Raw genomic sequence first — 72,089 nt, forward strand, 5'->3', positions numbered from 1 at the left:
GTCTTGGAGCTTAGGCACAAGCAGCCACTCCTAAGACACATGAATAAAGCTGGTACTCAGCTCCCCACAGTAACAGTACCTGACAGAGGCTTTACCTGACCCCGCTTTATCCTTCCAAGAGAGAGCCAGACCTGTTCTAAAAAACACTTTTTCTCCTGGAAGAGCCTTAGTGCCTTAGTTTCAGACCTTTGGTAGCTGACCTTTCTGTTAACTTTGCAGCAAACACATCAATTGCAAAGTTTAGGTCTTTACTCTATGCATTATTTATTTATGTTCCTTCCAGAGAACATTAAGTAATAGACAACAAGAAATTACATATTGTGGTGTATATTTAGTCCAAATGTGTCTTTGTCTAGAGTAATGTAGTCATTTTTTAATCTTTGAACTGATCTTAACACATAGCTCAGTTGTAAATCTGTCCAATAATTTTCCTTTAGAAATACTACTTTACGTTACAGAGAGAACTAATTGCTAAACAGCAAAAATCCCTTTTCATCTGAATTCTAGGTGCCAGATTTCCAACTATAATTCTTCTTCATTCTTATTAGAAGGAGTCTGAGTGTGTCAATGTTCTTATTGATGTTTTCTGCTGAATGCTTTGTTATAAACTGAACATAATTAAATGTAAGTAGACTGGTATTTCATCACAGCTCAAGGGTATAAGGCTAACACATTCTTTCTCCTGTTATCTCTCCAGTCCTCTTTCTTCTTACATGAAAAGAATGCAAAGTATCAGCATTCTTTAGGGTTGGGAAGTCTTATGACCTCTTAGGAAACTGCAGCGTTTGAACAGTGGTGGAAGGGTTGTTTTGCTTTTCAGTTGTGTTCCAAAATTATGTCAGTTTTAATGAGTATATTTTCAAAATACTTGCTGACTGAGAGCTAAAGGTTATAAGACGTTTTTAAAGTATGCATCTATATTTTATTTTTCTTTGCACAAAGATTCAGTTTGTTTACCAGTTTTCGATTTTTTCCGCTTGTCCAGACTGCATAATTTAAATTCATTTATTTTAGTTGCTAGTATTACAATTTTTATACTTTTTACAGAAGTCTAGTTTTATGTTCAACAATTATTCTGTGTTAAGTGTTTATCAAAATATCATTAGAAGGTTTTTCATGGTTCTGCTGGGTCTGGCTGGCATGGAGGTAGTTCTCATTATAGCAGCCCTTATGGTGCTGTGTTTTGGATTTGTGACCAGAACAGTGTTGATAACACAGCAGTGTTTTGGCTATTGCTGAGCAGTGCTTGCGCAGCATCAAGGCTTTCTCTTTTTCCCATTCTGTGTCCCCCCGTGAGTGGGAGAAAGGGAGGCAGTGAGCAGCTGCGTGGGGTGCTTGGCTGTTGGCCAGGTCCACCCACCACAGTGCTGTACTGTGGGAAGCTGAGTACCAACTTCACTTGTGTTTTAAGAGTGGCTGCTTGTGCCTAAGCTCTGAGACAGGTACCTGTCAGGTACTGAAAGGTGCTGACCTAGGAGGAGCCATGTGTGAAAGCAAAGGTCTGTCTAGCCTAATGAATGAAGCTCTGTAACTGCCCATAAGTATGAGGCTTGTATTCTCTCCTCTTGTTTCCAAGAAATACACGTCTGACCGTCTCTGCTGGGACTCCTACACCATTCCATAGAATCCATCAGCCCTGTGCTCAGAGCAATGGCTATGGACTGACCTTATCCAGTGGATGTTGCCAGGCCCTGCTCGATGAGGAAATCCATACTGTGCTACATATGCTTTGCAGAGGTCATTTTCCTCCAGATTTACATTCCATGAGAACCTCAAAAACTCCTCAGAATGTGCTTTTATCGGCCCTCTGTATCTGTGGTGCAAAATAGGCCTGCATCCCTTGACTTGACCCTTATTCAGGACCCACAGGCGCAAAGACATTGCCCTGAGCAATCCACTGGTTGAGGAGCTTGTTTCCCAAACAAATGTGTTGTCCTGAAATTGAAATGAATTGCCTCAGATACGTTTACTCAGGCCTGCTATGTCCTTATTAGGAACAAGGTGTAATACCATCAGCACTGCACCACAGACTCCTTACAAGTCTATGTTATGGTGAATCATGTTGCTCGTCACCAGATAAGCCTCTTTTATACATGACCATCAAATTGTGCAGTGGTTAGTGCACTGTGCCTTTGTGCAATCACTACCACTATGCATGCAAGATCCAAGTGTGCCCCAGCAACACCTGCAATTGTTTGAATGATCCTTCTTGGCCCCCTTGTCCTTCTGATTTCTCTCCGCTCCTCCTGTGGCAGCATGGGTTGGTCCTATACGGGTGCCTAGCTTGTTTACCTTCCCAAGGCAGCTTCTGCACAGAAACCCTCTGTCCTCTTATGTGGCCATAGGGACTTCTTACCTCCCTGCTACCACAGTCCTCTACCACATTGTTGTGTACTGCTCTCCTTTCTTTCCTCCCTTTCCAGCAAAGTCCTGAGGACAGTAAGCTGCCAGAGGCTCTCCGCTTCCCATTTCACTGCCTGTACTGCATTTTGATGAATTAGCAGAGGCTGTACCGGCCACCGAGCAACCTATTGACATTGCTTTCTTGAAGAAATACTATCCCTGGATCTTGAATCCCAGCAAATTGAAATCATGATGGTGAGCTGGTAACAGCTGAAATACCAGTTTGGTGTTACAATTTGCAAGCCACATTACAAGGCCATGGGGAAGAATGACTGATACTGCTAGGTCAAGGAAAATGTGTATCAAAGAACTAATCGAGGATCACCACCGTCATTTATGGACACTCTGTGAGGATAAGAGGGGGGCTGAATGGATCATTCTGAATTCATCACATCCTTTTGTCAATATCTGTCCTAGAGGAGTAAAGGGACCCATAATCCTCTTTGCAGCCACCTCATTTATTATTTTTTTATAGGCCATTTCTTTCCAACCCTTTACTGATTTTAAATTCTTGGCTGTTACTCCTGGTTCCCCCTCAAGGACAACTCTGCTAAAAATATTGTCTCTTATGGTCATCCTGAAACAGAGCCTCAAGATCATACAGATTAACTGGGAAAGTTCTGGCTCCCCAAACTGCCTCATCCTTCTGCCCAAGGATTAGTGCTCCTTCCTTGCCCTTTTCATCCACTCCTTATCATCCTACTTGCCCTTTTCCATGGCACAAACTTAATCTTAGTTTCCAAACCTGCGTCTGGCACAGCAGGGCGAAAGTTTATAAGCTGTCTAAAAGACAGTGCTCTACACTAAAGCTAAACTGAAGTGAAGCTAAACTGCACTTTTGCTGTCATTATCAACAGCCATAAGTCACACTTCACTCCACTGTCCCCTGTCCACCAGTTAATTCTTGTCTAAATTCAATCACAGCTTAAAAGCTCTTCCTTTGAAAGACTCTATGTGGCCTGCCTCTGCTGCTGTAATGTGTGTTGTTAGCTCTGGCTTCTCCTTTCTCTGCTCTATTGCTATCTTTTCCCAATGCGGCAATGAAAATAGCTCCATATGGTCCTGTTCCAAATGTCTTTCCAGAAGATTAGCCAGTCCTCCATATTGCAACCAACTCTGAGCACCTGATGGAAATCCCTCCACCAACGGATTATTCGGGAGGAAGGGGCCCGTTTCTTCGCTCTGCTCAGTCCCATACGTCAGTTAAATACCCGTTGTTTTGCCTGCCTTCTGTTCACATAATCTCGTTTGTCCTTTGGAGACAATCCTGGGATAAAGTTCTGCTGCATCAAACTCACCCTCAGCAAATTAAATATATATGAAAACCATCAAGCTGCTTTTTAGTCTCATGGGCACTTCTCATATCTCATGACTCCCAGGTCTGTAGGGAAAAAACAAAATGAAAAATCCGAAACAAAAAATGTCACACAATCCTCAAGTGCTTCCACTCCCTCTGTTGGAGTGGGGTTTGTGGCCTCTTGCCCACACTCCTTGTCCCACCTGGGCATCTCTGCTGTCCCCTCAGCTATGAGGGGCTTTACCCTGGATATCTGCTTGGCAAATGCTGGGACTCCAGCAAAGGCAGCCTGTGCCTGGAGGACTTGTCTGTTCCAGCAGTGGCCTTGGGGTGCTGCTGCGATGTCTGAGAAGTGCTGCATGAGAGCCTGCATGCTGCGCGGACCCCAGTTAGCTGCATCATGGACCAGAAGTGAATCAAACCCTGTGCTATAAATGTAGCTGTCAGCTGGGGGTACTCTTTAGCCATCGCATGCCTGACTTACTTACCCTATGGGGTAGAGCTCAGTTGCGTCTGGTCCAGTGATTATATCTGATAGACAGATGTAGCACAGTCCATTGTTATGTTTGTATAAAACATAGGCGAAACCTTACATGAAGTCAAACCGTCTGATTAAAGAGATAATACACACTGACTTTCAGAAGTATTTTCTGTTTTGATCAGGTAGGAAGAGAAGTGTATCAGTTGGTGATAAACTGATTAACAGTTTGCTAATATTCAAGCCAAAGAGATGACTATGTCTGGTTTGCCAAAAAGAAAGCAGCATTTCCAAAGGGGCAAGGGCAATTAATAGTCAAGAAAAAGATCCGAAGTGAAGGATCACCTTTCAGTTAAGAGGTGAAGGTTCAAAATTTTGTGGGAAGACAAATTTTATTTTGAACACATCCTTAAAATGTATTTAAAGGAACGTATTATGAAAGGTAACATTCTTCCCTGAGCCAAGATACCCTCCCGCGAACCCAACCTGAGAATGTGGTTATTTCAAGGCTGGATCCTCATTCAAGAGGATGTGAATTTCTAACAGTCTCTCAGCTGCCTCATAATGGGTGAGAAGAAACTTTAGAGCCAACATAAATAATGACCAAAGATCTGTATGTGTTTTCCATTTCCTTTTGGCACGTTGACTTTAAAAAATTTTGCAACCACCTATTTTAAATTCCGTAGGCAAACATTTTTATTCCCTTTTACTTTAGGCTGGCTTGAACTAAGGATGATTTCATGGTAAACAGCTAATGACTTAATCCCATAGGTTCAGCTAACCTTAGAACCAGTTTACTGGAATATTCTTGCAATGCCCAGCATCCCAATGCATTTTTTTTTTTCCTTTCTGGAGCTTGTCAGGTAGGGGTTTAAGTGGAAGAAGCATTTTCTGGTGACTGGTGCTAGTAAGGGAAGCAGAAGAATAGTAGAGAAGAATGCTTAACCCAAGAATTCTGCCAGTTTGGGGGTCAAAGCGTTTCCTAACACTGAATGAAAGGATTTTTTTTAAATGTTGACTTCCATAAAGTGAAAGGCGTGCAGCACTGTGAGAAGCAGTAGGAAAATGATCTGTTATAAATATTTGATCTCTTGCTGAGATATCTTTTCTCCTTTGTCCTCCCTGGAATAGCTAAAACTAACATCTCTATTTTAAAGAACCAGGCCAATCAACTATTGAACACAGAGCATTTGTGGCCTAGAGGAATGAATAATTAATGTAGCCTCACTAATTGATATCAAAGGGAAGGAAATGTAATAGCAAATATGCCTATGCATAAGGGGAAAAAAAGACAATAGCAATATCCTATCAGGCCTGCTTAAGTGGTTCACACACATGAACCTGAGCTGAGGGTGCCAGCTGAAATGCCTAGTGAAAGTAAGCTGACTGAGAAACCGGAATAATTTCTTTTGCTGGGAAGAGAAGTGAGAGGAAGGCAGAAAAGATTTCAGAGCCTGTTCAAAAGGAAGCAAGGAAAGTATTTCCAGCTGAAGATTTTGGACTTAGAGATGAAATCACTGCTGCTAAGCTTGGCTATTCTCTAAGGTAATGAAAGATTCAGGCTTCTTGTATTTCTGTAACTTCTTCAGTATATTCTGCCTCTGAATATAACTTGGGCAAATCTAGCAGTAGAAATCCATTTCCTTTTCTATTCACTGTCAGAATATTTCTTTTTAATGGTTCTTTCTCTATTAAAAGGCAGGAATGTGTTGGAGGAAAAAAATATATATTCTGAAGATATTCCTAGAAGCTTGGTTACATTTTTGAAGGGAGATGCTGTGGACTAAATGTTCAAAATTGCTCTAGAACCAGTGCAATCTGCAGAGATAGTGTGGAAAAAGCAGGATACAAAGGGAAACAGGAACTGGTGAATAGGAAGTGTAAGCACAAGAACGTTTTTGGAGACCGTTGAGGTCCCCAGAAGCTGCAATGAAATTTATACAAGTTTCTGTTTTGGGAAACAACTGAAAAACTGTGCTTGCAATCAGAGATAGAAGTGTGGAAAAGATGGGGAACTGACAGTATAGAGGAAAAAATACTCTAGGGGACTGTATATACTTTTTTCTTATCTTACTGTGTATAGTTTAAAGCCTTTTCTCCATGAGAAAGTTGCACCACTCTGTTTAGGTATGCAGTTTTAAATAAATAGCACAGACATTCCTATTTGAGCTTAAACCAATTTCTTTTAATTCAGGACAATGAAAAGTCCACACAAGGATTTACATTAGTTAAACTAGATTGGTTTAAAACCTGGTTTAAATTAAATCAGTGCATCTTTCTGTTGTAAAGAAGGCTTTCAGCATGTGCACTGTCCACATTAGAGACAAACCTGATAACAGCATTTCTCTGCTGAGGAGGTATAGCTAAGGATTCACCATTTTTCAGAGAAGTACTTTGGAAAAGAAGCTAGAATTAGGAAAAGTTGAGTTCCTCATAGAAAAAAAAACCACCACCACAAACAAAAAGGAAATTCCGCACAGAGATCATGCAATCGGACCACAAAATCAGGAATTAAAGACATTGAAAGACAGAAAGGCCTGTTGAACAAGCCGCATTAAGGAAAGCCAAGATCATTGATACAGACAGAGAAGCATCGCATTTAGCTTGGTGAAGAAACCAGTTGACAAATTCAGAGAATTTAAAGCATGTCATGTTTAACACTCCAAAAGACGAAGGAAGATTCAGCGACATGTCTTTGTTTTTAACGGATTGAAGCAAAAAGTCAGAAAGGCTGCTGGCTGTCCGTGTCACAGGCAAAGAAGAGCACGCACAAAGTCACGTTCATCCCTGCTCTGTTCAGCATGTAAGAGAACTGCAATCTGGACTTCAAAAAAATCAATGTCACATCCTGCTGCGAGGTGGGCGGATCATTGAAAATCTGTTGTGGGAGAAGGAAACAGAACTCCTTTCTCAATAGGTTGACATGGAGATTTTCTCCTCTCCAGCGGTTCATATATCTTTGTGAAAACATAGTAACCAGTAGAAGGGAGTCTGGGTAGAAGGCAGACTGTACAGATGTAGGAAATAATGCAAAGCACAGAATTTGAGAATAAATAAAGGGCAAATTCTGCAATAATTTTACTGAAAAATTTCCTCCTTTTTCCAACATCTGTATGTTGTAATGAGTTGACCGTGAGAGAAATTTGAAAAGGTAAAGCATATGGGATTGTTTCAGTAACACAGAGTGACAGTGAAAGGAAAAAAGCAAATCTGATAATAAATGTAAGCTAGGAAAAGGAAGAAGGCATAGCTGAGAAATAAGAGAATCCATGGATAAAAATACCTAGTGGTAGTAGTAGGAGACCATTACATGGCTGACTGCAGACTAATTGCATTTGTTCAGTCATTGTGAAAATGGATACAGATGGGATGCACAAGTTTGGAAATATCCTACTGTTAAAGAGAAAATAAAGCAAATGTTACGTGATAAGCCGTTACCTAAGATTATGTTGTTGGAGAGAACTCAGAAGATCATGTCTAAAATATTTTTTTCTGCTTTAGCAGCTCTTTTAATTAATTTCTACTAATTTTTTTTTCCGTCAAAAAGAAATGTAGCATGGTGATTGCGGGAAAAAGGAGGAGGCAGATCTTAGCCAGTGAGATAGGTTTTCTTAGTCTGCCACTGACTGAAGTAACATAACACTCTCTTGCTTGAAACAGAACTTAGTTTTGTGAAAATCTGTTAGAGTTGGTTGCAGAGCTTCAGTGGCTCAATGAGTATTTTGCATTTTCTTCACTGCTGTGGTATTGCAAGTTCTTACTGGGATGCCTTTGAAGGCACAGTCCAGATTTTACAAGCTTTTTCTGAGTAGAAACAGCTGGGGAAACAGCTGATATCAAAGTTAACAGTTCCTCAGAGGTATGCATACATTCCAGATTAAAAGGGAGAAAAAGAAAAGCCCAGATCAGTCTTTTGTATCTGGTTTTCATATACTGATAGTACACCTAGCGGCAACTGGGACTCACAGCTGTTATTCCCGACTGCTCTGATTTTATTACATGGTTCCTGGAAAGTTACATCAGGTCCCAGCAAATCTTGTATTGGTCGGAGGGAAAGCATAAAGCATAAAAACTCTATCTCCAGCTGCATAAACAACACAGCGGGAGTCCTACTTAGTTCTCAGAATAGTAGGAGATGGCTGATGTATGCCAGGGAGGAAATCTTCCGTGCCTGTTAGTGTCTGTCATTTCCCACAGTTTAGACAGATTTACCAGTCAGAGACACTGGGCAGCCTTTGGGCCAGATGGCTGGCACGTCATTCTCCGCGGCTGAAGAAGGACGTGTGTTACCCTTCATTAGAGAAATCATAAGATGCACTTGGCAGTGCATTCCTCTCAGTAGGATGCCTGTGACGTTTCGTGTGAGTCTATTAGAGAGCTACTTCACTTTCCATCTCTGCACCCCAGGTAAATCAGCTTTACTGCACGCACTTTTGTGTTTATTTGTCTCTTAGAAACACCCTGACATAAAACTAGTACTTTTTTTTTTTTTTTTTTTTTTTGCAAAGTGCTTTGAGGCTGCTGGATAAAAGCAGAAAGAAAATGCAAAAGACGTTGTGGATAGATTTAAGTCTGAAGATTAAAATACTACTGCATGGTGAGCAACGCTGAGCATTTATGGTACTTCTTTAGGCTCTGTCAGTTGTCCAAATAAAAAGTCAGAAGTGCAGGCCCCTGAGCTCTGGTAATTTAACACAAATTTTCATTCATTTCGGCTAAATGGCTACAAACTAATGCCAGCCACATTAATTAGATAAGCCTGGGGAACTCTCTGTATTGCAGCAGGAAGAACCTGTAAGAAAGGACCTTATGGCCTTTGAAGAAAATTCTAGAAAACCCCAGGAAAGATTAAAATTATACCGCAGAAACTCAGAAAATTGAATTGTCAGGGGAAAAAAGAGCTTGGGAAGAAAGGATCACTAGGGAGGGGGAGAGAGAGGCAGTGATAATAGTTTCAATATCATTTAGAAGAAAGAGGAGGTCAGGCAGAGCAGTATACACAAAAAAATTGCGTCTGAAGCTTCACAAGTCAGAAGGAAAAGCTCACACGCTTGCTACCAGTAATCCACGTTTCTCACGTTTAGCTGACAGCAACAGGGGAGACTGAAAAAGCATTCCTGTAGGTACGTAACTAAGAAAGTTTGGAGAGCATTACTATTCACTCTGTGAAAGACAGATATTAAATATTTAGATCAATTTAAATGCAACTGTTCTGTTCTAAGTCAGAGAAAATCCGCAAGCGCATCAAAGACGCGTGAGGATTTTGGTAGCAGGCTTTCCAAGGAAAGGACCCAAAAAGCAATTACCTGAGGTGTAATATCTAAGCATCTGTCAGCCATGTCTGAAAAGCAGGTGCTTAAGCTGGTATGACAAAGCCATTGCCCAAACGTGTGGGCTGTGGCTGCTAAGGAGAGGCTCTAATTAGTATTCGCTGACGTGTGTCCTATGGACTCCCAACCTCGGAGGCCTTTGTGTGTTCTCCCGTCTGAGCCTACAACAGACTAAGCAGAGATGCCTAAAACAGGCTACATTTCTCACAGTGCCACTAAAACCATGGCTCATCTGGCTGAGTGAGAGCCGAGCTTCCCAGCGGGCTGGCTGGAAGGTGGAGGTTGCTCGGCAGAGCAGTGTACAAGAAAAACATGTTACAGAAGTGTTGCGCAAGCAGTTACCGTTAATGCTATAATCTTACCTAGTGTTTTATCATTTATCTAAAGTCCTTGGTGTTAAGATTTGCACATTTACAGGAACCTCTTACTTGTTTCACTTTAGCGTATTTAGTTGACTATATATTTTATTGTGTCTTTTTTGCCCTGGAACAATGTGGTGGTGTGTTGGTCGGCCATGTCCAACTTAACAGCTGGCTATTCCCTTGTGTCTGGATTAATTATTGCCTTTTCTGTGCCCCATCAATGCACAGCCCAAAGTCACTAGCTGCTGGCGGGGCTGGAACCGCCGGTTTCCCTCAGGGGATGCTGAAGCTCCTCTGCTGGTGACCCAGCGTGTATGATGGCACCCATGGGTTCGTTATCTGGCTTAAAGCCCCTCTGCAAATGATTGGTAGCGACTGTCTGTCTGAGCTAGGAGGCCCAGCTCTGCTCTCCCGTTGTCTCCGCTAGCGCAGTTAGGTTGTCCTTGCTGCCTCACTGGCTGACCCGAGACGGCTGGAGCTGCGGCGAGCAGTTGGTCTTCTCCCTCACAGTATTTAACAGTTGATTCTGTGACATTTCTTTCACCACATGCTGTGTATATGTTCAGATCAAACCAAACTGCCGTTCAAGGCTCTGAATGTTTCAATGAGTGAACCATCCCCTTGGGAATCATGGAATCTTTTCATGAGTTAAGTTTATTGGTTGGGGGATGTTGTTGGGAAGAAGATCCAGAGCAGCAGGATTCACTGTGTGACTGAAATAATGTCCGGGCAGAAGCTGCCCAGAGGGTTGATGTGATAGCAGCTTTAACTTTCGTCCCGGGAGGTGAAGTACAAGCCTGATGATAGAGTATTCTAGCCTGAGTCCAAAAGTTTATTTGGACATGGAGCCATGTTGATGATGGCTTCTGGCAGTCATGATGAACGGTAGCTTGTGGTCAGGCCAAGACACCTCCCTGCTGCACATAGCTTCATCAGTTTGTGATATTTACTAAAAATTGACTCTTTGCAATAAAAATTAATTTGTATCTTTTCTCATTATGCCTTTGACATTTGATTTATTTAGAGTTTCTGTACTTGAATATTTCATTGTCATGATTAATCGCTCCTCAGTAACTAACATTTACAGATCTTCAGGGACTTCCCTATCTTCAGAAAAAGCATTGACCAGCTGCGTTTTTTAACATAATACCACAGTCTCACAGTATTTAATTAAATACCCAATTAATTTAAATTGTGAAAATATAAATGGGCCTTTTGCTCTCAAATTACTCTGCTGAGTAGTTATTATCTAGCAAAGTAGTTATTTAGTTAGTACATTTTACTTCAGAAAATTCTTTATAGTAATTGCCCTACCTGATTTCAAGATGTAGTAAATATTCCGTCTTAGTCTCCCCATCTTGCCACGCATTTTTCTTGCTTTCATGAGCTTTTGCTTTTCCTACTGTATATATTTGTTCTGATACTTGGGTCCTATGTCTGGTAAATTGAGCAGAAGCTCCAAGTGGCATGACTCAGTTTTTCATGGCACCAGTCCTTAGGTGATACAAATGATATGTCTTTCACTGGTTAAAAAAAGAATTTCAAGGGTGACGGGTTTTAGGCGGGGGTCCTGAAACCTTTATTCCCATTGTAAAGCACCAGCTTTTAGTAAGACAGGCTCTTCATACTTTATGGAAAACTAATGAATGAGAAATAGAACTGAATAGAAGTTGAGTATTGGTTTGATACACACTGCATGGCAAATTCCAGCAGGTTAGAAAGAAGAGCAGCTGGGTGAATGGCATATGCGCCTACAAGTCTGGTTTAGTTCTCTTCACCATGATATCTGAAGTGGCCTTAAGCAAGTCACTTAAGAATAATTCTCTGGAGAGCATCAGTTATGTGCCATATTACCTGATGTCATAGCTCTTAAGTTTGAGGTATGCAGCCACCTGAGTGAGAGCTCTTACTAGGAAACAGAAATCAAAGGTCCCACTTCCACATCAGTGGTTTTCTAGGACAGTATTCCCAACACTGAACAGTTCGTTATCCTAATGGAAGGGAGTAGGAGAGACTGTTCCTTCTGGGACATGCCTCTTGGCTGTACTTGCTGGAACACACTTAACCTAAGGATCCATATTATATTTAGAGACAATTGCTCAGCCACAATGACGTCTCTACCAATACACTAAACAGAGCTAAAGAGTATTCTGTGGCCCTGAACTTTGTGGACCTGGCCTGGCTCGGCCTGGCTTGGCCTGAGTGCATCCACGACATAGCAACTAGCCTTAAGTCTCCTCCTTGGGGTGCTTCTGTGGCTCCAGGATGTAAATATCATGTTTCTGCCTATCTTCTAGCTCATAGTGTCTGAAACAATGAGAGCGCTGTAACACAGCCTGTCATTGCTGAAATAGAAGGTAAGTGTTGCGTGCATTATGGTGTGACATGACAGCATATAAAAATGTTTGAGATCGTACAGTTGCCTGCAATTGCACTGAAGGACAGTGCAGGCCAGACAAATGTGGTACGATCTTGGCTGTGCTGCCTACTGTTCTTCATCTTTGGTTCAGCTGTCTCAGAGGCTGCAGGTAGGCATGGGCAAACCCGTGCTAGGGAGCGTGCTAGCATTGAGGCAGTAAGAACAGAATAAGGCAGCCACAGAGTCCTTGAACATGCCTCTAAATTCTGTTCCAGTAAGGTGCGTAAGCACAGCCAAAAAAGGATCAGTCCCTGCGCGAGAGCAAAACTTTAAGCACCTAAGTAGCTTGACTGCTGGAAACAAAAATGCTCGTTGGAGTAGAAAGGAGCTTTTAAGAATTAGGTGCTTAAATTGATTTCTGGCCTTCCTGTGCCTCAGCTTATCAGCACTGAGGGTAATCACATGCCCCTCTACTCAGTGTTGTGAGGATGAATAACATAACGATTTTACAGGATTCAAATAAAAGAATAATGAGGGCCAAACAAGGACTTTGAGTAGTTTGACCATGAGAACAGTAATGCAGCTTGACTGCAGTAATATCCTTCAATGTTGTAGGCTATCTCAGCTCTGTCAACTACAATTAACTGCAGTATTGTAAATTGACCGTAGTATTATGCTGAAATTTTCCAATTCCAGATACCTATGTAGCCATTTGGATAGTCGCTGAAGCAGTAGTACATGCCTAAACCTCATTCCTCTGATATGACTGTTGATGAGGATACAAAAAATTGGTATATGTAATTATCCTTGCCCTCCTTTCATCCAAATCTCCCACATTCCTCAACAAAGTCCTCAAAGTATCGCATGTTAGCCTCCGAGGGGCACTGAGGTCCCAGGTGGGCCAGGCGCTCTCTGCTTCACACTATAAGCTACATGACAACAAAGTGGAACCCCCTTCAGCCTCCTGAAATTGGAGGTTCATTGCAAAGTAATATGTTCACCCCTTCCCAGGCTAGGCTTAGTTCATCTTATTGTATGCTGGATAGCAATCTGTCTGATGCCAGCATTTCAGTGCTGTTAAGTGCTGGCAGAAATCCCAATCAGTTGTTTTTCCCTCTGTAGACCAGAGAAAATATTTTAGATGTCCTCTAATGTGTTGCTTTTGGAGTGCCTTTCAATCTTCTGAGCTTTATGGAGCTCCTCTCCTTCGGGCTTTGGTGCTGTTTGTGTAATATATTACTGCTTCCAACCACAATTCCCTTTGAAGGACACACCATAGAAGAACTTGGTCTTTTGCCCAAACACATAGCATGGCAACAGTTTAGTTTAGAAACATGAAGGCCTTTGCTTGGGGTCACTGACAACTTTGTGAAGTAGCAAAAGGGTTAATAATTTTAGCGTTTGAATTAGAGTGTGTGGACTGTGTTGCAGGAAAATGGGAGCTCTGGTTTTGGGAGCTACATGCTCATTTCCAAGGTGATGTGCAGTTTACTTCATTTGTAAAAGTACTGTGTAGTGTTCCTCACAGGAGCAAAAGCTACTAATGCTGGACCAACAGACTTGGAGTAAGGCCCTGGGCATGGTGGTTACAGACTGACTTGCCTTCTTGGAAACTTGTCCCTGCAAACTGAGCTTCCACAGCCATCATTTCTGAGGTTAACTTTTTAATGCTCTGATTTCTTGCCTCTCCTGAAGTCTCTGGACTGAATTTCTGCAAATGGGAGTTGTTTGGCGGCGTGACTGTCTTTGTGAAGAGAATTTTTGAAACTGTTATTGCTCCAGTAGAGAGATCTGGACTGTAAATTGTTTAGCCATTGGCTGGTTGATCATCAGCTGATATGCTTTTCATTCTGCTCCCATTGTAAGACTTGGCAGCTTTGCAGTTTAAATGCCCTCTGTTAATTTTCTATACTATGCTTTAATAGAGCACGAAGTCTAGTCGTAGCCTCAGCAGTGCGGATTAGGCAACTGTGGTTAGATAACTGATGGTTAGTTCTCAGTGGACTAAGTCTATCTGAAATCAAAGCTATCCAACACCGAGTTAATTTTTATTGCTTTTTTCCAAATGTGAGCAAACTTCTTTGTACTCAGGGGCAATTTTACCAAATTTTCAGTCCCTCACTGCACAAAAAAAAATCCCTCTGGCTGAAAAAAAAAAGAAGAAAAGATTCCATAGTAGTTTTTTCTCTGATATTTAAGATTAACAGTTCTACTACAGGAACCATACCAGTTGCTACTTTTCTACCATTAAACTGGGTGACATGGCTTTTACAGTTCAAAGGCAATTTTGGTACAATGGAGATAATTCCCCATCAATTTAATGCAAATTTAAATTTTTAATTAGCAGTATTTTATGTTTTATACATCATTATTCTAGACAACTTCAGGAAATCCAAGTAAAATACAAGCATATAAGTATCTTTATTTTTGCAGATAATATTATTGGAATGATAATAGGGGATGTGGATCACAATAATGTATTGATGTTATAATGTCTGTGCCCATTTCAGATGTAGAGTTTCAAGTTTTTAGTAAGTTGACCTGAAGACCTTTTTAAGCCAGAGAAAGCTGCGTATTAAACATACAGTGCTAACTTAAGGATATTAAATGGAGTTACAGTCTTGCCAGAAGCAAAATTCTACTAAAATGACAAGAGTTTTTTACTACTGTATGTGACCTACATTTTGTAAACAGTGAGAAAAATTACTATAATGATGCTGGGTAAACTTAGCATCAGTATACAAATGAAAATATAAAATATAATGTATTGTTCTCTACAATTCTATGCAGTCTAATATATACACTTTAGCTTTCCCTTTTGAATCTGTCTGGTAATTAACTCATCAATCCTCTGATAATTATTGCAAGAATTGTCCCTCAAGTGGTGGTAAATCTGATGCCTGTTATGTGTGAATGTTATTTTCAGTGTTTTCGATGAAAATGCAAGATGTTCTCCTAAGGATTTTGCAAGCACTAATTCAGATAAAAATATTTAAATAATCACTGTGGATTGTTTAAATTTTAAGATTATTATAGGTCTACGTGTTATAAAATGACAAATATTAGATCCTACGGAATCTTTTTGTAACTAAAGGCTCAGTCTTTATGGAATAGTTAGCAACGTTTGATAGTTGACAAAACTCCCAGACTCTTGATTTTGTTTTCATCAGGTACTACTGAGTCATGTTTCTGCTTTTAGAAGTCTTTTGAAATAAGCTTAGCTTTACATTTTGGCTTATTTTTTTTGCTAGATAGGGAGGAGCAGAGCTTCAGCTTGTTAAAATTGTTGAAGAGCTTCAAAAGTCAGTAAAGAACTGATGTTTTATCCCAATTGAACATGTCCAAGATTTGTATCAGAAATTTTCAAAGTACTGGCTCCGTACTACTTCTGTTTTTCAGGTATGTCCCTTCCATGTAAGGTCACCCTTATATATACACAGTGTAGACTACTTTTACATCTAATTTTTACTGTTTTGGAGAGCACACTGGAACTACGAGTTGTCTTTCCTCCAGTATTTCCTTGTAGTATAACAGGAATTCTTGCCCTCTGCTATAGCACAGCTTCAGGTGACGAGCAAGTCCCAGCAGCCTGGGCAGAGCACCATGCTAGCGTAGGCTTTGTTGTACCTGGCACGGCAGTGGGCAGTAAGGTGCCAAGTCAAGCACCAACATTCTCAAAACCCTGCTAATCTGTTTCCTGGTCAGGGAACTATCTCAGTTCTGCAGACCTGGAAGTTTCTTAGACTGAAGTTCTCATGGTGCCTAAGTTTCTGTGGATGAGAACTAACACAGCTGCTCAGATACAGCTTATTAGTCTTGTGTTGTGATGGACCAATAAAGGCTTTTCAGGAAGGACAGGCTGAGAAGGCAAGAAGGAGGAGTTGTCCTTTATGTGAAAGAGCAGCTGGAATGCATGGAGCTATGCCTATGGCTGGGTGATGAGCCAGTGACAGCTTATGGGTAAGGATTAGTGGGCAGATCAACATGAGTGATGTTGTTGTGGGTGTCTGCTGTGGCCTGCCTGATCAGGAAGAATAAGGTGATGAGTCTTTCTTCAGACAACTGGAAGAAGCCTTACATTCACAGGTCTTGGTCCTCTTGGGCTCTTTAAACACCCTCATATCTGCTGGAGGGACAACCCAGCAGGCCACAACCATTTCAGCAGGTTTCTGGAGTGCATTGGTGACAACTTCCTGGCACAGAAGATTGAGGAGCCAACAAGGAGAAATACTCTGCTGGTCCTGATACTTATAAACAAGGAAGGATTTGTAGAGGATATGAAGGTAAGGTGCAGCCTTGGTTGCAGTGACAAGAGATGGAGGAGTTCAGGATCTTGTGAAGAGGGAGCAGGGCTAAAAGCAGGATCACAGCCCTGGGCTTCATGAGAGCAGACTTTGGAAGAATCTCATAATTACAGCCCTGGAGAGAAGAGGAGTCCAAGACTGTTGGTCAGTATTCAAGTATCACCTCCTCCAAGCCCAAGAATGATCCATCTTAATGAGTAGGAAATCAAGCAAAGGTAACAGGAGGCATGCATGGATGTATGAGGAGCTCCTGACTAAACAGGTGACACAGGTGGACACTGAGCATGCAGGGGTTGATTTAGTAAAGCCAAAGCCCACGTGGAGTTGAATCTCATAAGGAACACGAAGGGCAACAAGAAGGGCTTCTACAAGTCCATAGGCAGCAAAAGAAAGACTAAGGAAAATGTGAGTCTGCTGCTGAATGGGGCGGGTGATCTAGTGACAGAACGCACATAAGAGTCCAAGGTACTCAGTGCCATCTTTGCTTCAGTCTTTACTCGTAAGATTTCCCTTCAGGAATCCCAGGCCCCTGAGACCTGTGGGAAAGTCTGGAGCAAGAAAGACTTATCTTCAGTGGAGGAGGACCAGATTAGGGAACATTTAAACAAACTGGACATACATAATTCCATTGGACCTGATGGAATGCAACTGTGAAGGCTGAGGGAGCTGGACAATGTCATTGGGACACCACTCTTGATTATCTTTGAAAGGTCATGGTGATAAGAAGAGGTTCCTAAGGACTGGAAGAAAGCAAATGTCTCTCCTGTCTTCAAGAAGGGTAAGACTGATGACTCAGGGAACTACAGAACACTCAGCCTCACCTCAGTTCCTAGGAAGGTGATAGAACAACTAATTCCCAAAAGCATTTCTGGATGAATGAAGGACAAGGAGCTTAAACAACCTGACAGCCTTCTGCAATGAGATGACCAGCTTGGTTTACCTCAGCTTTAGTAAGGCTTTTGGCAATTTGTCCCATAACATCCTTGTAGACAAGCTGATGAAGTACAAGTCAGATGAGTAGACAGTGAGGTGGATTGAAAACTGGCTGAAACTGCTGAGCTGAATGGGTTGTGATCAGTGGCACAAAGACCAGCAGGAGGCCAGTCACTAGTGGTGTGTCCCAGGGGTCAATACTGGGTCCAACACTGTTTAAACTTTTCATTATTGACCTGGATGATGGGACTGAGTGCACACTTGACAAGTTTGCAGATAACATAAAATTGGGAGGAGTACTTAATATTACAGATGCTTGCACTGTCATTTAGAAGCACCTTGTCAGGCTGCAGAAATAGGAAGAGAGGAGCCTCATGGAGTCCAACAAAGGAAAATGCCATGTCCTACACCTGGGGAAGAATAACCCCATGCACTAGTACGGGTTAGGGGCCAACCATCTGGAAAGCAGCTTGGCAGAGAAGGCCCTGGGGGTCCTAATGGGCAAGAAGTTGAGCACAAACCAGCAGTGTGCCTTTGAAGCGAAAAAAAGCCAACAGCACCCTGGGCTGCATTAGGAAGAACATTGCCATCAGGTTGATGAAGATGATCCTTTCCCTCTGCTCAGCACTGGTGAGTACACATCTGGAGTGCTGGGTCCACTTCTGGGCTCCGCAGTACAAGAAAGCCGTGGACTTACTGGAGGAAGAGTGAAGAGCCACAAAGATGATTAAGGGACTGGAGCATCTCTCATATGAGGAAAGGGTGAGAGAACTGGTACTGTTCAGTCTGAAGAAGAGAAGGCTCAGGGGAGATCTCATCAATGCATATAAATACCTGAAAGGAGGATGTAGATGAGATGGAGCCAGACTTTTCTCAGTAGTGCCCAGTGACAGGACAGGAGGCAGTGGGCACAGACGGACACCCACAAAACCGAAGAAAAACACTTTTTTACTGTGAGCTGAGTGAGCACTGGAACAGGTAGTCCAGAGACATTGTGGAGTCTCCATCTGTGGAGATATCAAAAGCTGACTGGACATGACCCTGAGCAACCTGCTCTAGGTGGCTCTGTTTTGAACAGCGGGTTGGACTAGACAATCTTCAGAGGTCCTTCCAGACTCAGTGATTTTCTGATTCTATGATTCTATTTTATCTCAGTTTCCAAGGTGTGTTTTTTTATCTCACAGGGACACTACAAGAGATGATGAAGGCTGTGAGGTACTTAAACACTGCAGTAATAGTATGAGAAATTCCCTATAAAGCCTAGTTTTGAAAATATAGTTTTCCCTGTAGTATATTGAAGAAAGAAGAGGCTTGTGATGTCCTCCTTCATGCCTAAATACGTTGCTGACTGAACCCTGTGCAGTTTCAGGTGTTTTAAGTACAGTCATTTGCTATTTGCTCAGTAACAGAGATACAGTTCAGGCTGTCCAGGCACATTTAAGAACTGTACCAGGAATTAAAAAGACATGGAGTCGGTGCAGTGAGTGCTATACTAAGAGTTTCCCATCTTTGTTTTCTGTCATGTTTTAGCAATCATTTCATAGACCGCACTGCCAAGATTCAATTCTGGTACAAATGGAATTCATTTATTTATTTATTTATTGTAAGAGGAAATTGACTTTGGTATGTATTCTAAGTAACACAATAGAAATATTCCACAATTTGAAAAGCCTGATGTTAAGTTCCATTGTGTTATTGTTTTCCTGTCATGGCATATTTCATCATTGCCAAGCAGGGCACATTTCTGTAATGCCGTGGCAGATTCTCAGTGGAATGGAGTTTTTATCTATCATGTTAATGAATGGTTTAATAATACAGTAAGAAAGACTGCTCACATAAAATGCTTTAATGATGGATGTCAGAATAGTTTCTAGAATGGATTTGTTTTAACAAAGGCAAATGTGCTTCCTCAGGCATCTGTGGGATTGCTACTAATAAAAGGAATGAACGTCATTAAATTGGTAACATCATGTGCCTACGCTTTTATTATCCTTACTTTTTCTTTTATTACGTTTTACTAGATGTTTTTGAAACATGAATTGTAAAATACTCTTTGTCACATTTATCAGTAGAGTTGAAGAACCTGTCTTCATTGCAGTGTTCCCCACAGTGGTTTCCCTTGTAGCATGTATTTAAATATATCTAAGCCACACACACACAGAGGTTAGAAGACTGCCACTCTGCCTATTAGACTGATATTCCCTGGGAATAATCAATAGCAAATGATGATGCTATAAAAAAATGCAATCACTGCTCTGTATTTCAGAGAGAGTGTTATAAGCTTTTTTTTTTCTTTGTTTGACTGGCAAGTCATGGCTGCATTTTGAACCCAAGCTGGAATACTCTACCAGGCAATTTAAATTATTGTCCTAAAGTACTAAGCACCAAACCTTTCTTCTTAGTGTTTCTGTAAGATATAATTAGAAAAGTTATGTGTATTTTTTTCTGATACCATGTACAGAAACAAGACAGGTGTGGAAAGGAGAAGTCCTGAATAAAAGTAGAAAAAGAAGAACAGAATTAAGGACAGTACATATTTCTTTACACTGAAACTCCTTAGGATTACAAAATAGTGACTCTTGTTGAATGTTTCCCTCTGTGATGTTATACTAGTCTCTAAAATCATATACAAAACAATTTTAATTAGCAGTCAACACCTGCGAAATATCTAGCCTCTCATTTGCTTGCTGAAGTAGAAAAAAAGTTGTGAATTACATTTATCTTGTATAAAAACATATTTATGTTATGTATGACCTGTGTACATCCTAGGTAATGCACTTGGGAGCCAATCTTTCCTCCATGCATGAAACTCTCATTTACTTGAGCATAGTAAACCTCAGATTAAATTATTTATTCAGTCTCCCATTATTGTGTTTTTGCTGCATAGGAACAAAGCACTTGCAAGATTATATGAAGTATATTTCAATTCAAGTCTGAAATCTTGCCTCTGGCAGTGGCCAGCACTTGGTGCATCAAAGGAGGGCAGCAAACAAACAAAACAAAATCTGTAGTTCAGCTATCTGATTACATACTACTAAATATCTAGGGGAGAAATTTCATCTTCACTCTTGCTAAGATCACTATTAGACCTGGAGCAAGAGACATGAATGCCTCTCTTTCTAACATTTATGTCCTAATTTTGTCCAAAATGAATTTTTGGAAACCTGCTGCTGGTAAAAGAAATATCTAATGTAATGTATACATATATGTACATATGTATGCATATCAATCTACTGCTGTTAAAAGAAATACCTAAGGTAATATATACATATAATATATGTATGTATGTATGCATATCAAGTAAATATATATATATATATAAATATGTAGGTGTATCAAGTAAAACACAAGCAGAACACTATATGATTTTAGTCAGGCATAAGATATTTATTCTGAGAAATCTTCCACATTTTTAGTTTCATTGATGAAAACAACATTTAAAGGTCAATTGCAAATTGTTTTTCAAGTATTCCTTTTCTGCAGTTTTTGCTTTGACAGCTGAACTCTAAAGCTTTGACAAGTTTCCAGGGGAACTAATAGCTACAAATGTGACTGATAATTGAAGAATAAAATTTTATTTCCTAATGGTACTACTAAATCTAATTGGCACAATGCACTTCCTGAAACCTTTGTGTCTTTAAAAAGTGACTCTTCTTTCTTCACTTCTATAAGAACTACATAATTAGTGCTCATTGTTACACAGAAGTATGATTTATCCTTTCTCCTACCACTTTAGAAAGCTGGTAAAAGATGTTTACAAGCAGACCCACGTAACTACTTGGACAGGATTTAGATATCTAAGAAAGACCAACATTGCAGTCCTCAAAAACCTGTGCTCTGCTCATGCCTAACTCACTCTAAGTTATCTTTTTTTTTTTTTTTTAATATTCATATTAAGCATGCGCTTCTGCTTGTGAGCACACTTAGAAGTGTCTCAGTCTTGACAGGGCAGAGCCTCTCGAAACCTATTCATGCATAAGCCCCATTAGCCACCATTAAACAGGTACTTGGCCACCTATTTTGCCAGAGGGAGCCTGTCAACAGGCACTGCCTAAGTGCATTTAATGGCAGGTTATCTGCTCCGAGGGCAGCAGCGGCTGCCATTTTCCTCCATTTCCACTCGCTTCTCCTCAGCAGCTCTATGGTCAGTGGACTGGCTCAGGCAATCTGAATTTAAGTCCCTGCTTTTGCTTTGCAGAAGCTGGTTTTTAGAATCCAGCAGTGGCAACACACACTTTATACAATTTGCGCCTTGTCTGTATTTAAAGTTTCTCAAAAATGTCCTGTAATTGATTGAATAAATTGTTGTTACCCTGGAGGGCCTGTTTTTTTTTCTGGCAGTGACAACGTAGGGGTGCCAGCCCCCTGTCCTGGGTGCTCCCAGAGGGAAGCCAGTGCAGGGGAGGCCACAGGCACGTGGCCACCAGGCAATTGCTGCCATGGCTAAAACTAGCTCCTGCCAAGGCAGGGCCAGACACATCCTGAGACCCTGCGTTTCCAGCTGCCCACCAAGCCTCTGGCCTTCTGCTAGCCATGGCAAAACCAATATTTACTGCTTGCCCTGTTTTCTCTTCTACCCTAAGTTTTGGTCAGTTTTTCCTAGTTTTGGTCATTATCACAAATAAGATACAGATTGTTGGACTTTTGGATCAATCTAGTACAGCTGCTCTTATTTGCCAATGCAAGGCTCCTTCTCCTACTTAGAGCTGATTAGCTGAGGGAAGGGGTCATGAAGGGGGAATCAGATCTCCAAAATTCACACTGGATCTTTATGTTCTTCCATCCCTAGTCAACATATTCTACAGATCACCTCCCATCAAGCTTGAGTCTCTTCCAATCTTCCCCCAAAAGGTAATTTTTCTGTGGAAAAATGATTTTGTTGCCTCAGAATGACAACAAAATAAGTTTTCACCTCCTCTTTGGACAGAGTAGTTCAAGCATGCCTGTACTACTAGGTTTAAGCCCCCATAATCCAAGCGGAAATGGTTAGCAACCTGCTACACCACTTAGACACACACGTCTATGGGGCCAGATGGGATCCACCCAAGGGTACTGAGGGAGCTGGTGGAGGTGCTCACCAAGCCACTTTTCATCATCTATCAGCAGTCCTGGCTAACCAGGGAGGTCCCAGATGACTGGAGGTCAGCAAATGTGATGCCTATCTACAAGAATGGCTGGAAGGAGGATCCAAGGAACTACAGGCCTGTCAGCCCGACCTCAGTGCCAGGGAAGGTCATGGAGCAGATCATCTTGAGTGCCATCACGCAGCATGTACAGGACAACGAGGTGATCAGGCCCAGTCAGCGTGGGTTTATGAAAGGCAGGTCCTGCTTGACCAACCTGATCCCCTTCTATGACAAGGTGACCCGCTTAGTGGATGAGGGAAAGGCTGTGGGTGTCATCTACCTAGCCTTTGACACCGTTTCCCACAGCATTCTCCTGGAGAAACTGGCTGCTCATGGCTTGGACGAGTGCACTCTTCGCTGGGTAAAAAACTGGCTGGATGGCAGGACCCAAAGAGTGGTGGTGCATGGAGTAAAATCCAGTTGGCAGCTGGTCACAAGTGGTGTTCCCCGGGGCTCAGTACTGGGGCCAGTCCTGTTTAATATCTTTATCAACGATCTGGATGAGGGAATCGAGTGCACCCTCAGTAAGTTTGCAGATGATACCATGTTGGTTGGGAGTGTTGATCTGCTGGAGGGTAGGAAGGCTCTACAGAGGAATCTGGATAGGCTGGATCGATGGGCCGAGGCCAACTGTATGAGGTTCAACAAGACTAAGTGCCGGGTCCTGCACCTGGGTCACAAAAACCTCCTGGATGCCAATGGCATCCTGGCTTCTATCAGGAATAGTGTGGCCAGCAGGACCAGGGAGGTGATAGTGCCCCTGTACTCAGCACTGGTGAGGCCACACCTCGAATACTGTGTTCGGTTTTGGGCCCCTCAATACAAGAAGGACATCGAGGTGCTGGAGCGTGTCCAAAGAAGGGCAATGAAGCTGGTGAAGGGTCTAGAGCACAAGTCTTACGAGGAGCAACTGAGGGAGCTGAGGTTGTTTAGCCTGGAGAAGAGGAGGCTGAAGGGAGACCTTATTGCTCTCTACAACTACCTGAGAGGAGGTTGTAGCAAGGTGGGGGTCGATCTCTTCTCCCAAGTAACAAGCGATAGGACGAGAGGAAATGGCCTCAAGTTGCGCCAGGGGAGTTTTAGATTGGCTGTTAGGAAAAACTTCTTCACCGAGAGGGTGGTCAAGCATTGGAACAGGCTGCCCAGGGAAGTGGTTGAGTCCCCATCCTTGGAGATATTTAAGACGCACAGATGCGGTGCTTAGGGACATGGTTTAGTGGTGGACTTGGCAGCGCTAGGTTAACAGTTGCACTCAATGATCTTAAAGGTCTTTTCCAACCTAAACGGCTTTATGATTCTATGATTCTGCTTCTGCAAACCTTGAGCCACCTCTGCCTCAGATTAGAAATGTGGGATTCATATCATACCTTTACCCAAGCTTCATCATATGTTTTACTCAAGCAAACTCCCTCAGAAATCAATGGAGTAAAATCTTTGGAGTTGCAATAAAAATATTGGTTAATAAATAAGCCTCCAGCACATCCACAGTGCTTTTGAAAAAGATAAGTCTTTCCTCATTATACTAAACTTGCAGAAATATTTTTCTCTACTACGGAGGGCCATATGTCAAAACAGGACTACAGCCTGCCACTAAACCAAGGTATACAACTTCATGAATAAAACTTTCAGAACACACAATATTGATTGTGCAAGAATTGACAAAAGTAAGAGAAGACAGGGAAGAGATGTCGGCCTCCTCCAGTGTGCAGGTCAAGTCACCAGATCACGGTGAAAGATGCTCCTGCCAGACTTCGTTCACCATTAGCAGTGCTCCAATTTCGCTCATTTTAGTGTCTTTTATGTTTTTGTCTTTACTTTATCAGCACAGTATGTCAAACCCTCCAGGTGCAGAGAAGTCTATGGCCACATGTACATTGCTCTTCTAGGAGGGGCCGCAGGCTTCTGAGCCATAAAAAACATGATTCTGCTTTGATAATATGCTTTAACCTCAATAGTTTGCTACATTTTTCTCCATTCTTCTACTTTTCTTTAAAATCAAATTTAAATTAAAAGCACAAAAAAGGAAACACTCAACGTTTTAGTTATTCCTGGACTGTTTGGCTAGAGTTATGCTGTCAGATCCAGATCAATAATCACATCTGACAACTTCAAGTGAAGGTTTATGCTTGACTAAGGGGAAATAAAATAGAAGTTAGCATAGAAGGAATTTATTTGCAGAATGATCATTTTTCTCCATTACCTTACATAGAGGTGTCACAAAGACATACTGCATACAAAACACTGAAGAGTACTAAAAAGGCCACAAAGTGTTTGTTTATAGACTGTTGAAATATTTCCCAGCGGCCTAACTTAACTGCAGCACCCTTTTTATCTCAGTATAAATGGAGTCTGATTTTAAAGGCAGAAGCTAGTCCCTAATATATACATTTAAGTGATCTTCATCACTTCTCACAGCAGAAAATTCCTCTTCTGTTGTTTTTTGGCTTTTGTTTGGTTTTGTTTTTTTTTTTTTTTTAACAGCATGCAAATATCTTTCCATTTCAGCACACAGCATGGGCAGAAAAAAGGCTCAGGGGCAGGTGTGTGCCTGGCAGAAAGGACAGAGAATTGCTTTAGTGATTGAAATTGTGCCCTATACTTAACAGTGCTCAGAGAAGCTCAGCAGTGAATTTCCTTAAGCGTGAAACTCCTTACTCTATCTAGACAATTTCCCAGCCTGTAAAGGATGTAGAGAAATTAAAGTACAATTCCAAGTGGTCTTTAGATTTTTTTTTTTTTCTTACAGTTAATATTCAAACTTTGCACAATCGCACTCCAAGTCCTGCATTTCACTAACTACAAGACACGGGAATACTACTGTTACTATTGCTACTACTATTCCAAGTGCTTTAACTGTTGACAAATGAAAATAGTAATCTATGCCTCCCATTGGGTTAGTTTTGCATGGAAGTGTAGTGTTCAGGTGAAGGAGATGTTTGATACATCTCTCTGGAATCAACGTCTTCCTTAATGTTTTGAAATGACACACAGAGATGCATTTCTTTTAACAGATCTTTATGTTGCTGAAGGCTGTATATCTTTTAATTTTTGTTAAAAGCCATTTTAAGCTTTTCCGGTATTTTTGTTTATATAAACATTAATGTTCAAAATCCATTCCTCATTTCCAGTGCATCTGCATACAACTTTGTTAGAGCAAGTCCGTAAATTTGTGAAATTTCTTGCTCTGTCCATTCAATATGGCAAGAACCAGATACTTTTACCAGGCATTCTGCTTGGTAACTGAGAAAAGCAGTTCCTACATGGAGAAGCAGGCAGAATTCTTTCTTCTTTTGAGGTTATTTAGAAAATAATTTATTTTTCAATCACATGCAGCCACTCAGGTTAGAGCAAGGCTCTACTTTGTGGGCAGGCTTATGAAGCAGAGTTACATCCTATAGGCTAAAAATACTTCTAGTGCCATGCTCCAGCCATGTTGGGATTTATGTTTCTACTTTTGCAGGGCCCTAATGTCAAGCACATGGAGGAGTGCTTGAAGGACTGGACCAAGCTAAGGTAAGAGCCAAGAATAAGCATAAAGATCAACAGAGAGGTGGGGAAGACAGGCAGAACAAAAATATAAGCATGTGGTAAGAGAAAACATCTGTGAGAAGTAAGATGGTTGGTTTTTATTTTCAATTTAATTGAAAAATACCAGACATAACCTGTGGAAAATGTTACAACTAGCAGAAATAAAAAGTTATTAATGAAAGACATATTTCTGCTATGAGTTTCATGAAAAGTTGCTACAAATACTTGGCCTTCCTCTAACATAATTCATATTTTTATTTTCTAGGGCCTTGGCAGGTACATGAAGCAAATCACAACAACACTGAAGCTTTACTCATTCAGGATACCTTTTGCAAAACAGACGACATTGGAGATGCCCCAGCTAAAAGACATCCAATTCAATAAAGGCAGCATGCTCCATTATTTGATGGAGTCCAACCTGAAATAAACAAGGTCCTGATTCTCTATGATTAAAAAAAAAAAAATAATCCCAGAACGCTTCCATCAGGAGATGAAGCTTGTGTTGATAATGTCTCACTTCTGCTTACCTATGTTAGAGAAAAATGAATTCAAGCTGGAACTAATGCTGGAAAGAAGGTCTATTAGAATTATGATAAAAAGAGAGGTTTTCATACAGAAGATTATTCAAAGAGCCTTGTTAGGGAAAGGAGCATGAATGCTGTCTAAAAAACCATCAGGGTGCAAGGTATGATATCAGGAGGGAAGAACAACTACTTAAAATATTGGACAAGTAGGAGAGGTATTCACTGGAGCACTTGACCAGGATTCAAAAGAATCCATTCAAAAGAACTGAAAAGAATTCAACTGCATCCCCATTGAAATGTGGCTAGTGACCAGCAGTTTCTTTCTGCCCAAGTAGGTAGCCAAATCATTAGGTTAGAGGCATGTTTATTCTCTCTCTAGTAGTTTCACATGAAGTGGAACTAGTGTAAGAGAAGAAACAGAGTGTGTCCCACAGTCTTTTACACCAAAATGCTGCAGCTTCATGGCTTCCAAATTATTGCACCCCAAAAAAATATGAATGCTCCAGCTCCTTCCCAAGAAGAAGGTGGGAAAGGTTGCTATAGCAAAAGATATCCTTTTACACAGCCTTCATCTCCAATGCAATACAACACACTTCGCTTTAGTAAGGCTTGCACTTCTTTGGGGATTTCTGGAGCCAGATAGTCAAAACAGTTTCTTTCATAAGGGCTATATCAAGAGAGAGCTGAACCAGAAGCTCCCACTTCAGTAACTGAGCTGTCACATACAAGCTATTTCTGTCCTCTTTTTTTCTATGAGATACTGCCTTTGGCACCTGACCCTGGGAAAGGATGCAGGAGCCTGAAGGGAGCCAGGCACCTTCCTTTTCATTAGGGTAAGGCATCCAGGCTCTAAAGAGGGCAAAATGTAAGACAGACATCTCAGCTTTTTTTTTTTTTTTTTTTCCTTTTTGGTTAGGTAAGCTAGCTGCCTGGCAGAGCCAGCCAGCTGGCTTGCGTGGATCCCTTAGGCATGTGTCCCTCTGTCTCCATGGATTATACAGAGAAACTAAGCCTGAAAAAACTTCTGTATTCTACCTCGTTGATGGCTTCATGACACCAGTGCGCAAGATTTAAGAGTACGAGAAGAAAAAGTTGTGACAGATGTTAGTCAAATTGCTTCACGCTCTACTGGAAGGTCCTCAGATGACAAAGAGTGTATCCTATTTTAAAAATTTCTGGATGCTGATGGTAGAGATCATATAAGGCTTTGGTTTAATGGAGGTTCTTGCTTACGTAAATCTAGCTGGAAAACTTGCAGTCCAGTTGAGGTTATTGTACAGAACACATCTTTATTCTATTTTACAATCTATCTTATACTTTCAGTACATATATACCTAGCCTGTAAATTCAATACACGATTTTTAGGCAGCAGTGTTCGGATGACTAGAGGCCAAGATGTTCTGAGCTCAGTATAAACTTTTCATTGTTTTGTCACAACAAACTTGTTAGTCTAAAAAGCAGACACCGAACACAGTGCCACTAGCTTTGCCTTGATGCTTTTTTTCCTCATGTCCCATTTTCCCAAAACACACAGCAAAGTTATAAAAAATTGAAAAGCAGAACTATTAATGAATCTCAGCCAACATGACAGTTGGTTTTTTTTTTCCTGTGCATCAAAGAACCAGGCATTTTTTTTTTCTGTGTAGCACAGTTCCTTAAGGCATCTAATCATAAAAATGTTGGCTCCAGTCAAGGAAAGAGAGTGAAATGTCTAGCCCAACCTAAGTCAAAAACTATTGAAAAATCCCTGTCAAGAACATAGTCTAATGCTGCATTCCTTGACCACGCTTTCTTTCTGAGCAGTCTGCCTGTAGCGTTGTAATTTGCAGCCAGATCTCAGAATTCCCAGAAGATAGCTGCTGGAACTGGTGAGCAGCTAAAAAGAGCATCAAAGGTAAAATTACTAACACTATAGTTGAAATGATGTGTGAAAAACTGGAATAAAAAAAGGTAATTATCTTTGAGACTGTTGCCAGAGCAAAGGCAGCATAACGAGCACTACAGATTATTCAAAATTGGGGGATTTAGTTTTGTTCCTAAAATAGTACACAGATTACCTTTTGAATGTCTTCTTTTTACAGTCCTGTTTGTGAGTAATCCCATGAACAGCTGTTTAGCCCAACATTTTGAGCAAAGAGCCCAAATGACTGACCTGATGTAACCTCTTTCCAGCTACTACCCTTCATCTAGACTGCAGTCAGAGATTGACACTACTCTACAATGGCTGGAGTTAATGGATAGATTATTTTCTCTCCCTGTTTTTAGGACTTCACTGAAAAAATACCGGTGAATAGCCAAGCTGCAGGCAAAAGTAATAAAGACCTTACAACATAAAAGGACAAACAGCAAGTAATTCATTATGTTTGCGATGTGCAAGACTGTATTGCAAATTAAACACAAAGGATTTTACTACACGATATTTCACATGCGTTTGAATCTTACTTTCATACACACGCTTAAAACCTTTGGATGTTCCAATTTCGTCCTTACAGATAAGCCCATCTTCTGAATGTTGGATTGTTTTAGGACATGGGCAGTTTGCAGCTGCAAGCATACCTTTCAGTCTGCACCATTACACAGACAACTCTCTAAATTAGTGTTGGGCGTGGTTTCCATGAGTGGTTTCTAGGAAAAGGAGAACATTACCTAATTTGAATTTTGGTTTCCCTGAATTGACATTCTTTGTATTATTACAATTGAAGCTTCACAAATGTAGAAAGCAAAATTTTGCTTCAGCGTTTCAGAACACAGCCTCATGTCTGGGTGATCTTGTGCACTGCTGCTTAATTGCCAAATCTGTAGTAACCCTTCTTTGCTATAGTCAGTATGTGCCTTACTACTATGCACTAATGACAGAGTTCATAGAATCAATCATAGAATCATAGAATCATAGAATGCTTTGGGTTGGAAGGGACCTTAAAGAACATCTAGTTTCAACCCCACTGCCATGGTCAGGCACACCTTCCACTAGACCAGGTTGCTCAAAGCCCCATCCAACCTGGCCTTGAACACTTCCAGGGAGAGGGCATCCACAACTTCTCTGGGCAACCTGTTCCGGTGCCTCACCACCCTCATAGTAAAGAATTTCTTCCTTATATCTAATCTAAATCTACCCTCTTTCGGTTTAAAGCCATTACCCCTTGTCCTATCACTACATGCCCTTGTAAAAAGTCCTTCTCCAGCTTTCCTGTAGGCCCCCTTCAGGTACTGGAAGGCTGCTACAAGGTCTCCCTGGAGCCTTCTCTTCTCCAGGCTGAACAACCCCAAACCAACTCTCTCAGCCTGTCCTCATAGGAGAGGTGTTCCATCCCTCTGATCATTTTTGTGGCCCTCCTCTGGACTCACTCCAACAGGTCCATGTCCTTCTTAAATTGGGAACCCCAGAGCTGGACGCAGTACTTGCAGGTGGGGTCTCATGAGAGCAGAGTACAGGGGGAGAATCAACATCTTTCTTAGTCAATGTGTTTAGCCATGCATTTTGGATCACGGAGGCTAAGAGAATGGTTTGGTTCAGTTTTGAAGCAAATCCCGTTTCTATTTACCAGCTTTTGATAATTTCTCGGTATGGCTTAGCTGCACAGAAACTAGATCTACTTGGAGAAAATTCAACTGGAAGCTCTTCTTCAAAAATCACTCTAACACTTAAATGGGGGCATTAAGTTCTGAAATATTGGGTGGGACACATCCAATTTTCCAGTGTAACAGGTTTTTTTTAGAAAGTTTTGAACCACACATATAGTAAAAGCACTTGGGCCAGGGGATGAGGCTAAACTTAATCTGAATTAAATTTCCTGTCAAGGAGCAGCAAGAGCAGGCTGCTCCACAAGGGAAGGCGAGCTGAGGGCTGAGGATGATGGCGGGGCAGGCAGGGGCAGCATCCTCAAGGATAAGGAGGACAGAGCAATGTGCCTGAACAAGAGCAGAGCAGTAACCATGCTCAGCTGACAACAATCACCAAAAATGTCTGTAGTGATGAAGCAGATCTGAGGCAAGGTCAGCAAGGCAAGGTCAGCATCAGCAGGATACATGGCTGGGCACAGGCATACCTAGCATGTAGCTCAGGCACGGAGCAAGGGCCTGAGCTGAAATGCAGCTCCTGAGCATAGGGTGCAGGCCCCAGACAAGGCTTCTCACAGCTCTTTCTCACAGCATAGCTGTTTTAACAGCAGAATAATGTAAGGTTTCACTGCTGCACCATATCAGAGGTGATCCTGAACACAAGGCACCAAACCCTGTGTAGAGAGGTAAGATGTTGCAGATCTTGTTGGTGCACTCATGGCCAATTTAACCCAGGACTTGCAGGTTCTTCCAAACAGGAGGAGACTCTGAGCTTTACAAACCAAGCAGGAGCTGGGGTTAGTGAACTGTGAGATAGCAATGCAAAGAAGATTTATAGGTAATTTTATATTCTGCCCCTCATTCTCCTGTCACATTCGAGGAGCTCTCTCCTGACTCTTCCCCTCTGTTGCTGATTTGTTCTCTGATCATTCAGATGTTTGTTTCATCTTGCCAGAAATGGATAGGCAATTCATTAAGCAGGTCATGTCTGGGGTTTTACCTTTTCTCATGTGGGGAAAGACCCCATGTAGGTTCAGGGGGCTTCTCCCAAGCAGTCTACGTAACTGCTTTGGGCCAGCAGGAGTGAAGTCTTTCCAAAGAAATGAGAGCCCTTGCTGAGTTTTCTGTGCCACAAAAAAAATTTCTGCATCAGCCAAGATTTGCCTGAGCATCAGCCTGAGATTAGCTGAGGCTCAAGTTAACTTTGTTCAAAACTTGGCCTGTCCCACAGAAATTCAGACCTTGTTTCCCAGAAACTTTTACAGGATTTAGGCCCATGTTAAATACTCCCACCACAGTCTCAGGACCAGACTAATTTTGCCTTATTCCTTATTTTATTATAAAGTATCACGTAATTCCAACCCAAACAGTGTACTTATGCTCATAAGCTGAAATCTAGATGTGTTTTTTCTTTCTTTTTTTTTTTTTTTTTAAATCGTGGTGTAGGATCATGAAATCATTAGCAGGTAAGATCATTTTACTGTCAGTACATCATCAACATTTGGGCTGGTTTACTCTTTTCCTGTCCACCATGGTGAGGCTGGCATTTGAGATGCATGCCACTACACCCTTCTCACAAAACACCAGTGAAGTAATTCCAGAGCAAGTCCACCGACTCCAGTGGAAGTAGGAAGTGTCCAGTGCCTTTGAAAATCAAGCTCCTTATTTAAAGACTTAACTCCAGGCATGCAAGTCTCAGCAAAGCTTGTCTTTCAGTGTTGAAATCAGAGGACGGTAAAGGGGTATGGAAGAGAAGCCCGGGAGAATGATACAGTGCAGAGACCTGGCAGCTGTTAGGCACACACATTAAAAAGAGGAAAGAACCGTGAAATGGGCTTTGAAAGAGGTTTGGGGGAATGATTTGAAAGCCACAGCCCCTCTTTCAGGCAAGATGTTCCAGCTGGATTTCAAAATTTTATACAGATACCCTTAATTCTTAAGGTTTGAAGTCCTTGTTATAGACCTACTGGAAGAAAAATTTCAGGAAGTGTTCCCAGTATTCCCAGCTAATCTGACTGTCTTGGGCAAGAGAGTGCCAGGCAATTTAGATTTCCAATTCTTACTTAGGGTAAAGCTAATTGTACAAAACCCAGCAGTGGCAGAGGTTTTTAAATGAGGTAATCTGATGAACAAGAATAGAAAATCTTTTATTATGGGTGGAACTTTCAACCTGGAGACTGCAGTGTATATATGTGGGAAAGAACAGAGAGGATGATAAATAAGAGCAGAATTAATTCTGGGTTTACTGTGCAAGTCAAGCTGGTGAATTTGAGACCTGTTCTACTGTTTGTATTATTACCACACACCATGATTAGATTCATTGATGTCAGGATGTAACAACAAATTCAGGCCTCTAAAAAGAAGCAAGTTTTAGTTTTAGTCTGTTTATGATACAGGTAAGGGCTTTTGAAGTGTGCCAATTTCTGCCACAAAGGTAAGCAGGGTGTACATATACAGACAGAGACAGACATTCCCTGGTAAGTAGACCTTTTTGAGATAGACCTGCCAACTGTTGATCATCTTATCAGTGGAAGGTGTATATGGTCACTCAATAGACTTCAACAATTGTTTTGTAAAGTGACAGCTCCCTCAGAATCCCCCTCACCTTCTGCGTGTGTTTGTACTCAGCTCTGAGTCATTGCTGCATGATCTGGTTTTTATATCTGGGAAGTCAGTCCACTTCTATCCCATGACAGGCGTAGTCTGCCAATAGTGTAGTATGATTTTCCCGGCAAAGGCCGACACGGCAATGACATCCCACTTATTAATGCTGCAAGGACTGGGAAATAATTATTCTGTTTTTGCAGTTATTCAACCTTCTGCCCTACTCTTCTCCTCTGTGAGAGAGTGTGTGTGTGTGTGATTTTAAGGAACTCACAAACAACAGCTTCATTTGTGCTGAAGACTTGATCCATGAAACAGGTTTCTGAATTAGCCCAGGCTGAGAAAGAGTAGATGAAAGATGACCGGATGGAACAGAACAGTTGTGAAATCCTCCTTTTCCTCCATTGACTTAATGATGGGTAATGACTTCCCATTCTGTTCCTCAGCCATTTGATAGAGCTAATATGCTGGCATATTTTTAGTTAATCAGTAATTATTATATTAATATAAACTGCAGTTTGTGAAATGTAGTGAAAAATCTCAATGTGTCAATGTGTTAAAAAAGGTGCTATTTATTTCCTTATTTACTAGGCATAGTATTCTCAGGTTAGGCCTGAAAAACAAAAATAATAGCATAGAGGGATGTGGCTCACACAGGGTAGCAATGCCCATGATATTACCAAATCCTCACACTAAATACACAATGTCCTAGTAACATCCATGACTAGTATTAAAAAAAAAAAAAAGTCTTACCAGAGAAGGAACTACAGAGTAATTAGTAAATTGTTTTGTCTCCAGAATCTAAATGTTTTTTTTTCAGCCTTGCTCAGTTATTAAGAATATCCAAGTAGATGTTTGATAATTCATTAATATTTAAATTATATTATTTTGCAACTTAACATTAATTTAGATATTTAATACACTGTACATGCATGAGGTTGAAGACAAAGCCACATTTATGCTAGAAAAACAAATCAGATATTAAGAGTTTCTAGAATCATTCCCATGCATCAAAATCATAAAAGGGCAAAGTTGAAGTGCTCCATAAGCTAAAAGAATTTATTTCGTAGCTAAAGGAATACTTTAAAGCTAAAAGTATTATTCTGCAGTGGCAAATTTTTCTCTCCTGATAAGAATTCTTTTGTGTGAATAGTTTGACATAGGAGATAACAGTCAGTTCAACAGCACCGGTGCTGACTCTGCTTCCCTTATTTGAGTCACTGAGGCCTGAGCAAGCCTGCCTGCACTCTCAGGACTCCAAAGGATGAAATATGCTATTTGGCTGGAGTAGCCCCTGGCATTTACAGTTTTTGTGATCAACAAAGGCTGCTGCTGCCAAAAAGATTACTTTCCGTGGCCTCGCTAATGCCTGGGAGCCTGTGTAGAACAATCTACATCCTGCAGTACACACACACGTCATGACTACAATAACCCAGAGAAACCCACTAGCACCCATGACTTAGTGAAATCTTGTTTCAAGCTAATCTGCAACCAGAATGTGATCATCATCTTCACTCTCAGCTGCCCTGTTTCTGATAGAGAATGCCAGGGACCAGAAGTGCACATCTGAGGCAGCTTCAGGCCAACGTGCAAAATTCTCTCCTACAGAAAATCCCCGTAATGAGAACTTAGTGACTTGCTGGACTTTCTGCCTGGAGGGATATTATCCATGTTTCCTCTTGAAAGAATTAAATCCTCCCTTTTGAAACTCTAAAGCCTCTATAATGCAGTAATCATCACAGCTGTAAGTGATAGTGACAGATGGTCTCAGATGCTATGACCCTAAAAAGTAATATATTAAAGGGTATCAGTGAGCAGGTCTTCTTAAATGTAAGGCTTAGAAAGTGATAATTTGCCACTGAGTTTGTTGGTCTATTTGCTGTAGTTTCCAGAGGTTTCAAAATGGAAATTCCTATTTAAAAATGCCTTCAGTAAATTCTACCTGATCATAACTGAAGAATTGCTTTGCGATTCCAGAAGCTACAGTATTTGAGGCGGCTCTGCACAGCACAGGGTCTTCCAAGCATATCAGTTTGCAGGACTGAAGCTTTTCTGAGCTGCCACTGAAGGGAAAGGTTTGAACAGCTGTGCAAATAATATCAGAAAGATCTGGTGTGCTTTGCTAAGGTACCGAGGTTTTAATTTTGTGCTCATTGCTTGGAGGCCACGTTTTTAGGCACTCACTGAGCTGCCTGGATTTTGCATTGCTACACAAATCTTTGCTCGCAGACTCCTGGGAGTCCTCTCAGAGAAAAGCCCAGCCCAGCAAAAAGCCATCAGACTCCTGTTGCAATTTAACAGTGACTTTATGCCCTTGTGTCTACAGTTTTATTTAGTATACATTAATATCTAAAGATCTCAAAGTAGCTTAAAAGTAAACAAAATAAACCTAAGAGAATGTGTGAGGACCATCAAATCAGAGAAACCCTGTGAAAGAAAAGGAAACATAACTAGATAAAGTCCTATGGTGGGTATGGCCCTAGGCAATCATCTGCCTTCTGGTTAAAGCCATGGGGAAGTAAAATGGTCACTGGGTGAGAGGGAAGGAGAAGGAGGACGCTGCCTATTTTCCATACGCTCAGTCCTAAAATGCCAGGCTGGTGGCTACTGCTATCCCAGAGGTACCAGGCTCTCCATGAGATGGGGACCCTGGCTCCTCCCAGCAGTCGTGGTTGCCACCTCCGCCCTTCCTGCTCCCGGGCAGCCCTATGAGTAGCAAGCCCAACTCTGCAGGACTCTTTTAATGCCAAGAGATTGGGGTTGGTCTGTCATCCTTGGGTGAGAAAAATTTGATTTTGTGTATATTTCCTATGCTTTGAGCCAGCTCTGCTTATGCATGTCACAGCTGGAGCCTGATGATAGAGGTCATTTAGGATTTGGAAGGTATCTAATTCATAAATAAAATATCAGCTATACAAATCAATGTAATGCTTCTCTATGAAGTAATTTAGATTGCCTGAGACAAGCTCAAAGGAAATTAAATTATGTCACCTGTAGTGCATGCCATAATCCCCTTCAACCAGAAGTGTGTCTCCCCGTGATCAGAGTTTTCTGGAGGAAACTTCAGCTTGCTGAGGCTTGTGAGCCTTCCAGAGCTTCCTTAACCAAACTCCCTGCATTTCATACTCCTATGCCAACCACCACCTGGTGCTCTGAAATGGAAAAATCAGGCAGGGGACATCGGAAATGAGAGTGTTGCCCAAAGTACTTAGAGGGAGCAGGTTGCTATGAGGTGGTGAAAAATTAGGAGCTGAGGTTTCATGACTATAAAATGACACCTTATATCACCCAGAGCGCTGAGATGGCACTATCGGACCTCTCCGTGTGGTCAGGACATCAAAAGGGTAGTTAAAAGCTGAAGTCAGGTTGTACCATAAACTAAAAGACTAAACCTTTTCAAACAAAGAAAATTCAGGATGAGAATGAACAGAAATAAAAGGACTTTTTTTACAAGCCTTCATTATACCGCCATGCCTTCGCAGGGCAAGTCCTTTCTTACAGGCTTGCTACTTGCTCACTTCTGGTTGTAACAAGACCTACGCCATCTCCTCTGGCTCTGTAGGACGCATCCTCTTGCTGTTACCTGTCCATCTGCGTTTTGCTTTTCTCAGCAGTCTCCTTGGCTGCTCTGCAGGCTCCTTGCTGCCTGACTGTCTGCTCCCTGCCTCCCTTCAGCTGGGCCCATCCTGACCCTTGACGCTTTCCCTGGCCTTGCTCAGTGGCTCCCAGGGAAAGCACAATCTTCTGCTCCATCCAGAGGTTCCTCCAGAGGTTTCTCCTGACTCAGACTGCAGCAGCCAGGACAAGGCTGTGAAATAAGATAATGCAGATTACGTAGTAAACCACAAACACAGCAGATGTCAACTGCCAAAGCTACTCACTTCCTTCAGTTGTCTCTCCATTGTTTTTGTGGGTTTGTCTGCAAGAAATGGCATGCATTGATACTAACTGTGTCTGTTAGAAATACTGATTCTACAAAGAAAGGCTATGGTAAACACCTATGCTAACACATAGGTAACAAAGAGAGTTCACTCGCAGATAAACAGCAGAACAAATAATCAAGCAAACTGCACGTAAGCACCTCGAAGATAATGAGGTGAGGTGGCACACCCAACACTGACTTCCCAATCGGTTTTTATTTTATGCCAGAATTACAGGTCTTGTGTATATGGAAGAAGTATCTGATTTCATATATCTCGACTTTAGAAAGACATTGCCTTCCATTACAGTCTATAAGTAAGTTAAAGAAACATGGACTACTACATGAATTAATTTTATACGGGGGAAAAACTGTCTAGAAAATGAGACACTATTGTAATAATAATTCACTGTCAAAATGGAAGAAAATATGTCAAGCAGTGTTCCACTAAGGGTTGATCTGTATACAGTGTTTTTTAATATTTTCATGAATAATCTGGATCTGGACGTTTGGGAACAGAAAGTGGGACAGTGGAAGCAATGGAAGGGAAAATATGACTACTGCATCTGCAGATGGTGTCAAACTAGGAAGGACCTTAGAGAGCAAGCTTAGGATTCCGGATAATTTTGTTAAATTGGAGGAACATTCTGCAAAGAAGACAGGGTACCATTCAGTAATAAGAAGTAATACACTTAGGCAGGAACAGTCCTTTATGTAAACAGAGGAGGAGCAAAAACTAGCAAGAAACCATTCTGCAGGAAAAAAAAAAAAAAAAAAAAGATTTTATAGTGAAAAACATAAGTCAGCAGTGTCATGTTATTGCTAAAAAAAAAAAAAAGCAGCACTAAACCCACTATACTGAAAGACATTTTCTATTCTTATATCTCTATATATAGGTAGAGAAAGAAGGGATTATAGCTTAAAAGACTGAATTCCACTGCAGTCAGCATTGCCAGGGTCTCCACAGGAGGACTATGTCCACTTTTGGTGACATGCTTTGAAAAGGGTGTGCAAAAAAGCATTTCAGAGAGAACAATGAGAGCACTGTAAAACATCACCTACAGGGAAAAGTTAAGTCATTTGAGGTTATTTAATCTAGAGGAGAAAATGTCAAGAAGAGGCATAATAACCATCTTCGGCTGTGTAAAGATGTTGCTGCTAAAAGCAAGTGAATAAGCTCTTCTCTATGTCCGTAATAGGCGGGGGATAAAGTAATAGGTTTAAACTCAGGAGGAAAGATTCAGGTTAGACGCCTGGATATCAGGCATACTACATGTTCCCACAGAAAGAAGAAAATTTAAGTCAATTGAGGTTGATTTATCTCAGCAAGGGGACTGCACATAATGGGGATTCAGGGAATGATCAAAACTTTCCTGACAATTACTGAATTTGATGCTACTCTACTGATGCCGGGGAAAGAAAGAAATGGAGGAAATAATACAAGTTGAGATGTGGAGAGAGGAAAGGTGTGGAGTAGAGTGTAAATAACATTGCAGGAGAAAGATTAAAGAGAAGTAGGAGGCAGTAGGTGAGAGGAGGCAATGGGGAATAAATGAAGGTGGTGAGGAGAAAGTAAGGATGCACCCAGAAGACAAGAAGGTGAGGATGGGGCTGAGAAAGAGAGGACCTGGCACAGAAGATCCAATCCTGGCTGGATCCCTTTAGAGGTCTGGGGTATAAGACACAGAAAGATGATCAGAAAGATTTATTGCCTCCCAGATGTTTCCAGACCACACTGCTTTCCAGACACTTCCACAAAAAGTCCTCTGTTTGCATTCTTCTGCATTCAGGAATGACCGTGAAACTCACTGGCAGAGTTTCATCACTTTCTTCTTCCTTGTTTTCTCGCAGCAGTTCATTGCACAGCCCCAAGATTTCTCAGTCACAGTTCTCAGAGATCAACACTTCAGCAAACCCAGCCCTTTCTGTGCTTGGTTTTGGGTACCAAGGAACCAATTACTCTGGAAAGTTTAATAATGAGCATCATATAGGAATTCTCCAGCAGGAGGTTGGGGAATAAAGTACATTTCTCCATGGCACCATTCCACTGGCTCATCCCTTCTTTTTATTCCTGCAGGCTCCTTCTTTACTCACCCCATGCTTCCCAAAAGCTGCAACATGGGAATCAAGGGTGCTATAGGAAACACTGTAGTTCGATGCTTGACTGCCTCTTCCATCTGCACACAGCCTTCTCCTCTCACTTCAGGCACTGCACAGCAACCGAGGCCCAGGAGTTAGACATCCAAATAATACTTCTGAGGGTCTGGCAGCAACATGCTGGTATCTTTTACTGCTACTGTAGTATAAATATAAAATAATCATCATAAACTTGAAGAATATAGTTAACAATACTTGAAGCAAGGATATATAAATAGCACAGAGATTGTTGCCCCTTTTGGGCAGGTAGTTACATGCTCCTACTTTTTCTGTGGGAGTGGAAAAGAATCACCAGCCATGATGATTTATTTGTGCAATGCTAGTGTCAGTGACAAAATGACAGGGAGGAGAACCATCAAACAGCATGCAAGAGGGAAAAATGCCTGAGCAATTTGCTTCCCGTGGCACAAAGTGTAGCGTTGTATCTTTGGACTGCCAAATATTTTAACTTCTAAGATCACACAGAGGAGGCATTTAAAGTTTCTTGCAAAAAACCCCAAGTTCTTCTTAAAATCATGTTTCTCCATTAATGTTTTCAGCCACATGTTTGTTATTCATTTATAAGCTAATTCTCTGCAGGTGCATTGTCTTGGAAATACAACTTTTTTCCCCCCTCAGCAACACTGTTTAATGTGATGAACAATGTTGTCATGATGAGCTTCAATAATTTGCCCCTAGCCAATAATTCACGGAATTACAGCCAGACTAGAGGAAATTTATGGAGTTAGAAAGAGCCCCCAACATATCCTTCTGTGAGAAAAGGAACCGAGCACTCTGGTGCTTTATTGCCCAGGAAAGGGGTAAGATGACTGTGATACCCATTTAAAGAATTCACAATCCCAGACCTGCTAAGGTTATTGGGGCATGGGGGGATGTTACTGTAAGCCAACATTTTTCACCATCTTAGGAAAAAAACTCTGCATGAAAAATACAGAAGCCTCCAGTTTTTATGAAGTCCTGTTCCTCATGCCTTTTCTTCCTTTAGGGAATGCTTTCCAGCTGGATTATCATTAACATCAGTATACTTTTTCAATGCAGGTTGTTTAGCTTGGTAGTAAAATTCAGAGGAAAAAATCCTAGTAATCGACATTAAGATCTGTCAGGCTGAAGAGAAAGTCATGAACACAAGAAAAGCAAGGTAAAAAGGTCAAACTAATAGCAAATAAATAATCTCCAAATCTTGTGTGCAATAAAGCTCTCACAGGCTGAACACAAAGCCCTTCTTCTGTCATTCTGCCCTTTTTGACCTGTTGTATCCTCACTTTTAAGACTATTTCCTAATCACAAGGGAAGGAAAAATGGAACTGGACAACCCTGAGGTCCCAGCAACCGTACAGTGCCTCTCCCCAGATCCTGGACTGACACAGAAGAGCATCCCTAGTGTACAAAGAAAATGTGCTAATGAGCTTATTTCCTCCTCCCCTCAGAGATAAAAGATAGCTTTCGTGAAAGGGAGTTGCTGTTTTAAACTGCCATTGAAGTAAAGCAGCAGGAGGCAGCAGGTTGCCATCGTTTCTGGATTTCACCAAGACCAGAGGAAATTATTTTGTTGTGTTGAACAGCAGATGAAGTTCTGCATTAGAAAACAAAATTCAAAAGTCTTACAATATAAATCCACCCTCCTGCTTTCACTTCATTTAACAGGTTCTCTCCCCTTTCTTTTCCCTCCTAGCAAAAATGCACTGCTTTGGTAAGATTTCCTCACACAGGGATTACGAAATCTCAGCTCGCAGTCTTCCTCCACTTTTTCAGTGGGAATTTTCAAAAAAGATGAAAGCACTAGAAACCATTTGTTAGATGTCCCAGGGCATTTCCTCCATATTGGAAACTGGACAGTCTCCAATGAGAACAAACTGTATCTTGGTTTCAACAGGGTCTTCATTAACAGAGAGACTATCTAACACTACCTTTTCCTTTTTCTTTTTGTCTTAGTAATGGTTTGTGTTTACTTTATACAGATTCAGCAATCCTTAAAAAGAAAGCTATGTTTTCTACCCTTCCCAGAAATGGAGAACCATGTTTCACAACTGGAGAAAACCAAACTACTCAAGGCACATAGCTAGAAAGAGCAGCTTTTGAAATCCCCCAACACACTACTTTTCATTTAATCAGACAGATTTTTATAGAGAAGATTGTTCATGAAGAAATGAATATGAAATAACAGTACAGAAGGCACAATATTCTTGCAAGGATGGCTAAAGTGAGCAACCCTGCATAACTAGCTATTTGAAGATGGGAAGCTGGGCAGCATTGCAGGATCGGTACTGGACAAGAGAGTGCAATGCTTCTACATGCCAACATGAAGAGAAAAGCAGGGGATGGATACAGTGACCTCGGGTGCTGTGCCCTGCCGTTTATCGTGGCGGTATGGTACTGCCAGAGGCTTCCCTGTGGTAAAGAGCTTCCAAGAACGCCAAACCTTCATTTCTCCTGGTTAAACTACAAGGTGGTGACAGGGATGCACCCTCAGTCTAGCTTTACCATCCCTGCAGTGCACACTGGGGCCTGCAGCTCCCGTGACTGGATCAGGGTATTTGAAATGATATACTTGCAGTCAATGACAAAGAGCTTTCTGAAGCATTAATAATACATTAATAATTAATGTATTAAGAATACATAAGTAAGTATGCATTGCTTATGTACTGCCTTGGAGCAGCAGGCCAGCTTGTACTCTACATGCTCCTCTTTAGGGAAGAAAAAATGGCATGTTGCCCCCATGGCATTAAAGATCTAACCCAAATGGTCTATCTAATTGAATACCTTTGGCTATCCCAGATAAAGATCAAACAGTCAAAAGAACAGAGCACAGCTTTTTCCAGGGAACTGATCATCACATGCCTGTCTGGAAAGAGTAGATGCCATGTGACAAGAACATCTCAGAAGAAAAACGGTGACAGACATAGTTCAGAGGGTAACCTGTGAAAATTTACAAAGGTAACACACGTGGAGCTGCAAGGCAGCAAATCTAACAAACACACACACAAAAAATAGTTTTACAGCTGCAGTATACTGTCAATTATTGCAGAGGTCTTGCAAAAAATGTGAAAATACTGCAGAAACAGCAGACATTGTGCTCAGGTTTGCCACAGAGTCCAACCAAGTACATGAAGTTACTGCAGTAGATGTGCTTGTGCTGAGCAGGAATAGAGCCTGTGTCTGCTGCGGATGGAAGGAGGTGTACTGTTAAGGTATATCAGGATGGCTCCAGATCACTAAACCAATGTTGGAATTGACTCGGTCATTTCTGGGCATTCTTGAATCTGTTATCTCACAGTTCTTTTGGAGTTTACCACTTTTTTAACCTATATTATGTGGTTCGTTGCCTGCATGCAAATATGTCTTTTGATACATATTATGTAGGTGCTGAATCCTGTATAATGCATAGTTGTACTGCTGTGCTAGGCAGAGATTTGCTTGTTGCACTTAATATGCAAATAGCAATTGATGCACTGTTTCAATGCTACCAAAAACCATTAAAATGCAAACTGCAGTTTCAGTTATTACAGGAGACAGTACTGTGAAGGTGCTTGGTTGTTCAGAGTTTTGCAAAAAAATTAAAGTTCAACATAATGCGTCTTTCATATGAAAAAAAAAAAAAAATCCCTCTTGATTTTGTGTGAGAGAGATTATTCCACAAAAGCTTAAAAAACTCACTCAGGTTGTTTTCTGGTTGGTTGGGTTTGTTTATTTTTCTCACCTAGGTTTCACTAGGAGGTCTTTTCATTAATTTAGGAGAATCAAATAAAGCTGTGGTACTGACAGCCTTTCACTATCCAGGATGGTCAGGGGCCTGCAGTTAGAGAGAGCTGGGCTTGTGTAGTCTGGAGGAGAGGAAAGTAAGGGGCCATGTAACAGCTGCCAACAGCTACGTCAGGGAAAGTCACAAAGATGGGGGAGCCGAATTGTGCACAGCAGTTGCGGATGATACAGTGAGGTGCAAAGGACACCAGTTGTGTCTTGGGAGGTTCAGATGGGACTTGAGGAAAAACTTCTTCACTAAGAGGTCAGTGCAGCACAGGAGCAGCTTACCTGGGAACGTGAGAAACCTCGAAGATATTCAAGAACTGGCCTGGCAGAGCCATTCCTGATATTGTATCGGTGATACTTTTGCTTTGGGTGGCATGTTGGCCTAGATAGCCTTTAGAGGTCCCTTCCCACCAACATGATTATGATTCTTTGATCTGCTCACCAGCCTGTAGTACAAATGAGAGTTTTTGTACCATCAGCAGTCGCAAAGCCATTCTAAATTATCTATCCACACAAGATACAAGCACAATATTAATTTCCCAGAAGAACTGTATTACATTTTTCCTGATAAGGAACAGTTCCAACAGTTCACTTTTCAATTTTACCTTCTACTTTAGGTGCTTTAGGCACAGGTTGCCCAAAATAAGGGTGCTTTCCTGAAATGAGGACATATACAACAACATTTCTGCCTTCCCCAAACAGAAAAGTTAATATAGGCCTTCTGATTATTGTTGTTATATTGAACAAGACTGACTAAACACTGTTGGTTTTTTTTGCATAATGATAACATTTAGCAGTGGCAAAACATCTTTCACTACCATGTCTGTTGCTACCCATAGTAAGAGTGAGTCATTGCCGTAATGAATGGGCAGCCTAGGGCAGACAAAGAATGGAAGAAAGGGACTATATATAGTGGAAAACTGAGATAGGGAGCTATGCTGGGATTCACTGAACGTTGCTTAGAATTGGGAAAGATGAGCTATTAGATAAATGCTATTCTCCTAAGTTCTAGCTGAGTACTACCACAACATAACTATCTTCCTATAATTGTTAAAACTGGTGTGTTTTTTTTTTTTTCCAGTAATGAATAAAGTGGAGTTTTCAGAAAATAATATTCTTCAGCCTCCCAGGGAAAACAGACACATTCATAATGCTTTTAATGAAGTGTCCTGAGTCTCTGCCCCTGCTGCTTGCTGCACAGGCAGAGAAGTTCCCACAGACTGTTTAATAAAGAACTACAGGCAAGATTTTGTGACAGTTTTATTTCATTCACTGCCTTTGAGAGTGTATACATATTGCCTAGGGCAGAGGCACAACTCAGTGGCAAATTACTGAAGTCACAATTCATGTTTGGATATTCTAACAGTCATGCCTGACTCATTTATAAGGCGGGAAGAAACAATATCATCAGCAAACAAACCTGTGGATGTGAAGCTGTGGCTTGCAGTGTACAAACGCAGGAAAGAGTCCCCAGTGAGTCCTGAGCTGGTTTGTTTTTTGGGTTTAGCTGATCTGACAGATTTTTCTTGTGCTGTTCTGTAGTTTTTGTAAGCCAAGGGTGAACGCCAAGGCCGAACGCCAAGGCCAGGTATCTCAAATATTGTTTCCTCCTTTAGGAATTCCAGATTCTGTTGAAAGCCCACCTCTTTGCTTCAGCATATCAAGGTGAAGCACTGCCTACGAGCCGCTTAAGTAAGCACACTTCAGCTACCAATAGTAGGTACATTACAAAACCAAAATCCACCCTTCCACACAGCTGGAGAACAGCATAGGTAAAGCTTTTTGGACACTAGGAAGATGTTGATGTGGATACTGTAATAATATGCACAGTCATTTGTTCTCACACATCTTCACAATTAGGGAGAAGTTTCTGCGAAGCTTAATGAGAATATGGGGATTCCCGTTTTTCTGTAATGTAAAGCAGAGCAGGTTTACAAAATGCACGTGCCCCAAAGCCCTTGTTCATCTCACTAGTTCCTGTGAGATAACGTATGATGTATGCCCAGCCTTGCAAGAGGAGTGATCTGCGTAGGTTTAAAAAGTGACTGGACAAAATCATGGTAGAAACAGTCCATTCACAGCTACTAACTATAGAGACACCAGTTCTGGTTCAGGAATTCCCTAGAGGGATGGCAATTTACTGGAAGCTGTTTACACTCAGAATCTATTTACACTCAAAACCTTGTTATTGGCAAAAGGGAACACAGTTTAGCATCAGCCCTATTAATGTTTTAACAGTCTAATAGTCCAAATTACTAGTGCATTTACAATAACATGCACTCTGAGTCCAAATTTAATATAGAGAAACCTCATTAGTAATACAGTTAAAATTGTTTTACAAGAAGATTTATTGATATCTCCTCCTTTTCTCTGATGCTCTGAAGGACCTTCCAAGGTCCCTCTTGGTGCTAAGGTCAAGGCCTGAGTCTCCCTCATGGAAAATGGAGTGGGGTTGCAACAAGTCATCAGTGTCCCGAGGTCTTTGCTGTGAGCAGTGTGATGACTGTGGCAGGGGTCCCTTTCTCCTCAGCCTTGGGTCTGTTTGGGGGTATTTTTGTATAATGTTTTATCACAGCCTACCTCCTTCTCCCTGCTTCCCAGGCAAAGTTTGGGAGCTGCATGCTGCCCTCCCATACCCTGGAGGGGCTGTTTGTCCCGCAGTGACTATGCAGGGGTGCCAGCCCCCTGCCTCGGGCCCTCCCAGAGCAAAGAAAATGCAGGGATGCAGCAGGCACGTGGCCAGTAGGCAATTGCTGCCACAGCTAAAGCCTGTGGCCTTTTACTTGTTGTCCTCAAAGATTGTATTTACAGGGCTACAGCTAGGAGAAAACTTTAAGAAAATATTGCCCTTCTTGTACGTTACCTTACTTTATAGACTCTTCCATGTACATTTGCTGTTGGCTGCTGCTGAACTGAGGATCCTGGACTAGACGGATGCTTGGCTTGACCCACTGCAGTCCTCTTTATGTCTCTGTAAATACAGATGGAGCCAAGAGCCAGTATCCTGTCAGCTATACATGATGCCAGTGCCTCTCGGCTTTCTGCATTTATAAAACAACCACGTACAGAGCACGTCTTTAGCAGGGAAGCATCCTGATTTGTGCTTCCATTTGTCTCAGGGTCTGCCGAAACAAAGGCTAGTAGTGGACCTGAAGGAAGAAGGGCAATATTAGTGAGATGTATGAGAGAGTTTGCAGAGCTGAGGGCATTTTGTGGCAGGGTGAGGAGCATGATATGATGCTGAACATGTGGTGGGAGGCCAGGGAGGGTGAGGTTAGCACAGGAGTGACAGGTAGGGAATATGGGAGAGCTGAGACGGTGATGATTCCTCATGTAAACATCACCTTATATCAAGGGGAGATCCACTACAGATTTTAGTACATTCTTTAATGTATGCCTGATTAACTCATCATAAAGTTCTTGTTTGGGTACCCAGCAAGAGTTTACATCTCTCAGCTGAAGAGTGATGAATGCAAACCCTAAATTATGTAATAAAAATTATAACCTGAAAAAATACCTTACATTGTATCCCAACTGACTCCTTTTTTTCTGCCTCCTGAAACATGGAGGTTTTTATAGAGCTGAATCTTTTCAATGTGGACATACAAGTGACGGCTTTTCTTCATTATTTTCACCTTTCCTGTACTAATTGTAGTGCACTTTTAAAGCATATATTTTAGAAGGTGATGACAACGGTTGTTGGGAAACCCAAATCTTCTTATCACCTGTCTCCTTTCTCTTCCTGTGACAACGTTACAGTAGTGGCAGGGTGTCTTCGTCCTCCTCTTAAACAAGTGCAATCCTTTCCTTATGGAGTTAGGGCACTGACAAGGTATTACTCATGACTTTGCTTATCAAGCCTTTTCTCCACAGAGGATGACTTTCATGTTGCACTTTCCTATTCTACAATGCATTCACATGTCTAGGGATACATCCATCATGAGAATGAACCAGAGTAGTTCCAGTGACATCAGTGATTCAGATTTTGTAAATTAGTATTAATCTGACCCATACTGACTTTTTGATACACTATGTATTAAAATTGTGTATCATCAAATCCACATTTATTTTCACAAATCAAAATTATAAGAAACTTCTGTTTTGTTTTGATTTTTTTTTTCATATATGCTTTTTCGGAACATGTTATTAGGAATTTGTTGAAGCTATTGATCCAAAAAGAGTAGGGTGATAGGCCTGCATTTTTATATACTGCATGTTGGCTTCATAAGCTAATTGATCTAAACAATCTGCTTCATGCTGAAGCATGATTCTTTCAGTGTTAACTGTCACTTTACCTCTGTTATTAAATTACATTCTAAATGAGATATGTCTGATTAAATCATTTTAAAGACCAAACAAACAGCTCCAAATTTGATTAATTTGCTATTCATGAGTCACACTGAAGTCAGAAGAGGCTTTGTTTAGCAACAAATTGATATTAAACAATGCAAGTTCATGTTCATACCGTATCACTGAGAACCCAATAGAGAATATGCCTTACTTAAATAGTTTCTGAGTGACAAAGAATAAATCATCATGTTTATCAGTTTCTTCTTGCTTGCACTGTAAAAAGTTAGGAATATTTACACTCAATTAATTGTGGTTGCTGAGATGCAAAACTTGTAATCAATAGAAGAAGAAGGCCCATACTGCTGATAATGTAAACCGTCCCCTCATTTTTTTTGAAGAAAGATGAAGAGGACTACAGTGGAATTACATTGACGTATATTATCATGAGAGAAGGGTCAAGCCTTGACATTCCTGAGATTAATGAGAGGCAGCAGTCAAGGCTGTCATCTGTCATGTTGTTGTGGTTTTTTTTCTTGCTTTTTTCCCCTCAGAAGTCTTATTTTTAAAGCCTCAGCTCCTGGAATCATGAGACTATACTAGGGTTTTACTTTTCTTTTTAAGACAATTTTTAAAGTCTTGTAGATTGCTGGACATGAAGGGTTGCCTGTTGTGTCACTTGTATCTGTAGTTAACACTACAAATGACGACCCACACGAACATAACCTCCTGACCCTTCCTAATGGAGGAAAGGAGAACCAGCTCCCATGGCTGCCTCCACTCAGTGGTGCTTTGCAAGCTCACTTGAATGCCTTCTTGTTTGCCAGGTGTTTGCCATCATCCTGTCCTTTTCTTCCCATGTGAATTTAGCAACATTTGTGTTTTAAATGTCTATATCTCACATAAGTATTGTCCTTTATTTTATTAACCCTGTAGGGTGAGATGGAAGGTGATGACTAGTGCCTATACTGACACTAGATATCACTAAATATAATCATGGAATTTATGCTTTATTGCCCTAAAAGACAGATGCTTGGTTTAAGGACTGTCATGTAAGCTCCCTTCACAGTCAACAGAAAAGAAAATAAGCACCTCCAGAAGTCAATTCATCCAATACTAAGATAAATCCCTCTTTATTACAGAGGAAGCCTAAATAGCTACCTTAAAGTAGATGCCTCATAAATGGCTGCAGTTTGATGGGATGTGTCTCACCCCTGTGTCTGAGGAAGAAAAAGCTGCAACCTCTACAGACTGAAATTCAACATGGTGTGTAATATTCTTAATGGAGAATACTTGAAAATTCATCACTGATAACTCACCCAAAATTGCAACAACAGGTCACTGAATTGCTATTTATAGCAAAGCTTATTATCATTTATCCTACTCAGGTTGAGTGACCTTGGAATTTTTGCTCATCAGACCCTTGAAATTTCATTTATTGCCTAGTCTCTGGCAAGAGAAGGAGTCCAGCTACATGCTCTGATTGTTAATGCGAGCAGTAGAAGCACTGTTCCCTACAGTGCTCTAGCTCTTCATTTTGGCTTTTTACTGTTGCCCAATGTCAACAGCAAGGTGTTACTGACAGTCCCACTTTGTAAAGAATGGAGGAGCTACTGAGTTTCAACCTAGCACAGCTGCTGCTGCCTAAAGTTTCTTCTGTCTTTTTCCCCCCTCTTTTTAATTCTTCTTGTCTCTTTCCATCGCAGGCACCATGAATGAAGCTTTCAAAGCAGGGTGTCACAACCCAGAATATAGATATGAAGATACAGATATAGAAAACATAAAACCGTGTACAGTGCAGAGAGCTCCCTTCGTTCTGATCAAATAAGCGTAACCTCCCCCTCTATTCCAGGGAGACCAAATTTTGTTGCTGTTTTCTATCCAGTGCAGAAGACTTTTTTTTTGGTAAAATATGTGATTTCCCACATAATGGAAAATTGGGTTCCCAGGCAGTTGCACATGTAGATAAACACATCGACACAGTGGTACAAGCTAAGGTGACAGCGCATTCTGGCTCTTGCTGACTTAGACTGGCTTGACCTTGCAGCTGCAATAACACCCTTCCTGTGAATGCGTTTTGTGAACACCTGCCTATAACTTTTAAAATGCAAACATAAACATAAGAAAAGAAACATGAGTAGTCCTTCCAGTGAACCACCAGTAGCATCAGGGGGCTAGAACTTTTTTATCATGAAGTTTCCCTATTTTGAGGCAATTTTTACATTGAAGACATTTTTGAGCATTCTTTAGTCATAAATGACTATATTCTCAACACCTCAGTGCACAGGACAAAGGTCTTAAGGCTAACTTTATGTTTATATCTGATCTCCAAGTGGTCATATCACTTTTCTCCAGAACTGCAAAGTGCAACTGCAGAATGTCCCATTTGTTCTTTTCAGGCTGCACTTCACTTCAGGGGCCCACTCGATGTCGCAGCTTAGCTCTTTCACCCGCAGCCTTGGATGGAAGTGCATGTTGACGCTAACTTCATGTAGATTTTCAAATCCTTTTTGTATGTAGACAACACTAACCGATTATTCAAGCCAGGATTCCTGTTGGAAGTTGGGCAAGGCTGTCAAGACAGCAAGCACATAGCTGCCTCACACTTATGTGGTAAATCCTCCAGTTTGTCCCAGACTTTCCGTTTTGTGCAAATTGGCTTTACCTACTGGCTGTCTGCAACAATTGATGCCTTTAACTGGAGAAGGAAAAATATCTAAGAGGGAAAGTTTTCTTTAAATGCTCCTAGGTAATTCATGATGAAACCCAGTCAAACAGACCTGAAGGTTATCCCAGAAAATTCCAGTTTATTCGGTTGCCAGAGCTTGCAATGGCACTGAGAATGGAGATGTAGAAGGCTTTGATTGCAACTGACACCGAGAAAGGATTTAGTGCTTGTGATTAAAACCTAGGTCTGAAGGCCAGGCATTACAAACAAAGAAAAAGCCTTCGTTCCCAGAAGTGACTGCACTTCTCAGCAGCCTGTGAAGCTTCCCTGAGGAAGCACTAAAAAGCAGGACACAAAAAAGCATAGTTTGTTGCCTGAATTCAACTCTCTGTTTTAAAGGTACCTGGCTTGTACACTACTGAGGAGAGCAGTCACTTCTGGGAACACAGGACAACCTAAGAGGCTGTATTACGCTATTTGTTTTTCTCAAAGCTTTCTCCAGGATCCTCAGCAGAAGACCTCAATATTCAAGAAAAGAAGAAGAAACTCTTAATATGCTTCCTGCCTAACTCTTCAGCATGTGAACCTGAATCCTCTGAAGTACTCCAGAGAGGTTATCTGAAAACCACACTTGCTGTGAAAGGCCACGGTGGTCTTACTGCTCTGTCCTACAGCTCCGATGTCGGGGTATCTGAAAGGACAACCCTACACAAGCTTCCTCCAGCCAGACCATGCACTGCACAGTCCCCCCTCAGAGGATAGGAATCTGTCCATCATCTGGTGTCTCCTGTCTCTAACGTCAGCCCTATTAATATTACCAAAATATCTTTTCCACGCCACTAGTATTCCTGAGAAGTGATGTTAATATGTAAACTTGCTCCTCTTCTCTTCTCTTCTCTTCTCTTCTCTTCTCTTCTCTTCTCTTCTCTTCTCTTCTCTTCTCTTCTCTTCTCTTCTCTTCTCTTCTCTTCTCTTCTCTTCTCTTCTCTTCTCTTCTCTTCTCTTCTCTTCTCTTCTCTTCTCTTCTCTTCTCTTCTCTTCTCTTCTCTTCATGCAAATATACAGGTTAGCACACCAGAGGCTTACAAACAATACTGAGATTTTAATTTTACAAGGGCATGTAGTCTTTTTCATCTCACACACCACTCAGTTATTTAATTCCTCAGAATTTTCACTTTGCTTCTTCCCTCTTCTGCAATTTGGAATAGGTAATGTAAAAGCAAAATAAATTCCTGTTATTTTCAGATCAGCTCTCTACACTTTCCTTCATTGTTTTAAATGGTATCCATTTCTTCGTCTTATGCACTGTGTAATATGCAGTCTCTGTGGACTCTGCAAATTATTTTATGTAATGTTTACCGAAAGGTAAACTACTCAAAATGCAGCATAATCTTTCCAAGCCCAACTCCTTCATGTTTAAAAGGCATATATAAAGATAACCAAATGGCATGCCACATGGGGTCTCTTCATAACCTAATTAGGCAGTTTCAAATTTGAAACACATTATTTCAACAGCAGCTTATATAGGTAGTTGCTCAGCATTAAGAAAATAGATATTCCGATTGCTTCTGGATATTATGCCATTCATATTCTCTCTGCTTTGTGGATCAATGAAGAACTCCTGACTCCAGGCACTTCTTTCCTGTCCCATTTTTAAGCAGGTCTCTGTCAGCTGTTTGTAGGCTGTATTCAGAGAATCAAATCTTCAGATGTTTGAGTTGCTGTGTGTTCAGAGGGAAGTCCTCCTGCTTAACACCTCTCAGGAGATCTATCCAGGACCTGGGTAGGTTACTTCATACATACGAGTGGGATCAGCCAGATAACAAAGATTTCCGTATCTTGGATGCTCTTCAGGTATTTTTTAATTTCATTCCTTTGATCATTATTTTGAAGGCTTAGATTGTTTCCAAACATCCTGCAGTTATGCTCTTCTGCAACTGCAAATACATTTCATAAAAACTTCAAATACCCAGTCATGTTGGGGAAGAACTGTGACCCTACATTGCTCTCCTTTTTCCAATGTACTATACTGAATGGCAGCTTTTAATTTTTCAGTGAGAGCCAAGATCCTTGATCATGAGTTGGGACTCATGATTTGAGATGAAAGAAAATCACTGTTATAGGTTGGCTTCATAAACCTACTAGGCCATTTGTATTCTGTCTACTATAGTACATATGCACAGTGTATCCTTGTCCCTCTTGCATGATGGCAAACATGCACCAAATTACGTAAATACGTAAATATGTAAATACATAAAAACATTTCTTCACCTTTTCCCTCACTCCTTTCAATCTACACTTTACATGTACTGTTTGTACACAGCTCCTAGTAAATCACTCTAATCAGAAAAGGTCCATGCATCATTTGGTGGTCTTGTGGTTTAACACAGCACTGTACCAGCTACTAGGAAGAAAATTAACTCTATCCCAGTGGAAACCAGGACCACTGCTCACCAGCCCAACATGCTATTAGAGTCGTAAAGGTATAAACACATGCAGCTTCATGCCTGCTGCTGCTGCATGTAAGAGCCACTTCACAGCAGCAGTGGGAGACAGAGACAGGTCCTCTTTTGCAAATGCACAGGACTCTGCCACCTGGTCATAAGGGGAATAACCTTTAGACTTACAGCAGTACATAACTTATTGTGGCTCCATGGCACAGATGCATATGCACATGAGACAGTACTGTACAGCATTTTTTAGATCATGTCTGATTTCCCTTTCTCACTAGCCAGGTTATTTGCTTCGTCATTGTAGCTATAGTTAAGTATATGCTTATAGTTTTGAATTTTAATTTCCAAACAAGATGATCATGCTACAAGCAGATATGGAAGACAATATCCCAGATGAAAAAAAAATATATAAAAGGAATCCTGAGAGATGGGACTAGTTTTTTCTTATTAATGACTGCCTGTGCTCTGTTCATTTCTACTTTGCATTAGTGGTAAAAGATAGGTATTTTCTTGCAAAACTGAGGTTATTTAGAAAGAGCTTGATGTTACTCATTTGGTTTAACTGTACGTTTGACACTATTAAGAGCTGGATGTTTATTGCTTGATACATGGTCCTAAAATTTACTATGAAGAGCAGTGTAGGCATAACTCAAACATTAACAAGCAAAAGGGGACACGCTTGAGAGCCATATTAGTCACATCTTGGTGTCCTGGAATCTGCATTGCCAGATCTTGTTCTTGGCTTCGGTCTCCTTCATAGCATTATGGGGCTAAATATTATTTGCACTGCTGAAAGACATTTTTTATTTTTTATTCATTTGTTTTTCTCAGGAGCACAGAAAGATGACATCTTTCTAACAAGTAGGCCTACAACCACAGAGCACTTTAAAGAGAAATTATGCTAAACATCACCCAGGCAGAATGCTTAGCAGTAATGACATTTGCTTACTAGCAGCCTGCAAAAACATTCCTATATAACAATCTGTCCAGAGATCACAAAACAATGACACTTCACTTGAAAGTAAACCTGAAACTGTACCCTTTCAACTGCAAATATGTTAATCATCGTTCAAGAAGACTGATTAAAGTTAATGCCAGTAAACTTACAGACTAACTTAACCAGTTTCCCTTTCCACCAATCTGTTGCTCCATATGTCCAAATCTACAGCAGAGAAGTGTCTCAAGAGACAGTAACACATTTTGTGCTCTGAGGCATCCGTCACAGCTGGGACTGGGCTCTGCCTCCTGAAATGCTTGCACCAGTGCCTACAACTGCTTTCTCCACAGGTGGCATCCAAATGAACCTGCCTACCAGAGTTATTCAGCTACTCCAGCTGACGGGAAAATGTGGAGTGGTAGTCCAAGGTCTTACAAATTGCAAGCCTTCCCTTGAAGCCAGTCAGTTGCCAGATGGAAGACACGCAGCCCAGTAGCTAGCCTAGACAAGCTATTAGAAAGCATCTAATGGTACAGGAGCTGTTGCTCTGTCAACAAACATCATATGCAATGCCTTGGTTTATTCTCTAAGAATGAAGACATGATAAATGTGCAGAAGAGAACTGAGACACAGCAGTGCCGTTTGCCTTGCTTTTTCATGGCACTGAATGAAAGTCTAGACAAGCAACTTCCCTGGAAGTGAATAGGAGATGTGGTTACATGCATTCTCATAGCTGCCAGGAGCATTGATTTGTTCATCTACAGCTAAAGGGCCTATACTTGGCTAAAATACTCATGCTTTGCTTCTTCCCCAGAAAACTGATTTTAAAAAAAAGCTTCCTAAAATCATCTAAAATATATATGAAAACACCTTTTGTCCCTGTAATAGGCCAGGCAATCTTTCTTCTTTAAGAGATAGTGGGGCTTAAGGCCAATCCCCAGTATGCTCCACGATGTGACCCCTTTAATGCAACAGATGTTTGAAGGTGCCACAGGCAAGCTGGGGAAGGAAGGCCAACTGCTAATCAAAGAGCAGCCCCAGATCAAAAGAAAAGTCCAGCTGGCAACTCATTTTAGAGGGGTGGTTTTTTTGGCAGTTGCTGTTTAGGGAAAGCAAGGCTATCAGTATTGCCTCCACTCAGAGGTTCCTTCTTCATGCAGAAGAGCAGCTGACGAGTGGAAGTCAAGTTTGGAGAAAAATCTTGTGGTGTGGAAAGACTAGCAGAGAAAGGATTTTCCTCACTAGGGTTTGTAAAACAACTCAAAGTAGAAAGTTATGTTGATATTCTGGATGCTGTTTCAGTATTAGCAAGAAACGGGTGTCAGGGAGCCTGCAAGAGTATGAAGTTCGACCATAGTCCCAGATATCTTCAGGACTGTATTTGGCTAAATTTGATGTGTGAGACATGAACCTGATCCTCTTGACTAAAATGGCCTTTGGTCTCTTCATCTGTGTACTTGGTCAAACTGCCCTCCTCATAACTTTTTCTCCTGAAGTAGATAGATAGATAGAAAAGCTCTCTTGCTTAGCACCTCTTGCAAGACTGTGATCTAAAGGAAAACTTTGCATATTTTTTTAATATTTTATAACATGTATATTATGAATATATAATTAGAAAATATTATATATATGAATGCTGTTATATTTATGTAAATATGCAATATACAATATATAATACACAAATATGTGATATACTCTATATGTATGATAAGAAATTACAAAGCTTTACAGAAGAACAAAAAGAAACAGCAAAACCCCAGACACCTTTGATTTGCTTTTCAGGTTATCTTTTAGCAGCGCTTTTATTGCTTTCAATCTTCCTTGGAAACAATAATTAAAGTTCACTGCAGACCATGATTTCTAAGACTCAAATGAATTCTTCTCTCTCTTTTTCTCCTGGCAATATTCTGTGTGTTTTTGCAACCCCTTTTTACTTCCATCTTCCAAAAATGGCTGTGGCTCCCTAGCCCTTAAAAATGTTTCTTACTTGTTTAGATAAAAAATTGTTTCTAGGCACACTTTGCATTCTTTTTTTGAATCACTTTTGCATATTCCTACTCTCTCTTGATATACACAGTGTAGCTGGGCCAGGCAGGAGCTTCTTTGGGTCAATAATTATTGAAGCCTGCTCATAGCTTTCATGCACCTGTTCCAGCACCTGAGTGTTTGAAAGGATAAGTCCTGTGATAAGTGGTATAGTGCTTGCAAGAAGCCCTAGCATGTACAAAAACACTTCTACAGATAAAGAACAAGGTAGAAATACATGGACATGTATGCAGCTGGTCCCAATAGACCTGACTGAGGTCTTGATTGTTTTGGAAGAGGAATGGAAATGAGTAAGAGAGCACAATATGTTGTTCCACATTTGGAAATGCTTGTGAAGAATGTCAAACCCTACAAAAATTTATCATTTGGTAACACCCGAAGAATACAATACTCCATTGTTTCTGGATATGCTGAAATTTCTTCAAAAACTGGGAATCATTTTGAACCATAAAAAGAAGAAGGTACTTAAGGCATACTCTGTATGTCAAACAACATATAGTTTCTATACCAAATGAAATTTCTGATTGGGAAGTTAGACTATACAAAGAAAAATGAAGAGTGCAATATAAAAAATATTGCAGAAATGCCACATGTCTTGCTCTCCTTGCCTTGGGTAGCCCAGTCAGACTTTATTACTTCATTTCAAAAGGAACATAAATGAAATAGAAGCGGTTGGCTTGAGAAGGGCAACGGGAGATCAGAGAGCTGGAGCTGCTGCCTGTGTGAAGGGAGTTGCAAATGACCATGGCTATTACTGGAAAGAGTATTAAGAGAAGATATGATAAGAGAAAGTAAAATATTGTTGCAACTCAGGACAGACAACTACAACTCAGGAAAGAGATCTTGGAGCCATTGCTGACTGCTTTCCAAAATCACTGACCTGCTGTGCAATGGCAGACCGAGAAACCAACAAGGCCCTGGACATCGTCAGGAAAACTATTGAGAATGCCACATTTCAAGAAGGACATGGTGGTGTTAGAGAAGGTACAGAGAAAAACTGCAGTGATCAAAGGGATGCAGGGGTTGCTTCATAAGGAACGACTAAAGAGGCTGTGGCTCTTCAGTGAGTAGAGGAGATGGATGGGGGATACGACTGAGGTTTACAAAATCACAAAGGCAGCAGATGAAGCAAATGCAGAACTGGGATGTTAACCAGATCCCATGAAGTACTGGCACTGGGGGTGCTCAAGGAAACTAGTAGGAGACTGGTTTAAAACAGAAATGAAAGCATCTCTCTGGGCTGTGGGTGGTGAGCATCTGGGGTTTGCTGCTGTGGGATGTTGTGGAGGCAGACGCTGTCAGCAGGTCCAAAGGGGAGAGGGGAGTAGTCAAATTCAGGGTCTGCAGGTCCACGCACGCGCGTTAAAGGGAACAAGCAAGGTTGTGTACCCTCTAACATCTCTTACACACACTCCCGAATGCTGGGGGGTACGAGGAGGGTGGGCTGCAGTTAGTGGCAGCCATGTGCCACCTCTAAGAGGTAGACTGTTATTCCAAACCCATCAGGCATTTCATATATTCTTAATACGTAATATAGTAAAAAGTAATTGGGAGATCTCACTATCATCAGTCTATAAAATGTAGGCAAGGGGACAATTTATTTATTCCATAATCAGCAAAATGTAAACAAAAAATATAAATTGTTTTGCATATTCCAAATTCATGGAAATCATTGTGAATGACATGGAGTTAAGTAGGTCATCCAGCCCAGATATGAGCCTATCCACCAATTAGGGTAACATCAAGAGGAATATTTGTCAGCTAATACCTGAAGACAGGAAGAGATTCTTTCTGTGAATAATTCGTTAATCACAGTATGACTTGGGTTGGTTGGTTTGTTTTCTGGCACAGTTATTCTCTTGCCCATGTGGAAGAAGGGAATTAATTGGCAGTGTATTGCTGTCACTTTCTACAAGGGCAAAGACTTTAAAGGGCAGGCGGTGGAAGGTAACTTCCATAAATGCAAATGCGTTTACTTCTGCTTCCTTAACTGTGGCAATTATGAATTCAGGAAAGGTTGCTGTGTTCAGTTCCTTCAACGCACAGATTTTAGCTCACAAGAAAGTTGATGGACATCATTAAGCAGGTGTAATTGTAAGCTTCCTTCATGTAAACATTTTCTTGAGTCTATATCTCTCCAATGGTCATGTCTGTCAACTTTTGCTCTTTCTTATTATCTGCCGCTGTATGGAGCTGTTTTTCTTTTGCTTTTATATTAGAGCAGCTTGAGGACCCATACTGCCAGGGTTCAGCTCCATGCTACTGATAGACAATAAAACATGACCAGTAATAGCTCCAGTAGCACAAGTGAAGTCCTCAATCTGATGGTTGGAAAACATTTTATAATTGCAAAACAGGAATGAATGCCAGGTTGTGACAATGTGCATGGTTTTGTATTAATACACTAATTTTTACAACTTTTTACCTTGATAGAAAACCCAGGCTTTCAATAGCCAAATTAATAGAAGTTATAAGGGGTTAGTGCTATTTTCTCTCTGATTCTAGATTGCATCTACTCTCGTATTTAATAAGACAAGTTTTAAGATGGCACTTCTAGCCATTGCATGAAAGAGACCTTTTTTTAAACTTTGAGTTTCTAGTTTAATAAAGCCTTGAAGATTTATACATGTTTTGCTGTTCTGGTTTTCCTCCTCTCCATGACCCTTTTATTAAACATGGATATTATACTATGGGAGGCTCTTGATGTGGGGCTTTAGAAGTTACTGCACCGTAATGTTGCCAAGAGCCATTCCTAGTGCTGAATCGCTAAATTAAAAGAGAATGACTGAAAACTCACCTACCATATTACTTCCATGTGAAGTCACAACTATAAGAAATGTTTTGCTGGAACGTTGATTTAGAGAGATTTTAATTGCTACTGATGTTTCTGGAAGACATGTACCCCTGTAGCCTCAACAAACTATTACCATTTCTGCAAAATCTGAGCAGTTGGAGCAAAACTAAGCAATTTCAGAAACTGTCTTCTATTCTGCTAGGGGAAAATGCATTACAAAACCTGCTAAATATGAAATGCTTTATGTTATAAAAGTACTCTTCTACCCTAGTCAGCATCCAAAATTCCTGGGCAATCTAACATGCTTTTGTGTCAGTTCATACCTAGATAATGCAACAAGACAGTCCACACGTCCTTGTGGCTCTTTGTAAATGCAGATGCCTTGGATTACAGGATATACCGCATCTGCAACATTCTTGTTTTGTGGTATCTATGCGCAACCCTTGTGCCAGGACCTGACTGACAGCAGTAAGGGCCCAGTTCAAATTTCAGAAGTCACAAATAAAACATTGCATTCCTATCCAGAAACTGGGGGAAATTAAATTAAACCGGCAGTTCCTCAATGACCTAATCTTCCTCACTTGTGAACAATAAATTAACTGGCTTAAAAAATAGAGCACAGCATAAAGGAAGAAGAGGAAAAATATCCCCACAGATACATTAAAATAAGACATGCTCCATGGGTCTGTTTTATTTATCTCGTCTCTCCATCAGACGTCAAGAGGAGAGGCTGTTCTACCTTTTTAGGCATCAGCCACTTCAAGCTCTTGTGCTACCACAGAATCCTTCTGTTTTGACAAGAAAGGGGGCTGTAGCTGCAAATGTAAAGAAAAGGAGCAATAGCACCTTCTTTAAATGGAAACAAATGGGGTTTCTCTGGAAGGGGTGCAGCGTTTGTATCTGTGACATACTGCAAAAGTTTGTCCTGCTGGAAAAAAGGGACAAAAACTAAAAAAAAAGCATGTTTTTAAAGTAAAGAGGCAGAAGACTTTCCTGCAAGTCCTTCTGTGTATTTGCAGTAGCAAAAAAAGCTTATCAGTGATAGTAGTGGCCCCAGCAGCAGGGGAACAAGTGCTAAACACGTGTGGCCCTCATGGTGGTGGGTCACTCCTCTGTACAACGCTCAGGTACAACTGAAACACTTCGGGCAGCTCATCTCTGTCAAGTCTCTCCAGTGAGCACTGAACTAGGGGGGAAAAAACCCAAACAAACAACAAAAAAAACCACCTAGAGAAACAGCCTGGAAAGCAGGAAGAAGCACTTAAAATCTCCAGGAAAGCTGAATCTCTCCAGAAGCCTGGAGGACACCTGGGAGACTGAAAGCAGCCACTTGCTCTGGGTCCGCAAACAGCAGCTGCCAACACGAATGAACCAGAGGGTGCCTTCCATTTTTAATTCTGGTGGTTTTACTATTTTCACTTAACTGCAGATCTGTTTTACAGACATATGAACAGTATTGTCTGTCTTTACAGAGAGTACCAAAGAAGGTGAAAACAAAACAATTTGCGACTGACTTAAAGCTAAAGAACATATTCTGCAATGTTGGCAATAAAACCAAACAGCAAAAAAAGTTTATCTTGGCATCCTAGTCACTGTCCTCACCCAAGAAAAGCAAGAGAGTGTACAGGTAGCACAAGCATTGTAGGGCTTCAGCCCACATGCAGATGAGAGAGTCACGTCAGACAAATCCATTCTGCAAAGTCACAAGCAATGTCACCTCCAAATTCCAGAAACAGGGGAGCAAATGTGGCTGCTTTTGCCTGACGAGATCTTAGCAACAGCTGTAGTTTTGAAATGAGAAGTCCAGGACCCACTGATGTCAGCGCAGAGTCAGTGCAGTTCACAAGAGGCTATGCGCAGATTAGCCATCAGGCTCCAGGTAATGCAAACCATGTAAGGTCTCATGGGAGACTTCAACTTACCAGATCTCTGCTGGAAATACAACACAGCAGAGAGAAAGCAGTCTCGGAGGTTCCTGGAGTGTGTGGGAGATAACTTCCTGACGCAGCTGGTAAGCGGGAAGGTGCCCTGCTGGGCCTGCTGTTTACGAACAGAGAAGGCCTGGTGGGCTATGTGGTGGTCAGAGGCTGTCTTGGGCTCAGTGACCATGGCATGATAGTTTTCAATTCTTGGAGAAGTAAGGAAGGGCGTCAGCAAAACCGCTACCCTGGACTTTAGAAAGGCGGACTTTGGCCTGTTTAGGAGTCTGGTTAACAGAGTCCCTTGGGAGGCAGTCCTGAAGGGCAAAGGAAGGCTGGATGTTATTCAAGAAGGAAGTCTTAAAGGCGCAGGAGCAGGCCATCCCCGTGTGCCGCAAGTCAAGCAGGCGAGGAAGAAGACCGGCCTGGCTGAACAGGGAGCTTTGGCTGGAACTCAGGAAAAAAAGGAGAGCCTACTGCCTTTGGAAGAAGGGGCAGGCGACTCAGGGGGACTACAAGGATGTTGTGAGGTTATGCAGGGAGAAAATTAGAAAGGCAAAAGCCCAGCTAGAACTTGAACTGGCCACTGCAGTTAAAGATAACCAAAAATGTTTTTACAAATATATCAGTGACAAAAGGAGGGCCAAGAAGAATCTCCCTCCTTTGTTGGATGCGGAGGGAAACATTGCCACAAAGGATGAGGAGAAGGCTGAGGTACTTCATGCCTTCTTTGCCTCACTCAGACTGGTCATCCTCAGGGTATTCAGCCCCCTGAGCTGGGAGATGGAGATGGGAAGCAGAATGAATCCCTAATAATTGAAGAGGTAACAGTCACTGACCTGCTACTCCACCTGGATGCCCACAAGTCTATGGGGCCAGATGGGATCCACCCAAGGGTACTGAGGGAGCTGGCAGAGGAGCTTGCCAAGCCACTTTCCATCATTTATCAGCAGTCCTGGTCAACCGGGGAGGTCCCAGATGACTGGAAGTTAGCTAATGTGACACCCATCTACAAGAAAGGCTGAAAGAGGAACTACAGGCCTGTCCGCCTGATGTCGGTGCCAGGGAAGGTCATGGAGCAGATCATCTTGAGTGCCGTCATGCGGCACATGTGGGACAATCAGGGGATCAAGCCCAGTCAGCATGGGTTTATGAAAGGCAGGTCCTGCTTGACCAACCTGATCTCCTTCTGTGACACGGTGACCCACTTGGTGGATGAGGGGAAGGCTGTGGATGTTGTCTACCTGGACTTTAGTAAAGCCTTTGATACCATTTCCCACAGCATTCTCCTGGAGAAGCTGGCTGCTCATGGCTTGGACAAGTATACTCTTGGCTGGGTAAAAAACTGGCTGGATGGCCGAGCCCAAAGAGTGGTGGTGCATGGAGTAAAATCCAGTCGGTGACTGGTCACGAGTGGAGTTCCCCAGGGCTCAGTATTGAGGCCAGTCCTGTTTAATATCTTTATCAATGATCTGGATGAGGGGATTGAATGCACCCTCAGTAAGTTTGCAGATGACACCAAGTTGGGTGGAAGTGTTGATCTGCTGGAGGGTAGGAAGGCCCTGCAGAGGCATCTGGACAGCTGGATCGATGGGCTGAGGCCAACTGTATGAGGTTCAACAAGACTAAGTGCCAGGTCCTGCACTTGGGTCACAACAACCCCATGCAATGCTACAGGCTTGGGGAAGAGTGACTGGAGAGCTGCCTGGCAGAAAAGGACCTGGGGGTGTTGGTTGACAGCCGGCTGAACATGAGCCAGCAGTGTGCTCAGGTGGCCAAGAAGGCCAATGGCATCCTGGCCTGTATCAGGAATAGTGTGGCCAGCAGGATCAGGGAGGTGATAGTGCCCCTGAACTCAGCACCAGTGAGGCTGCACCTTGAATACTGTGTTCAGTTTTGGGCCCCTCACTACAAGAAAGACACTGAGGTGCTGGAGCGTGTCCAGAGAAGGACAATGAAGCTGGTGAAGGGTCTAGAGCACAAGTCTTACGAGGAGTGGCTAGGGAGCTGGGGTTATTTAGTTTGGAGGAGAGGAGGCTGAGGAGAGACCTTATTGCTCTCTACAACTACCTGAAAGGAGGTTGTAGTGAGGTGGGGGTCAGTCTCTTCTCCCAAGTAACAAGCAATAGGATGAGAGGAAATGGGCTCAAGTTGTGCCAGGGGAGCTTTAGATTAGATATTAGGAAAAATTTCTTCATGGCGAGAGTGGTTAGGCATTGGAACAGACTGCCCAGGAAAGTGCTGCAATCACAGTCCCTGGAAGTGTTCAAAAATCGTGTGGATGTGGTGCTTAGGGACATGGTTTACAGGTGCACCTGGCACTTAGGTTAATGGTTGGTCTCAATGATCTCAGAGGTCTTTTCCAACCTTAATGATTCTATGATTCTATGAATCTATGATTCTATGACTTCAGTTTTACAGTGTGACAATTTTTTATTCTTAACTGCTGCTGTTGGGTTTGTTTCTGAGAGAAAAAGGAGAAGGTTTTGTCATTAGCCAGTTGGAATAGGTCACTGAGTTTTGAGGATGCTCTTGACCTGCATGCAATGCTGTGCAATAGAGCTAGTGCACTCCTTAGTTACCCTTCAATGAGAGCACAAGGTCGGGGACAGAGGATGGGCTGAACGTGCCCAAAAGAGAGGCTGGAGACCTCCAGATATGTTTCTTGGAAGCAGTGCTGACCAGAGACACTTACAGAGCAAGGACATGTAAATTGAAGTCTAATGGGACAAAGGCCCTTCAGCATTTACCACCTTATGCTCAAAACCGCATGTGACAGGACTCCAGATGGTGTACAAATGTGAAGAGGACTTGCCTGGACCTTTTTTCCTGCAGTGAATTATTCAAGCAGCTTTTAAACTCAGAAAAGCCCAGGTTCATTATAATACAAAACTCCACTGCTTACATTTATGAATGGAGACAGCACAAAGGCACTGATGGGGTTGCAACACCAGAAAGGGCGGACCCAAGGAGGTATAGAGAAGGGTAAAGATTTGGCAGGAAAAGTGAGTATTCAATCAAATTTGTGTTGTTTTTTTCAGGTACTTATAAGATTTCAACTCTCATTAAATTGAGTTGGAGTTGGAAATCTTCCCCCAACCACTTCTCTGCATCTCAACAGTAGGTTTTTTTTTTTTAGAGAAAAGTTTTTTGTTTTAATTAAGCTCAAAATGTTGGCTTCATGGCTGGTTCTCAACTCATGCCTTCCTTCCATACTGCCTTTGTAAAGATATCTTCCTCTAAGCAGCCTTCATCTCCACATTGTAAGATTGTGGCAATTAGTTGGAGCTTTGCTGAGTTTGTGGAAATCTTGTGAGTGAAGTCATTATAACAGAGTTTAGTGTTTCAGCCTCTTGCTTTTATTTGCAAGATTATTGGCTTGATAAAAGAAACATATTTTGACAATGTGATGGCTGTAGATGCTTGAAAAATGGTCTCCAAATTGTTTTCTCAGTTAAGTGTACAGTACAGTCCCTTATTTAAGGAGCACAGTGACATTGTGGGTAGGAAGTCCAGGGATATGGTGACAAGTAGGTACTGTTCAGCTTACATGATAAAGCACACACTGTCATCAACTTAATTATCAGGCCCCAGCTGTGGCTAAACATATATTTGCATCTTGTTACCACTTTTTGTGGGTTCAAATTTGCCTTTAGTTTTTTTAAAAAAAGGATCTGCCTTCTCCATTCTATGCAGTAATGATTCAGACAAGGTAAAGTAAGTTGTGAATTTCAAAACTAAAGAAATTCAGTGTTATTAATAAAAACACAAACTTTAAGGTCTTTAGAAACAAAGTCTTCAGCTTCCTCCTATGAAAAGTGCAATCTTAGAAAGATAAATCCCTCCCAGGTAAATTGGGCATCTGCCAACACAGCATCTGTGTAGACTAAAGTAAAATGCTTTGATAGAGTGGGTAATAAACTGGTGCTGGAAGGGGCACAATGAGAACAAAAGAAAAGGTGGATATGTTTGCAATAAAAGCCAGCTGATGGGGAAGCCAAACAAGTGTTGAGTGAGTTAGAGTCTGGCTAAGAGGGATAGCAGGTGTTAATAAGCTCCGGTGACTCAAGTGACTTTTGAACCAAAAGGTATGAAAAAGTCAGGCCAGGATAGGGATGGCTGCCTGCTTAACTTCCACCTTAAACATCAGCTGACGTGGAAAGAAAGACAATGAAAGATCAGCTTGGGCTCAGTATTGGAACAGGAATTCAAAATTAATGTTTTAATTTCCAGTAATGATATCCATCCGAGGATATGTAATGGTGTCTAAATAAGAGAGTCTGTAGACCAGGCTTGTTCATCTGTCTTGATAAGAGGGTTAATGTTGGGAGCCAAAGACAGTTCATCAGTGTAACTTCTAAAACCTGTTTATTTCACACAGGAATTGATTTCAGACTTGAAAGTCTTAAGAGTCCTTACAGCTAAATAAAATAACTCAGTGCAACAAGTGAAGCATACAAATGATTTTATGAGAACTGTAGCTCTTTTTCTTTCAGCAAATTATTTGCCAACAGGCTATGAATTTGGAATTTGTTCCAAACGCAATTTCAACATAATTTTAGCATAATTTTTGTCAGCTTGCCATGATGAGTATTCATTTGCGCCATACGAATATTCATTCAAAGTTGCAATGATGTTTCTCTCTACTGACTTGACAACAATCACATAAGCAAATAATTCATTGAATACGTGTAATTTTTAAATACATCTTTGGTCTGAAGTCTACCAAGAGCACTGAAGCACTGAGAAAGTTTTTCACCCAGACACTCTCAAAAGTATTTTTGTTAGTGCATTCGATGTTTGGCTTTTGATAGAACTTCATGAAACTGTTATCCTCAACTTGCCACCTCAATGCTAGAGCACAGATTCCAGTCACAGCTTGTCATAGCTGCTGAAGTTTGAACTACTGATTTAATAGTTTATTCATAGACTGAATAACCTATAATATACATAATTTAAGATTTGGCAAACCATCTTGTGTTGCCTATAGGCATGGCTGTGTTAAGTGTTACATGCTTATGCAAGATGCAAGTTTTCAACTAAAGCTTTTAAAGGCAAGGTTAGCAAAGGGATTTCAAGATAATATAGATTAATGATGAGGATTATGTGCTGATTATATTTAATGCTGATGATTTTTATTTAATTATCCAATTTCCTGATAGAAAAAAATAAAAATTAAAATGGATTTTCAAATGGAAATGGATTTCAGAAACAAGAACTTTTCAGTTTTCCATTGCCTCCTATGTTCTTACTATACTTATGTATTTCATTTTATATTTTAAAACAAGGGGAAAACTAACTAAAAGTACATTTGTGTGTAATACGTTTTCTGCTGCCTTCACCTTTTTTTTTTTCTTTTTATGTCTCCCAAGCCCACAAAAAATCATAAGGTAATTGTGAGGCTTTTCTTCTGACTTTGAATTGATAATGACACACAGAGACTCAGTCTCATGGTAGCCTTTTCAAGAACATTTTCTATTTGAAAAAGTGTTGATAAAAAGATAGTAAAAGTGATCCACAGATATTGTAACGGGCTAGTGAGGTGCAAGAATTTCTTTGATAAAATTTTCAGGCAGTAAATTGTGAACTTCTCTGCAGTGATTAATTTTAAAGCTATTTTCCGTTTACAGTTTCCGTGATTGTTTGAGTAGAATAAAACCTGGGAACAGAATAAAAATAAAGGAACAGTAAAACTTCTTCACCTTGGGTTATATTTAGTGTTTGGCAGACTGAGAAATTTATCATGCAACTGGAACGATGAGTTTCTATTTTCATAATTGTTCTATGTGTGATAAGGTATTTCTAAAATAGAACATTTTGGATGCAAAACAAATGCATTACAATTACTGTTTTATATGTCTTTGGTTCACTTCGTTGGCTGTTTGCTAAAAGGAAAAATCATTGAACCTTATGGCCATGTTCATTGCTATACTCTGCAGACAAAAACGGGCAATAAGCATGGCTTGACTAACTGTTTAACATGATTTACCTTTTGCTTGGATTAATGGAGCGTATTGCTTAATCTCCTGCTCAGTATCCCACTTTATTCTTAAAGCAGGTAGCAACTGGTACTCAAAGTATGCGGTGGGTCTGGAAATGACAATCAGACATCTGCTATGTGTGGAAACGAATGTCTGTGTCTGTGTCTGTATGTATATATACACATACATAAATAAACACACATATATAAAAATGTGTATGCATACATGCATGTATCTGTGTGCATACGCATGTAGAAGCAAATATGCATGCATATTCTAGCTCTTCAAAATAAAACACCAAATTAACCAGCTAATACATTCTGCTTAAGAGTTTTCTCTGATTTCACTGCTAATATTTCCATGTGGGTTTTTTGTTTTGAAAATAAGCAAGCAATTTCCTGTCTGAACCTCCCTCAATCACATTATCTTGCCAGACAACACACAATTTCTCTTCTTTATTTTCCCTTTCATGTTCTTTCTCAAAGAAGCACCTCCATCTCCTTCTGCAAAATCGTAGGGCTCTGACAGCTGTCTACTCTGAACTGATTTTTTTTTCTTTCTTCTAGAAATACAGCATTCCTGGCAGCCCAACACCCTGTACTGTGGCTGCTTTGTAGTTTTAAATTCTCCACCCTCCACATCCATTAGTCACGTTCTCTTCCCTGTGCTGGATCTCTCTAAGTTTATCTTGGGCACCAAGATGAATTTGCAATGTGCTGGTTAATGATGTACTCTCAGAGTCAATTCATAAAATTAAGTTAGGTATTTATTAAGAGCAATGATGGAGAGGTGCACTTGCATCTGCCTTCTAGCAATGTGTACACAGACTCCAAATCATGCTCTCAGACTTGGACTCTCCAATTCCCATGCAGCTCAGTAGCTGATTTGAAAAATAGCTTGTAAGGGCTTGGATTTCTCACAGTTATTCTACTATCAGTATATCACTGTCATATCTGTATGGCACTACTATAAAGCCACCTGTGAAGCAATATGTATTTAATATTTTGCAATGGGACAATTGGTCTTAAGACAGCATCTCAAAAGGATTATATTGACCTGTGCAATTAGCATGGTGTTTGCAATATAGTCTTCTAATTTATTAGCTTTGATTGATAGAAATCCCATCGATGCTCCTCCTTCCAATAAAGAAAAATGCCTTGGAGGAAAGTTTTTCATCTGCTTTCCAACAGAATTAGTGAACATTTGGGCAATATTTTATGTGTCATTGTATGTGAAAGAAATGTGTCTTGGAGAAATTGATTGTAAGATCTGAGGAAAACCTGCCTGAACCTGTGGCCTCCCACTTCTTTATTGACAGGTACAAGCTCACTAAGCAAAAGCACGACTGCACTCCTGAACTTACGTTAGCCAACAAGGTTTGGGCTTGTGAACAGAGCAACAGCAGTGCCCAAACTCTTCCCTTCTCCAAAGAGAAAAGGAAAAACCCCATCCGTTTGAATTGTTCTGAGGCAACTCACTAAGGGTGGGCAGCGAGTGACTTCTCCCAGTTCTCCCACGACTGTACCAAAAAGAGGCAGCAAGCTGACAGCCAGCTCAGATGGATCTTTCAATTAAAAACTATGGAGTTTTTTCTGGAAATCGAAATTGTTCTCTTTTACACAGTAGTTAATTCTTCAAAGCATGTGTTCAGAGAGGTTAGTAGGATCTATTTCTGTGCAAATGATGTGAGACTTTTGCAAAGTGATGAAAAAATATTTAACTACAAAAGAAGGCTGAGGACTCCGTCTTCTCACGATTATACCAGTCTCCAGAACTTCATTGACTTGGTTACTGTCAAGAACTGTTTGAACAGTTTTGAGTGTAGGGTCGAAACTACAGATGACAATTGCTCTGGTTTGAGTGTGATACCTTGCCATAAGCAGGATTTCTAAATCATGGCGTGTAAGTGAGCAAGAGAAACTGAGCTGTTTTTACCTTGTCAAGCAAAGGCATTTGCCAGAATGCCCTACTTCCCAGCTCTTCTTATTGCTCCCCACAGGGGTTGTTCAGAAACTCATTGTGGATTTCCCCTGCCTTTGTGTATGGTTCTTGTTTTGGAAGGGCACCAGGATGTTGAAGCATCTTCCTGCTGTGAAACGGGATGTGACCCTGGGGAGCAGGACTGGGGCATACCACAGGGCTGGCAGGTTAGACTCAGTGCCGTGACTATCGCTTTCTCATTCTAATACTGATCTTTGCAATCTTGATGGTCCAAATTTCTGTCTGTGATGTTATTATGAATCTGTAGATAACACACATTAAGATCTAATTGGATTGGATCATTAACAACATCAGAATTGTGCTAAGCCAACTGCTGAAATGAATACTTATGTACAAAACATGCACACACACACACACAAACACACACACACACGAACTACGAATATATATATGAATGACAATGCACAATTCTTTAATAGCACTCTAAACACTCTTCAAAATTTCTGTTCTTAATTTTATTTTCACTTTATCTCCAAATGTCAGCTTTAACCTTCGCTTTCAATGTTTTGGCTTTTCTTATTTCAAAAACCCTACAACTTTGTTGTAATGTTAACAGAGTTGGGGTTTTTTTGTTGTTTTTATTTTTTTTTTACAGCCAGGTGCTGTAAATAGACATCAAGATGATATGATATAAAATGGAAATAAAATTTGAGAGAGCAGGAACTGTTCTCAGAGAACTAGAAACTAAATCTTTTAAATATTTCAAAGGGGCTTTTTTTGTGAGTAACAGTAAACAAATTTATCCACCTGTATGTTGGTCATGTAGTCAAGCTTAGGACTGACTTTATGAGGAACCTGCCTATTGGTTTGAAATGTAAAAGCCTAATAATTAAAAGTCAGCATTTCTGATGTTTTTGTTCATATTATAACCAAAAAGCATTAGGTTCAAGTCATCATTTATCCCTTATGAAACTCTGATACGATTAAGTGTCACCCAGTCAGGAGTCAAGGTGCAATAAACCCTCCAGCTCCACGAGAGACCAGACCACAATCTCTCTGCTGAGGAAGAGGTTCCTTTAATGGAAGATGTTGAGTGGTGCTAATTATACAACACTTATCCAAATCTTATCCCAAAACAACCATCTTTGGGTGGCTGGGGAGAGTCAGTTTCCTGTCCTGCAAGTTCCTTATGGCTTTGATTCAGGTGGTTGCCAGGGTTTTCAGGGTTTCAGTTTGGAAAGAAATTGTTTCCCATCCTAGCCAGCAAAAGCAACACGCAGGCCATGTACCCTGGTTTATGTATCTGCAACTTCTCTGCAAGTGTTTTCAGCACTGAAGGTACTTCTGACTTGGGCTGCCACTCATAACAGTTGGACCAAGGCTCAGACTAATGCAAAGCACATCACCTGTAGGAGACGTGGGCTGGCAGCGTGTAGGTGCAACACCTCTCCTTGTTGACGAAACAAGAAGTGAATGCTCAGTCAGATGGACCTTTCCTGGCAGCCTGAAAACAGTGACAGTTGCTAGACCCAGGAGGAGCCATTTCCCTGGAAATAGGGGTCTTAGCAGCATGCATTGCATGCTTCTCTCAAAGAGAAATGCCATTTGGTTATCAAAAAGAGAAAAAGAAAAGTGGAAACAGAGACCGGTCTACAATGCAGTGTTTCCATACTGAAATAGTATCTGCCATGAGAATAGACGTTGCTTCCCATACCAGGTGTTTTATGACTGAGGTGCTAATGTCTGGCTGTGGGTTCTGTTGCAAAAGTCAGCAGACCCTTACCTAGAGCTAAGCAAGGTTGTTTCTATAATACGTAGAAAACAGGAATGTCCCTTGGCCCAAACTGGATGAGACTCATAAATAGCGAGTAATTTGAAGAGAACTATTTTCTTAAGCTCAATATAAAAAATTCCTATGCTGTGATCAAATATGTGAGAAGTTCAAAATTTCAGACAAGAACTACTTGCACCAAGAGGATGTTATCTGTTGTCAGTACAATATACGTCAGATGTCAGAGAAAGGACTGCTTGGTAAGCTTGAAAGCTGTAAAAGTCTCAACGGAGAAATTACAAGCTGCTTTACTGAGCAGTGTCTAATATTACAACTGAGGTAACATAAAAGCAACACAGGAAAACCCTGCCACATTGATATGCACCCAGCTGAGCTGTAGTGCCCTGAATTGTTCCATGCCAGATTTTCTTCATCGTCTCATCTCTCGCTCATGCTTGCCACCAGTCAGAATAACATTACAAAACAGGAATGCCATACAAAAGTGTTTGAGGTTTTAAACATCATGTCTGGCATTCGGGCTCCAGGGAGTGAACACAATCAGGTCAACTTAGGGGGAAAAAAATAGTTTTAAGCAGAAATTCCACTGATTCACCTGGAAGTGATGGCTGTGTTCATCTTCAGGGTACAGAGGCACATTTTGCACCTTGAAAACTGAGCCAGAAGTTATGACTCTGATCCTAGAAATAGTGCACAGCTCTGTGCAGCTTAACACCTACGAACAGTCCTGCTGAGCTGTGGGTCTCTTCATGTAGGCAGTGGTACTCACAGGCAGAAATACCTGTAGGATCAAGCCCAAATGATCAGTTGCAGTCCCAGATGTGGTATCCATAATTCCCATTGCTCAGGTCTAGTTCTAACCACCAGAAGGCAAGCTGAAAATGAGCAAGCCTGCTGTCCTCATTATACAGTGAATTGTGCTCTTAATCACTGTAAAATTGTTTAAAACATAATAAAAATAAAACCAGGTTTACATAACTTTTTTTTCCTTGAAATGCATCTTATTTCATTTTTTCCTCAGTGACCCTGAAAGCTGTTTCTTCTTCATGTTTTGCCAGGCCCCCACACCCTTTTGGAGAGAAGTAAGTGTTCTCCAATTGGGAAGGCTTGGACAGTTCCTGTTTGCTGACTAAAATTGGAAAAGGTCAACCTTGACCTTGGTCCTTTAAAAATTAAGCTCTTATGCCTTTCTGTTGTTGTTGTTGGTTGTTGTTGTTAAAGTATTCTAAGTACACCTCCAAAATCTCCTAAAAGTGAAACTAACATCTGGTGCAGGAACTTCCATGCCAACATTTAGCCTCATGGCAATGCATATTTTAGCCCGAGTTTCACCTCAAAATGAAAAGGTAGAAGAGACAGCAGTGATTCAAGACCTGTCAGGTTATGCTTACCTGTCGGGTTTCTTTCTATCATCCATCAACTAATTAAGGTAACCTTGTCAAAGAATTAAATTCACTCAAGTGAAATGACAGCGCTTTAGATGTTCTGGTTAGAGGTTATCCCATTTGTCTCTTCTTGGCTGCAAGTGGCTGTTGCACACATGCTTTCTGCTGCCCCACTGAAATTATTTTCCATTGCAACACTGAGACATTGCAAAGATGATTAATCTTTCCTTTTCTTCAGAAAGCCAATTTTTTCTCTGCTTCCTTGTTGAATTTTATGCACAGTAGCCAGACAAAACAAGGGTTGCACAGTGGAAGGATTTTGGGTAGTAAAAACACAACATAGTGAGTCAGTATATGGTGCCCAGTTTCTCTGGCTTTACTACAAACATACTGTGCAGCCATCAGCTGTTTGGTAGAAGATGCATTTCATGAAAAAAGATCAGGGACCAATTTTTCAAAAGGAACTCATGTTTGCTAATGAGCTCTTCTGAAAAAAAATCTGTCTGTGAAAATTATATTTGAAGCTTTAAAGTGCTGGGCATTTTATAAAATTTGTTAAATGCTTGTTAGATTTACCTGTGCACTTTGCATTACCTTGATTCTTCATCCAGGTAACAGTGTTTTGCCACTTAAAGACATTTGGGGCAAAGGAATTCATTGGTGTCTAGAATACCATCGCAACCTCAGAAAAATCAATGAGACAAACCCATTGGGTGGGCAAGAACATATCCTATTGCGTACATGTAACCCCCATTTTCCAGGTGATATTAACAACACCTCTGAAATCTATGGTCTCTTAAATACAATTAAGGTAAATGGGACAGGCTAGGAACTATAGGTAAGTTTTCTGCAAAAAGTCCTCAGTACTAATATCAGAGCTGAACTGGATGATGAAGTAGACTTGTTTATGAAAAACTCAAGTGAAAGAGTGTTGAGTTGAAAAGATAGGGACAATATCTTGAACAGTGAAAATATAACAAGTGAAAAAGGAAGCCAAAGAAGCAGTGTCAGCTAAAAGTGGAGGTAACAGTGAATTTTATAGCCCTTCAGGGAGGGGAAGACTCAAGACACAGAAAAAAACCATTTGCAAGCTCATCCAGGCAAGAGAACAAATGATAAGGGATACGATACACACTTGCTTATGTTAGATGTAAATAAGGTATATTGGAAATGAATGCTGAATTAATTAGCAATTCTTGGAGTGATTATTTTGCGAGAGTACCACATGAAGAGAATGCAAGAGAGGAATTAAATCATGTA

At 41.1% G+C, this 72,089-nt stretch overlaps 1 protein-coding gene across 3 annotated transcripts; it reads right to left on the reverse strand.

The window, feature by feature from the left end:
• Positions 1-36,923: 36,923 nt before the first annotated feature.
• Positions 36,924-59,946, reverse strand: LOC148057436 (uncharacterized). Of its 3 annotated transcripts, none has more exons than XR_015705465.1 (4): positions 59,737-59,946; positions 45,493-45,778; positions 42,912-43,075; positions 36,924-39,021 (listed from the first exon to the last, which is right to left on the reverse strand). XR_015705465.1 is itself a non-coding variant. In XM_087760844.1 (3 exons), exons 1-3 carry the CDS (start codon positions 59,921-59,923, stop codon positions 44,486-44,488), a joined length of 525 nt encoding a protein of 174 aa, XP_087616970.1. In that variant the 5' UTR covers positions 59,924-59,946; the 3' UTR covers positions 44,169-44,485. The 3 variants fall into 3 exon arrangements, 1 of the variants encoding a protein (XP_087616970.1); XR_015705466.1 differs by having other exon boundaries at positions 39,002-39,018; XM_087760844.1 differs by lacking the exons at positions 36,924-39,021; positions 42,912-43,075 and adding an exon at positions 44,169-44,537.
• Positions 59,947-72,089: the final 12,143 nt, after the last annotated feature.

Source organism: Nipponia nippon, unplaced genomic scaffold (genome assembly GCF_047370975.1).
Source record: "Nipponia nippon isolate SJK-2023a ecotype South Korea unplaced genomic scaffold, ASM4737097v1 scaffold_1, whole genome shotgun sequence".
NCBI lineage: Eukaryota > Metazoa > Chordata > Aves > Pelecaniformes > Threskiornithidae > Nipponia > Nipponia nippon.

Bases quoted from the DNA above. Each gene is read 5' to 3' on its own strand.
- LOC148057436 (XM_087760844.1), bottom strand. From the start codon at position 59,923: ATGGTCACTGAGCCCAAGACAGCCTCTGACCACCACATAGCCCACCAG. The intron at 45,779-59,736 runs GTAAGTTGAAGT...TTCTTCCTTCAG, and splicing joins GTATTTCCAGCAGAGATCTG to GTCCACTACTAGCCTTTGTT. The intron at 44,538-45,492 runs GTAACGTACAAG...TTTACATTACAG, and splicing joins GGAAGAGTCTATAAAGTAAG to AAAAACGGGAATCCCCATAT.